The following is a 72089-nucleotide window of genomic DNA, read 5'->3' as shown; positions in this document are numbered from 1 at the left end:
CCAACTTTCCAGCTAACCCCCACGGTGACTTTTTGCAAGTCACCAAACTGTGTGGAGCTTCCTTTTCCTCATCTGCAAGATAGAGTAAGAATACCTAGCTCACAAGGCTCCTATAAGGATCTAGTGGTATCACTCATGAAGGTTTCCAGGGAGATGCCTAGTCCAAAGAAGGGACTCAAGTCAATGTCCGCAAACCCAAGCTGGGTTTTTCCTGTGGGGTTCCTGCCTCTTAGACCAGTCCTCTGACTTTGAAAATTCTGATCCAGAATATGAGATGCTCGAAATTCTTCAGGAACACCTGTCAGCACCTGAGCCACAATGCCCTCCCTGGCTGAGGGGTCACTGAGCCAGAGCAGTGCCCCTGCGGGAGACCTTCACCTTGCAGGTGTACTACCTGCTGCTGCCTGTCCATCTACTTCGTCCTGGCTGTCTGGAACAGGACCTTCCCTTCGAGGGAAAATATTATTGTGTTTTGGGCCACCTGTTTGATCCTCCTGAGTCAATATTTGTGAAGATAAGCACAGCGTCATGTAGGCAGTGGAGCTGTTTATGACTGTGTCCCATCCCATTGGGTCCCTCGGGGCCACAATGTGAGGTACGGGGTGTATTTCAACAGTAGTCGGTCTGTTCCTAACCCAAATTGCCTCGGCAAAGATGTGGAAGGGGGGCTGGAGTCAGATCTCACGTGTCCCTAAAGGTGTGCTCAGCCCACTGGGACAGGAACACTAGACAAGAATTGAATGTGACCTTCCAGGCAGCTGTCAGCCTGGACTCCTTTGCCTCCAGGCCTTTTCTGTAACATGCATCCCAGACTGACCCTAGCCTTCTCCATTAGATGGTAAAGTTCTGGAATGGTCTTTTTTTTTTTTTTTTTCTTTTAATAAAAATAAGATTTCCTGTTTCCACTTCACATAAAAATGCCTGGAGAAATTTTCCACCTGGTCTGGAGGGCTTATTTCAAAAGATTTGACTTAAAATATAGGTTTTGAAGGGGATGCAAAATTTCCTTTGAAGTGGCCTGGAGAGGAAGTCACCCCCAAGCCTGGGTGGGCAGCCATCCTCCCATGTGGCTATGCGTGGATGCAGTGGGAGGCTGGAGTGACATCTGATTAGGTGGGACGTGCGGTACACAGGAAGCCATCGAGGTCAGAGAAAACAAACATGTATCAAATAAGCCCTAAACCAAAGTCATGAGGCCCTGCAATCCAAGTTGCAATTGAGCTGCTTCACAAGTGGGCAACTCTGTGTAATTATAAGGGAGTAGAAGCAGGGAGTGATTTATTTAACCATGGTTAATGGTTTTCTGGAGAGACACCAGGCAGGCTGGCCAGCCAATAATAATAACAACAAGATAGGAGGAAGAAAAGAAAGGAAAAGGAGGGAGGAGCAGAAAAAGAGTGGCATAGCTGAGCAGTCTGCTATGCGCCAGTCTCTTAGCAAAGTCACTTACAAAAATAATCTCATTTAATTATCTTAGTTTATTCTCACAGCAACCCTACAAAGGAAAGTAAGGCTCTGGGAGGGTAGTTATTTGTCCAAGGTCATACAACTTGCAGAAAGCAGGTACCAAATGAGATTGTGCTGATCTTGATCAAAGGACTTCCAACAGATTTTATTTATTTTATTTGTAGAGAGAAGGAATGAAGGGAGAGAGAGAGGGAGAGAAATATCCATGTGAGAGAGAAATATCCTTCAGTTGCCTCTCATACACTCCCAGACCGGAGACCAAACCCTCAACCCAGGCATGTGCCCGGCATGTGCATGGAATTGAACCAGCAACATTTTGCTTTGTGGTGCAACACCCAACCAACTGAGCCACACCGGTCAGGGCCCAATGGGTTCACTTGTGAGAAACTTATAATTCTGTGCCATAGTGAGCCCAGCCCTTATTATTCCACCTTATCCATTTTCTTGATGCTTGGTCTTTGCTCCCTTTGAGTCAATGGGATCCTTTGTGTCCCTGGCATGAGCACATGCTAGGCCCCGGGACAAGCTGGTCAAATGAGTACAGATGAATGATATCTTTTTTAGCCAAGAAAGGATCTGAGATGAACATCAACCTGCCAAGAAGCACTTGGGGATTTTGGAGGCACTTGTTATACGCCAGGCACTGTTAAGGATAGATCAGTAAACAAAACAGACAACTCTCCCTGCCCCGGTGGAGTTTACAGGGGAGGGAACACAGGAAGGACTGGCAAACACCAAAAGAGGTTCCTGCTCACTACTTTCCTGTTAAGAAAGTTCCACTGAGCTCCAGTCTGCAATCCACATAGATCCAGAGAGAATTTTTTCCAAATATAAATATGATCAACTCAAATTCTACTCAAAACCCTTCAGTGGCTTCCCTTTTGTTCTTCGGATAAAGACCCAAAGCTTTAGACCTGTATTCAAGGTCCTATATGGGGTCTCTGCACCTCTCCTGCCTCATTCCCTCTCTAACAAGCTCTCCAAGCTCCTCGCACAAGGACTTACTAGAGCACTCACCACTCTATGCCCAGGGCATTGGTAGTGCCCGGTCCCACACGATTTGCTGAGTGAATGACTCTATGACACCACCATTCCTGCACCCCAGATTTCTAATGGTCTCCTCATCTGATCTGTGTGAACCTCCCTTTTCTAAAAAGTGAAAGGCCAAAGATGGAGGCCTAGACAGACATGCTGTGTCTCCCTCCACAACTAAGAAGGAATACAACTACCTCAAAACTAGAGACAACCAGAACTTCCAGAAAATCGAGCTGCATGGAAATCCAACAAACAAAGATATAAAGAAGAAATACTCATCCAGACAGGTAGGAGGGGCAGAGCCAGGGCAGAGAGGATTCGGTGTTGTGGCAGCAGCAGTGATGGCAGCGGCAGGCTGCCGGAAAGCACAGTCACACATTTTAAAAAGTCAGGAGGAACACCTGGGGAGTGTTCCCAGCACCAGACCAGACCACACCACACAGCTCATGGTCCTAGCACCGGGGAAAATAAACCCTCATTGCTTCTGACTGTGAAAACCAGTGGGAGTGGGGGCAGAAGGAGGAAGAAACTGCTGGTCTCTCAGCAGAGTCTGCTTATCTAAAGGGCCCCCACGGTCCTAGAATGTTTGCAGACCCACCCACTCTGGGAACAACAGCCAAGGCAACAGCTAGAGAGGCGCCAGTCCCATACAAAGTGGGAGAAGTGCCTAGAAAAGGGGCAAGTGCTGAGCAAGTGACATTGTTCCCTCTCAGACCCCTCCCCCACAAAGAGCACCACAACGTGGTGAAACGGGTTGCCCTGTACTGACTAATACCTAAGGCTCTGCTCCTTACAAGATAACAGGTGCAACAGCTCTACATAAGACACAGAGGCAAACAAACACAGGAGCCTGTCAAGATGAGGGGACAGAGAACTATGGCCCAAACAGGGAAATGGATAAAGGTTCTAGTGGGAGAACTAAGTGATGAGGAGATACCCAACCTAACATATGAAGAGTTCAAAACACTCGTGATAAAGATGCTCACAGGCTTGACAGATATGTTTAAGTATGGCAAACACATAAGGGAAGAAGTGAAAGCTATGCTAAATGAAACAAAGAAAAATCCTCACAAAACCAATGGTAAAGGGAAGGAAACCGGGGTTCAAATCAATGATTTGGAACATAAGAAGGATAACAACAGTCAACCAGTACAGAATGAGGAAACAAGAATTGAAAAAAATGAGGAGAGGCTTAGGAACCTCTGGGACAACTTTAAACATGCCAACATCCGAACCATAAGGGTGCCAGAAGAAGAAGAGCAAGAAATTGAAAACTTATGTGAGAAAGTAGTGAAGGAAAACTCCCCATATTTGGCAAAGGAAATAGACATGCAAGTCCAGGAAGCACAGAGAGTCCCAAACAAGCTAGACCCAAAGAGGACCACACCAAGACACATCATCATTAAAATGCAAAAGGTTAAAGATAAAGAGAGAATCTTAAAAGCAGCAAGAGAAAAGCAGAAAGTTTCCTACAAAGGGATGCCTATAAGACTATCAGCTGATTTCTCAAAAGAAACTTTGCAGGCAAGAAGGGATTGGCAAGAAGTATTCAAGGTGATGAAAAGCAAGGACTTACAACCAAGATTACTCTATCCAGCAAAGCTATCATTTAGAATGGAAGGGCAATAAAGTGATTCCCAGAAAAGGTAACGCTAAAGGAGCTCATCATCACCAAGCTATTATTATATGTAATGTCAAAGGGACTTACTTAAGAAAATCAAAACTATAACATTAAAATGACAACAAACTCACAACTATCAGCAACTAAATCTAAAAAATTAGAACAAAATCCAACTAAGCAAACCAGAATAGGAACAGAATCATAGGTATGGGGATCATTCGGAGGGTTATCAGCTGGGATGGGGAAGGGGGAGAAATGGGGAAATGGAACAGGGATTAAGAAGCATAATTGGTAAATACAAAATAGACAGGGGGAAGTTAAGAATGATATAGGAAAAGGTGAAGCCAAAGAACGTATATGCACGACCCATGGACATAAACTAAGGGGGTGGGATTGCTGGAGGGAAGGGGGGTACTGGGCAGAGGGAAGCAAAGGGGGAAAAAACTGAAACTACTATAACAACATAATCAATAAAATATACTTAAAAAAAATGTGAAAGCTCAGAGGATCAAGAGCTGTGGGCAGGGTGCCATTGGCACCTAAAGCTCAAGTGGAGACCCGTGGCACATATAACAGAGACAAAGATGGAATGTTTGACCTCAGTCCAAGTCAGATGGTCACTGCACCTGTGTTGAAAATAGAAGCCACTGTGAAGTGAAATCGTGGAGAAGAAATAGGTATGGAATGTGTCACTGGTCAATCCTGTTTTTAGAAAAATGCTGAGCAGAAACCCTCCAGCCTCGCAGAGCTGGGAGTTGTGCACCTGGGAGCTTTGTTCCATATGGGCTACTCATCTTTTCACTGGAAGTGTTCAAGACTGCACTGCACAAGGTACTCTAAATTGGAGACATAGAGGCATTCCTTCACCTGTTCATTTATTCAGACATACATTGAGTAAACCCCTAGTGTGCTTTAGGGATACAAAAATGAACTACTCATGCAATTCTTGTCCTCAGAGTCCTGCCACACTAACGAAGCAGGCAGGCTGTAGAATGAGGTGTGTGGGGGCAGTGCAGGTATAGACCTCCAGGGCTGCCCTGGCTGGTGTGGCTCAGTTGGTCCGAAAGGTCACGAGTTCGATTCCCAGTCAGAGTACATGCCTGGGTTGCAGGCCACGTCTTCAGTCAGGAAGTGTGCAAGAAGCAACCGATCAATGTTTCTCCCTCACATCGATGTTTCTCTCCCTCTCTCTCCCTCCCTTCCCCTCTCTCTAGAATCAATAAAAGAAAAAACTTAAATAAAGATCTCCAGGGCAATGTTGCAGGGCACCAACCTCTGCATGAGAAGGGCTTCTTGGAGGTGGTGAGACTTAGAACTGAATTTAGAAACAGATAAGAGTTGGTTGGGCTATTGCAATAGCTCAAAGGCGTGGAGGTAGACTAGCTGGGGGTGCTGTGGGAACCATTGCTCATTAGTGTTGCTGGGAAGTCAAGTGCAAGACTGTGAATGGTGGGAATGGAGCTGGAGCAGTAGGAAGGGGCCTGGTCTTGGAGCAAATCCTACGAATGATTTTGAACCCCTTCCTATTGAAACAGTGGGGCTGCATTAAAGGTTTTAATGAGAAGAGTAACATGCACAGAACTGCATTTTAGGTAGATGCCGAGGTGGGGAAAAGGGGTTTGAAAGGGTCCAAGGAAGGGTGGAGAAGCCAGTTAGAAAGCTGTGACCATGCCCATGGAGATAAGACAAGAGCATGGTCTTGAGTTGTAGGGGAGGCAAGGGAGGGGAGGAGGGGTTCAAGAAACATTTAGGAATCAGCACCCAGAGACATAGAGTGTGATAAAAGCAGTGATGAGAGTTTCCGTTTTCTGAACTCTTTCTACATGCCAGATATAACTATAAATTTTCATACTTATTTAGGTAGATAGAGGGCCCAGGATGAGTGCAGACTTGGAGGCTGTGGGACCCTCTAAATAGGATCTAAATATTATGCAAATGCTAATTCCAACTGAGCTGAGATTAGGGGTGAGGAATGAAGTAGAGGATGGGGTATAGAGTGGAAATGACAAAAACAATGTCCAACAATTCATTAAGGGAAGATTTTGACTGGGGACTTCCTGAGAGTCCAAAGTTTGGACAAGGGTTTATACAGTCAAATGCTTAATGTGTACCAGACAGGGAACATAAGTAAGTGAAATAGGCAAAAGACCAGGGTGAGTGGGGGGGACCATGGCAAATCACATGCCACCGAAACAGGTCAATCTCTGCTCTGCTCCAAATGACTGTGGCCTTGAGGAATGGAGGCTCAAGGGAGCCAAACTGGATGGTTTTCCAAATACAACCAGTTCTCCAGACTTTTTGCATGAATTCTGCCAATTTGAAAATGTTGGTAACCAATTTGAAATTTGGAAAAGAAAAGAAAAAGATGGTGCAAAGCACACGTAACGTGCATATGAGCAAGATGGGCGCTGAGTGCTGGTGATGGGAGGGCTCTGGGAGAGACCACTTCTAGCAGTTGAGTTGTACAGAGAAAAGGGGGAACCAGGCTGGTGCATAGAAGTGCAACCGGGACAAAAGGAGTGGCCGAGGGTCCCAGAGACTTGCCAGCTTGCTGACAAAAGAAAAAGTGCCATTTGAAGGAGAGAACAGGGGTGGTAGTGTTCCCGCTCCACCAAATGACAGGGTCTGCAAGGACAGTCCTGCATGGGGTGAGTGAGAGCTATTGAGGTGTGAACACCTTTAGCATTTCAGAAGCTCAAGCTGGAAGTTCCCTCCTCAGCACTTCACGAGTAGCTCTGAGCTGGTGGAATGTCTGCTGGAATTATGCCTATGGGCTCCCACACCATCCCCTGCTTCTCTTGCAGAGTCCCCGTTTCAGTTCCTATTTTGGGACTCGGGTTCTGTGACCCTTCCCACTCCCAGCCTGAGCCTTTCCCTTCAGGCCCCAGGAGCCGCCCTTGGCTTTTCTCTTCCACTTCACCCTGACTTCCCAGGCTGGCTCTGTGGTTGACCCACCGCTTGGGTCTGACCCTGCAACCCCGAGTTTCATCATCACGTAGTTCTGTGATGTGAGATAGGGGGTGGGACTAGAAATGTTTCCACGTTTAGGGAGAGAACTTTAAGATCAGTAATTAATCAAACAGCAAAGAGTAGGAATAGGAGGTATGTCCTCAGAGATCTCCAGAGTGAGTGTCAGTGGACAGAGATCTTGATGGTTTAGTCAACTCCAAGCAATAAGCACCCAAGAATTAGACAGTTACTGTTACAGGGGAATGAGCATCAGGGGAGACGTGCCTCACCCGCTGACTCAGCAGTCCTGGGCCTGGTCCCATAATATTGGCAGGTGTTTCAATATCACAAGAAACATTATATTAGCACGGGAAGAGGAAAGTCCTTGGAATTCTATGTGTCCTTTCCACTATCTGGGAAGGAAAGCCTTTGAAACTGTGTTTACATCCCAAGGCCTGAAAGGTGGGAAAGGGCCCATAGTACCTAAAGCAGTGGTTCTCAACCTTCCTAATGCCGCGACCCTTTGTGATTAATCATATGTAATTGTATATGTGTTTTCCGATGGTCTTAGGCGATGCTGTGAAAGGGTCGTTCAACCCCCAAAGGGGTAGCGACCCACAAGTTGAGAACTGCTGGCCTAAAGGAAGAAGCCCCTTCACACCTTTAGGTGCTCACAGCCCCAGTCCCGGGAAGCTAGCACCACCTTTCCCTGCCAAACAATATGTAACTTCTTCACCTGCCCCCATTCACCTTCCCCCCAGCCCACCAACTATGTAAGTCCTCAGAACAAAGGACTCTAGTGCTGGCCACCGGGCCTCTGGCCACAGCCCAGCCTTTGGCCACCCTTGCTTTCGCTCTCCCGTTCACTAATAAACTTTGCATGCACACTAATAGACTCGCTGATCTGTAATAATATACCGCATCACAAGAAGAACCTGGGTTTCTCCGATTAACATTACTACACCTGCCCCTCACTGTGCCAGGCACTCCCCGGCCCTCCTATCTGGAACTTACAGAATTTTTCCAACTATTCCACAAGGTAGGGGCTGTTATTATCCCCATTTACAGAGCAGAAATTGAGATACACACGGAGGGGTTAAGCCATGTGCCTTAGGACACGTAACCTCTTTCCAACCCAGACTCAGCTCCAGAGTCGGTACCCTAAAAATGTGTTCTCACATTACCTTAGTGAAAGACTGGTTCACCGCCGCCCCCCACCCCCAACTCATCACAGACTGCCACTGTTGTAAAATACAATGAAATCAATTACTAGGAAAACGGTCATGTGCTTGGATGGCGCCGCGATGGAAAATTGCTCTAAAAGTTTCTGAAGCTGACTCACAGTTTCTACACCAAGTGGGTCAGGTGAGGAGCCGCAGGGGGCCACACCCGCTTTGAGCAGCGATAATCCACTTCACCGCACTCTCCCAGGCCTGAGGATGTGAAGGACTGAGTTAGGCACTGAAAAAAAAAAAAAAAAAAAAAATCACTTGTCTGCATTCCAAAGTCTGAACGGTTAACCTCCGCGGCTCACCCCAGCGTTTAGGAGGACTCGTGAGAGCCGCTCGCACCGTGTTCTTGGTTTGGGTGACTTAGGGGGAGGTCCCCTCTATTGTACAAGAGGGAAATTAATTAGCTCCAAAGGTCCCTCCAAAACCGAAACACTAGGATTCCGTGTGCTTTTGCAACACCCCAGCTCAGCAGAAATGTTTGCAGGGCCAGCTGGTTTTGTTCGTGCCCTCATTAATAAAAGCGGTGAATGCAACCAAAGCCACCCTTTTCTTTCCTTTGTCATGCCCGAAAGGGGGCAGGGAGGGAGCGGGACAGCCTGCAGACGCAGGGGACGTGCCAGACGTGCCGCAGGAAGGGCCCTGAAAGAGGGACTGTGGGGGAGGAAGGCAGGTGGCGCCCAGCGGAGGGGCGGGGGAGGGGCCGAGTGACAAAAGCCGACGCCTGGATCCAGTTACCCCAGGCGATGGGGTGGGGGTGCACCTGAGAATTAAAAAACACCTGGCAGTTTCTGGAACAGGGGAGGATTAAGGGCTGCAGAGGAAAACGAGGCTGATGACAGAGCAGGGCTGGGTGAGAGGTGAGGACCCTCTAGGAACTGCTCAGCGAACGGGGGAAGCTTGTTCTGATCCCTTGGTGATTCGGGGGTGGGGGTGGATATTTCTCATAGTATTTCATCCAGTAGGGTAGGGGGCAGGGGCGCACTCTAGGTCTTTTATTCAAAAATGAAGAAGATCGGTTACAGAGGTCATGAGAGCTCCTTTGGGTTAGAGGAAGCATAAGACGCTTAGGAGCAAGGATTCGCCGGCCAGGGTTGCTACATAGAGTAAAAGACGCTTGGTTGAATCTGAATTTTAGATAAATACATACTTTTTGGCATAAAACTGTAGTATATAATGTGCTAAATGCCACAGAATTACACTTTTTAAAATGATGAAAACGATAAATTCTATGCATTTTAGCATAATAAAAAGTGAACATAACATTTTCTTTCGTGTATTGGAAATTCATATTTACCCAGTGTCCTGTGTTTTATTTTATTAAATCTGGCCACTCTACACCCAGGAGGAGCTAGAATGGCGTCAGGGGCTGCTCAGAAGGATCTGGGGCCGTGGAGGTGGCTCCAGAGGCTGGTGGGGACACAGCAGGAAGTGGACGCAACCCCGGAGAAACGGAGAAACGTCTGTCTCCGCCCCCTCCCACCCTCCAAAGACCCGCCAGGTTCTCCCATCAGCTGGAGCTCCTAGAAACCAGAAGGCAAAGGAGGAGAAGAAATTGGTCAATGAACATTTATGAAGGGCCCGTGGAAATGGACGACGGTGGGGGGATTGACCATGGAAGGGGGTGGGGGCTAGATGGAGAGGGGCGAAGGGGGAAAAATTGGGACAATTGTAACAGCATAAACAATAAAACATTATAAAATTTTTTAAGAAAGAAATGGAGGGAAAGGATCCAAGAGCAAACATGCAGTTATTTTAAATGACACAGGATGGCCAGACTTGCCTGCCCCAATGACCCTGACTTTATTTTATCCATGGGTTGAAATAAAGTCCCAAGTCTCAATCAAGTCATCCCCTGGAAATCTTTGCTGTTGCTGGGGAGAAAGAAATTTTCCTCTACTGTTATAGGTTCTTTTGGCTTGTCTAATAATTAAATTGACATGAGACAGATAAACAAGATAATCTAATTTTATATATATATACAGGACCCCTACATGCGGGGGAGAGTCAGAGACTGCACATACATGAGAGGTTCAGAGACAGAAAGGTAAAATGAGGTATCTGGCATTCTGAGCTAAGAAGTGAGGTAAGGCACCTGTGACTTCAAAGCAGAGGAGGGTCATTTGTAGGATAAGACGTAATTAGATGTTGCCCTGCAAACATAGGTTATAAAGATGTACTTTTTTGCAATAACTCTTATTATGGGCAAAGCTCCTATGAGTCCAGAACAAGTCACCCCAAGATGTGCCTCTGTGGGATGCAGGTTGTTTTGAGCTCAAGGCAAATTTAGCCACAGGCTCAGGGGAAACTTCTGCCACCCTCGCCCCTTAACTGCCTAGAAGATTCTGAATTAGAGGCCTTGCCCGAAAGAAATGATCAGTGATAAACTTTTCACCCACCTATAAGGCAGGGCAAACTTCTGTTTACTAAAGAGCTGTTCTTCTTAAGATCCTGTAATGACCTTTAGAAGCCCCCAAGGACATTTACCTCGTCCCTAGCTCAGGATGTCTTACGCACCCATGTTCCCTTTCTATCTCTGAAGCTCTCATGTATGTGAGGTTCCTGTACATATGCCTGTATTGAACTTGGTTGTTTTCTCTTGCTAATCTGCCTCATGTCTATTTGATTTTAGACCGGCCAGAAGAACCTTGAAGGTACAGGGAAGTGTGTTCCTTACCCTAACCTCCAATTTAAATTCTTTTTCTTTAAAGATTTTATTTATTTTTTAGAGAGAGGAGAAGGGGAGAAAGAGAGGGAGAGAAACATCGATGTGTGAGAGATATATCAATTAGTTGCCTCTCACACACCCCCAACTGGGGACATGGCCCGCAACCCAGGCATGTGTCCTGACCCGGAGTCTAATCTCCAACATTTTGGTTTACAGGCCGGCACTCAATCCATTGAGCCACACCAGCCAGGGCTCCAATTTAAATTCCTGAAGGGAGAGGTAAACGTTTTTTGAACCCACAGGGTCTCAATTGCTCAAAATAATCCACATACCAAAGTGGCACATCTTGGGGAGGCCTGTTCTGAAGCCCTTGCTCTCATTCTCCTGATCCATAGGGTACGGAGTTACTGCTTGCTGCTCAGGCAGCAGATGAGAGCACTTGTGTGCACATCTTCAAGCTAGAAATCAAGAGGGAGTGATCCAGAAAGTATAAAGTATGGTTCCCATCTTGCAGCTGCCCCCCTACCCCAATCTATTCATGCCCTTATCCAACATCTACTTACAAGAAAGGCAAGTAACTGTATGGTAGTAAGTTAAACAGACACATTCCACATTCTCAAGGTGCTTATGATTCTAGTTGGTTGGAGGGATATAAAATGCAATGAAAATTAACTCTAAGACAAGATGTATCATAAATGACAGATGTGAGAAAAAAGTAACAGAAATGGCAAGGCGGCTCACGATAAATAAGAAGTGGATGGTCTAGGGGGTACCTACAGTAGGTATTTGGTGTCCCCAGCCTGGTACTAGGGGACAGCAGAATGCAATTGGACACATGCCCCCTTCTCCAAGAACTCATGAAATCGCCCACAAGAATCCCTAGAGGCAACCACAAATATTTGCTCACTTGTCTTGGCTTCTCATACCCCACAGGGAGGCCATTGGAGGAAGAGAGCAGATTTAGTTGCTCAGAGCTCTTGGTTTCCTACCAAGCTCTGCCACCAGCTCTGTGGGTCCTGGGCTTCAATGCCCCATAGTGGAGTGAGGGTCTGGCCTTAGTGGTCTCCGCCTCTGCTCTGTGATTCCTCCTCTCCTCTCACATTGGTACTTCTCTGTTTTACATCTGGTTACCTGTGGCCACCCAACGCCCCACCCCCCCAAAAAAGTGGCAGGAACTGCATCCAGTCATTTGTAACCCTGGAGCACTGAGCTCAAAGCTATGAACGAATGACTTGCACGTTTACCCCTCACCCTGTGTAGAAGTAGCAGAAAATTGGAACGTGGCTCTGGTGTCAGCCTGCCAGGGTTGAATCCTAGCTCTGCCAATAACCAGCTTAAACAAAGTTATGTAACTCTCAATGTGTCCATTTCTTTATTGGCAAAATGGAATTAGTAGTACCTTATGGATTTGTAAGGCTGAATAAGACAATGCCTATAAATATGCTTGAAACTGTGTCTATTAGCTATTATTATTCATTATCATTATTTATTAATCACCCTTCATAGATTTATTCATTTTTAAGTGTATTTTATAGATTATGCAGTTACAGTTGGCCCAATTTTTTTCCCTTTGCTCTTTTCCACTCAGTATTCCTCTTCCCTCCAACAGTCCCACCCCCCCTTAGTTCATGTCCATGGGTAGTGAATGTAAGTTCTTTGGCGCCTACCCTTTCCTGTACTATTCTCAACATCCCCCTGTCTATTCTGTACCTACCAATTATGCTTCCTAATCCCAGAACCATTTCCCCTTTCTCTCCCTTCCCTCTCCCAGCTGATAACCCTCCAAATGATCCCCATACCTATGATTCTGTTCCTATTCTGGTTGTTTGCTTAGTTTGTTTTTGTTTTTATTTTTTAGATTCTGTTGTTGATAGTTGTGAGTTTGTTGCCATTTTAATGTTCATAGTTTTTATCTTTTTCTTAGATAAGTCTCTTTAAGATTTCATGTTATAATGTCTTTGTGATGATGAATTCCTTTAGCTTTACCTTGTCTGGGAAGCGCTTTATCTGCTCTTTCATTCTAAATGATAGTTTTTCTGGATAGAGGAATCTTGGTTATAGGTCCTTGCTTTCCATCACTTGGAATACTTCTTGCCAGCCCTTTCTTGCCTGCAAAGTTTCTTTTGAGAAATCAGCTGATAGTTTTATAGGAACCCTTTAGTAGGTAACTCTCATCTTTTCTCTTACTGCTTTTAAGATCTTCTCTTTATCTGTATTTAACATTTGGCATTTTAATTATGATGTGTCTTGGTGTGGTCTTCTTTGGGTCCAACTTGTTGAACTGTTTGTGCTTCCTGGATATGTATGTATATTTCCTTCCCCAAATTTGGGAAGTTTTTCTTCATTATTTTTTTACATAAGTTTTCAACTTCTTGCTCTTCCTTTTCTCCTTCTGGCACCCCTACAAGTCAGATGTTGGTATGTTTAAGGTTGTCCCAGAGGTTCCTAAGCCTTTCCTAGTGTTTTCCCAATTTTTGTTCCCTCATTCTGTACTGGTTGACAGTTTATTTCTTCCTTATGTTCCAAATCGTTTATTTGAACCCCAGCTTCCTTTCTTCACCATTGGTTTTGTGTCAGTTTTTCTTTGTTTCACTTAGCAAAGCCTTCACTTCTTCCTTTATGCATTTGCCATACTCAATCTCATCTGTCAAGTCTGTGAACATTGTTATTACCAGTGTTTTGAACTCTGTATCTGTTAGGTTGGTTATCTCCTCATCAGTCAGTTCTCCCACTGGAGCCTTGATCTGCTCCCTCTTTTGAGTCATACTTCTCTGTCTCCCCAACTTGACAGCCTCCTGTGTTTGCCTCTGTGTCTGAGGTAGAGCTTTCGCATCTGTTACGTTGTAAGGGCCGAAGCCTTAGGTATTCGTCAGTAAGGGGCAACCTGTTGTATATGGGGGAGGAGTCTGAGGAGGAACAATTCTGCTTGCTCAGCACTCAACCCTTTTCCAGACACTTCTCCCACTTCCCGTATGGGACTGGCAACTCTCTAGCTGTTGCTCTGGTCGTGGTTCCCAGAGTGGATAAGTTTGTGGATGTTCTAGAACCGTGGGGGCCCTCTAAACAAACAGACTGCTGAGAGACCAGCAGTTTCTTCTGCTGTCTCCACCCCCACTGGTTTTCACAGTCAGAAGCAATGAGGTTTTATTTTCCCTGGTGCTAGAATGGTGAGCCACATGGTCTTGCCTGGGGCTGGAAACGCTCTCCAGGTGTCCCTCCCGACTTTCATAATGTGTGATTGCATTTTCCACTGGCCAGCCACAGCCACTGCCTTGCTGCCACCACTGCCAACACAACCACCATACCACACCCTCTCCACGCTGGCTCCACCCCTCCTACCTGTCTGGCTGACTATTGCTTCTTTATGTCTTTGTTTGTTGGACTTCTATGCAGTTTGATTTTCTGGTAGTTCTGGTTGTTTTTAGTTTTGAGCTAGTTGTATTTCTTCTTATTGTTGTGGAGAGTGGCGTGTTTAGCTACACCTCCATCTTGGCTGGAAGTCCACCCTTCAAGATTTAGAAACCAGTAATAAATTTGCTCTCAACTGTCTATTTTCAGGTCATTTTTTTTTTCAGCCTATGGGTTATAAACAACTAGTGTGTTGTGAAATCACTGTAACAGGTATAATTTTATGCATTTAGAAAGTGTTCCCTGGACCCCATTCCAACATGTGGGACCCTCTCACTAACAGACAATTCTAGGACACCAGCAAGGTACCCAAGAATTCAGTTCTGACACTATCTACCTGGAGATAGCCTCAGATGCCTCAAGTTAGGGGTTAGGTCATCCTGTCCCTTCCCACCCCTGATATACACACTTTAGGGACCAGCTGCAAGCCCAGACTCTGATCTGCATTTCTGACCAAGCAGCTAGAGTGGAGGTTGCAGTAACCACATCAAAGTCAGAATGCTAATCACAAGCTCAGGTTGTCACCTATACTTCTGACTAACTGGCTACAAATAGACATTTGTACACCTCCTCCTTGTGTTTGATTGATTTGCTACAATGGCTCACAGAATTTAGAGTAACATATCACCTACTAGATCACTAGTTTACTGTAAAAGGATATAACTCAAGGACAGCTAGATGAAAGAGATGCAGTGGGCAAGGTATGCTGAAGGGGTGTGAAGCCTCCATGCCTTCTCCAGGCACCCCATTTCCCAGTACCTTTATGTTTTCACCAACTCAGAAGCTCTAAACCCCATCTTCTTGGGTTTTTGTGAAGGCTGCCTGAGGTGGGCATGTATGTGGGTCCTTATAACGCTTTCCTCATAATCTCATGGAGGAGCCTGATCTCTGCAAACAACAACAGCACTTTATTTATTATAACTGAACAACAAAACAAGTATGTACAAAAAAAGAAGGAAAACAGAAACTATTAGTATGTCACATGTAGTAAGGGTATTATTCTGTGAAACTAGGGTTTCAGTTGTGTGTGAAGGGCTGAATGGGTATGCGTGAGTGTGGGTGCTATGTTGAGATGTAAAATGTATTCCTTACCATGGGTCATGGTCAAAAAATGTTGAAACCACTCTTTTAGGTTAAATCTCCATTCCTCACAAATTCTACCCTCATGCTTTTCGACACCCTTGCTCCTTCTGATCCCCAAACAAACACCGCTCACTCTCTTCTTCACACATACATTCACCCCTTCCTTTTCCCTCCCTTTCTCCTCGGAATCCCAGAGACCTGGCCTTTCTCACACTCCCTGATCCCTAGGTGGCCTATCCCTCCTCTCCAGGTCCTTCCACTGTAAGATACCAGAAAGCTGTTTTGGGGCCAGCCAAGTGGAAGGCAGCAGAGTAGTCTACTAATGTGGGCAGCCTCTGGGGCTGGGAGGAGAGGAGGGGCCAATAAGGAAACAGGTTTGGCTTTTTAGAATCAGAACAAGAAGAAACTGAAGGAAGCAGGCTTTGGGTTAAATGATAGACTTGTTGTTCCTCCCATTTATGCACTCATTGGTTGATTTTTCTATGTGCTCTGACCAAAGATTGGACCTACAACGTTGGTGTATCGGGATGACACTCTAACCAACTGAGCTACCTGGAAAGGGCCAGAATTGAATTTCTAACAGTCTCTTGGATGCTGCAGCAGCAGCCTTTCATGAGGCATTGTCAGTATTCTAGATGAGTAGAGTGATGATGATGATGTTAATGATAATATGATAAAGATGACGATGGTGATGAAAATAACAGCCTAACTTCTTAAAACAAGTTCTACATGTGATAAGTACTTTATATGTAGTAGGACCTTTAGTCTTCACAAAAGCCCCAGAGGTAGACATTATAAATAGGCCCTAATTAACAATGAAAATAGCTAATAGGTGATAAATTTGAAGTCAGACAGTGGGACACCAGAGACTACCTCCCTCAGCAGGACTCCCAGCCTCCTCCTCCTCCTCCTCCTCCTCCTCCTCCTCCTTCTTCTTCTTTTTCTTTTAAAGATTATATTTAGAGATAGGGTAAAGGAGGGAGAAAGAGAGAGAGAGAAACACTGATGTGTGAGAGGTACATCGATCGGCTGCCTCTTGTGCACCCTTAACTGAAGACCTTGCCTTCAACCCAGGCATGTGCCCTGATGGGGAATGGAACCAGTGACTTTTTGGTCTGTAGGCCGGCATTCATTCCACTGAGCCACACCAGCCAGTGCCCCGCCTTCTTCTTATGCACTTCATCACCTATTCAGATCCTCTAGATCATACTTTTTATGGAGATGTCTCTATAGATCCAAGTTAATTGTGTGTTAGTTAATCATTCATTTAACGACTGTTTGCACTTAAAAATATAACTGCAGGTCAAGCCAAAATGAGAAACATAGCAAACAAATGAAAGGGATAAGAAACTGATGGGGGCAGGGAAGCAGGAAATACCTCTCCAAGGAGGTGACATTTGACCAGAGACTAAATGAAACAGGGAAGTAAGGACATGAGAAAGGAGGAACAGCCAGTGCAAAGGCTCTGAGGTAGAAACAAGTGTTGCATGTTCTCGGGCCAGCAAGACCAGTGTGCTGAGAAGAATGGGGAGCCATGGAAGGGTTTTGAGCAGAAGAACGATCCGCTCTGATTAGCCACGGACCAGCATCCCTCTGGTTGCAGAGAGCAGAGAGGCCAGAGTACGAAAAATAGAGCTGGTGTCTAAGTGACAAGAGGCTCAGAGATGCCTGACAGGGGAGCTGCTCTGACCTGTCTCGGCCTCCATGGAGCGGGTATGCGTGAAGGATAAGAAAGAGGAGTGAAAAAAGAAATGAGTGCCAGACAGAAAACTTAAAATTACCTGACAAATCGGGGCATTGGAAGTTCTGTCTCCCTGATGGGGACCCAGGAAGATATAGGAAGAGAGGTGATACAGCCACTTCTAAGGACACCCAGCAACCAGGTCTCCTGACTCCCAGTCTCGGCAATGGTGCCCCACTGTGCTGGGGAAAAGAGGTGACTACCTGTGTCGGGTTTGGACCTGCAAAAAGATAGTTCCAGTCCCCAGACCTCTCTCCTGTTAAGCCTATCAATAGTGCTTAAAATTTCCCATTAGAGGGCATGGAAATATTTGAAAGCTGGATTCTGGCGATGTTGCATACTTCATAAATTTCCTAAAAGTCATCGGACTTACTGGGGGTGAACATAATGGTATGTAAACCTTATTTCAATAAAGTTGTTTTTAAAAGGAAAGAAAACATTTTCTCATAAGGGAATTATCCTTTGAACATGAAGCTTTTAAGATTTTTCCTGTCACTATGTAGCCTACAATACTTTAAAAACACATAAGGTAATATCCAATTAATGGAATAACAGCCATGGAGAGTCATGCTTTTGAAGAACACTGGAAAGAAACCATGAGATAAAAAATTTGCTGAATAAATGTGGGAGTTTTGTTTCAAAAAGCAGGATATAAAACCATGAATATAATTTCAATTTTGGTGTGTGTGTGTGTGTGTGTGTATGAGAGAGACAGAGAGAGAGAGAAGGGAGAAGGAGAGAGGACCCAGACATTAACTCTGGGTGCTGAGATTCAGTTTTATTTCTGCTTTTTTATTCCCAGCTTTTTGGCTTTCCCAAATTTCTATAATAAATAGTAATAGTGAAGATGCCCCATTAAACAAGTGGGTGCAAAGTAAAACCTATATAAAATTGAGTTAAGGGGCAAAAATGGCCAGAAGATAGGTCATTTACACTTCCCCTTGCCATGCAAACTGCCTATATGTAAGATTAGGAGCGGGTATAGACACAGCAAAAAGGAGAGTAGAAGGAACAAATTACAATCTTAATCATGGAATCATAAGCGATTTTAACATTTTTCTCTTTGTTATCTATAATTTCTCATTTTTCCACCACGAACATATATTTTTTGCCTAACGAAAAGGAGGCATAAAATCTTACAAATCATCAGCACTACGATGGTACAGATGACTTTCTGCTTCTTCATGGGCTATTTCATTCCTGTTTTTCCACTGTGACAACTTAATTTAGTTCAAAAATTCCACAACTATTTACGGAACGCTTGTCCTGCGCCAGGCACTGTCCTAGGCACGGCAGGAAGTGGAGACATTAAAGAGGTGGGGCAGGTCTCTTTTCTTTAGTAGCTCATCCCGCCAGCCAGGGAGACACATGTGGATGCAGAGAACAAAGCAACACCATGTGGGTCAAGGTCACAGAGATGGATATAGAAGGTGCAAGGGGAGGCCAGTTAATTAGTCAGCAAAAAAGGTTTGTTTGTTTTTAAAGAAATTCTACTACTATTGCAAACACTTCTGACAAAAGTAATCTCTTGTTTTGCCAGCTGGCCAAGCGTAGATCTCTGATGACCTGAGCTGTGTGAGTGAGGGGCTGGCGTAAGTGGCAGAGAGTTACTGGGCACCTGCCGTGTGGGGGCATCATCCTTTAATATTCATTTAATCCTCACCACAACCTGAGGCATATTGTGAGGGGGAGGGGAGAAGAGATGATGGAAGACTAAACTCTATAGCCAAGCTGCCCAGATTCTCATCCCAGGGCGACTCTGACATGATCGTTAGAGAACCTCCAGCAAGTTTCTTCACCACTCTGTGCCTCAGTTTCTTCCTCCATAAAATGGGCATAGTAACAGTATACACTTCATAAGGCACGTGGCAACCACTAAACACATCATCACATACATAGAACAGTACCGGACACAGAACCCACTCCAAGATTTTATTATTTTATATTTCTATCCCATCAAGTAAATATTCATCCTACTGTGCATTATCTTTTCCAAGCAATGCTTCGATTTTTTTCTTCCTAAAGAACCCATTTGTGACAATGATTCAGCCATCATTTTTGATCACCTACTGTGTACCCAATATTGTCCTCCATTTGGAAAAACACGGGACCCGACCCTGGACCTGCTCACAGGTCAGTGCAAGAGAGAAACACAAACACCAGCAACAGAACAGGGCTGGTAATTAGTAGCAGTGGTTGCCTAAATTGTTGTAAAGTCCCAGAAAACACTTTTCTCTCTCTCTCTCTCTCATAGTTAAAATGTGGTTCCCATTATCATGTTTACAGTATTTGCTTGTGAAGGAAAGAAGGAAATCCGTTCTTTGGATGTCTGGTGTGTGCCAGGCACAGGGGATTGTCTGCAACAGCAGAAGGCTCACCATGTGCCAGATGCTGTGCTGAGCGCCATACCTGCATATTTTCCTTTAATCCTATGAAGTGAATACAGTTATTATCCTCATTTTACATGTAGGAAAATCAGGGTCCTTAGCTCAGAGGTCAAGTAAGTCTCCCCACTCCCCCATCCCCCACCTCCACTCCTCATTATGCAGCCAAGAAATTATTGTTGGGATTCCAAATTAGGCCTCGGCCTTCAACACTACACTAGATCTCTTCCCAATGCCACATTCTATATGTCATCTAATTTTATTCTCATGGTAGCTCTTTGAGGGAGTTGCTATTGTGCCTATTTTTATAGACGAGGACACCGATGTTTAAAAAATTGAATGATTTGCCTACCATTAAAGAGTTAGTAAGCGACAGACTCAGATGCCTCCAAAGCTATGGTCTTTTTCTAGATAGTGTGTGGTCTCCCATTTCCTCCTGTGTAGGTTAAAGTTGAACTTTCACCCAGGCCGCTGCAAGGGAGCAGCCTGAATTGGGATGTAGGAGACATGAATTCTAATCCTGACTCTGCCATTTATCAGCACGGTGGCCTTGGGCAAATTGTTTTCTTCTTGAGGCCTTCCTGCCCTTACCTGTCTAGAGACAATACAGGGCTCACACTTCCCAGAATCCCCAGAGGAATATCATAGAAAATAGGCTGAGGCCAGAGTGCTGGAATAAACCTAGGATGGGAACTTCGGTGGTGCCCAAAGAGTGAAGAGGGAGGAGATCCCACACTGTGTGCTGGGCTTCTCTATGGTAAAGGGTCTCCAATCATCCATCTGCCAGAGAGGGAGGCACAAGATGGCAAGTGGATGGCGTCTTCAGGACTGACTCAGACATTCTGTTTCATCTGTCAACATCAGCAGATATTTGTGGAATGCCATTTGTCAGGCTCTCTGATTACACAGTCACTGCCTCATTGGAGAGATAAGGAAGAAAGAGCCAAGTAAGGAAGCACAGACTAATGCCCGTGGGACTTTAGATAAAGAAGCAGGGCTAGGAGAAAATGAAAAACCTCTATATATGAGAATGGAATGGCCCCGTCTAGGACTCAAGGAATGGTTCATATAAGAAAGGAGAGGAAATGAAGCATCTTGGACTGAGACAATTCTGGAAGGCAATAATGGATGTGAATGGACATATTTTGGATCTACTTAGTAGACCAGTGCCTATAGCAGAGGGTTTGCAAGATAAGCTGAAAAGTTAGAGGCCAGTTGTGGAGGACTTGAACTGTAAGAGTTAGGAAAAGTTTTATCTTTTTATCCTCAAAGAATTCTGTGACCACAGCAGGACTTTACAATATTACCTGGAGCCAAGTATGATAAACAGGTTAAAGTCGAGAAAAGATGAACAGTCAAGAAAACTATGACAAAGACAAGCAACGATCAATAGGTTTGGACCACAAGGCACTATCGATGACCTTACAGTGGCATCCCAGAGTGACCTAGGTGGAAACCAGGTCACAAAGCAGGGAGGAAAAGGTAGGCAGTTTTCTGTAACAATGAGACTCAGCTCAGATTCAAGGGCATAAATCTGTAAAGATCTAACCCAGCAGAAACTGGGACCTGATCCTATTCCAGAAACACTTCACCATCTGAGAGGTGAGACCAGGGAATGCAGGTGGTCAGGATCAGCTCTGGCCAGGCATGGACAGAAAAGGGCACAGCAGAAAGTCAGGGGATAAAAACATTCTGAGTGCTGAAGACTCAGCAAAGGGCTGGTTATTGCAGCATCTAGATATGATATGGAGATACAGAAGTAAACACCACTGTGGACCTCAAGAGTGGAAATGAAAGATTGTTGATTTCACTGCCCTCATTCAAGTGATAAAGGAGCTGAGAGGAAAAGTGACTTGGACCATGAGGCATGGCTAGTGAATTTCAGTCCCAGGATTGCAAACCCGCATGCACCACCATGGCCTTAGGCTGCTTTCCCTGGAGACAGATCCCAGTGATTAATTATAAAAGATGGAAACAGCAGAGGGAGGAAAGCAAGAGGATAGATGTAGTCAGAGCATGGTTGGAACTGGAGCAGCTGCCAGGTGGGTGACAGGGGAGTGGCTCCAGCACTCTCATCTGGGCGCACAGGGGCAGTGTGGTGGGAAGGGGATCTTGTCCCCGTATCTTGCAGCTGTGTTTGCAAAGAAAACAATGTTTTTTTCCTTAGGTTTGGGGGAGGTATTGATGAAGATTACAGTGAATGACCTTTTGCTTTCAACAAACCACCCCTAGGTACTGTCACAGATCAAAGCAATAGATGGTTCATCCACAGAAATGTCCCCGAGACAGGGTGCGGCAGAAATGTTTGCTACGGAATGAGGAATTCGTTTGGTTAGACACAGTAAACATGAAGACCATTCTTTTAAGAATTAGCTTAAAGCCCACGAGTCTTGAAAGCTGCCCTGCTCAGTTGTATGGGACCCCAGAAGCCCATGTGCCTTTTCTACAACTTCCTGCACTGTTAAGACATGACATGGAGAGACAAAGTCTGACTCTCTAATAGGTTTGTCCCTGGCTTGGGATTGGGGGAGTGTTTGAGCATGAGGACAGAGTGAGGAATTACCCACACAGTATCACATGACCGTCATGCTTGGAATTGCTATATTAATTCGTCCTACACTGCTATTCTCCTCCTGCCTGTGACCTCTGTGACATTTAGTGTGTGAGCAAGCCACTAACGCCATTGTAAAGGCTGTTGAAGAGCCATAAGCAGGTTGTTCTGTCTCAGGAGAGAGGGGCAGAAGAGCACCTGAGACCAGGTTGTTTGGAGTAAGCTGAAGGGTAACTAGATGGGCATGAACATACTTAGAGAGGTACCAGACACAGGAGAACTTTTGCTTAGAAATAAAGAAAAATCAAAACCTCAATGCGATGTTAATGGAGGGATTAGAGAGGGGGAAGAACCACACTACAGAGCAGTAGGGGGACTGAGTTGGATGAGATACTCACTGGGGAAGAGCTGGCCTTGGGGTGTTACCAATCAATTCTTTTTTTTTTTAAGCGAATAGTTCCCAGGCTTGGAGGGAACATCAAGACTTGGTGATTGTGTGTTGCGTCCACAGGGTGTGGTACCCATGGCTCACAGGGACAGGTGCTCTTACTCCTCACTTCTCTGTGGTACTTCTATGCCACACCCACCCTTGTAATCTTCTTCCCCAACCGGCTATGATCAACTTCCAAAAGGCAGGACTGACCGCCGGTAGTCCTATCTCAGCTTTTCATGTTCTCAGCTCCAGCTCTGGAAGCGACCTAGAGAAAGGAGCAGGATTCACGAGAAAGGTTGATGCACTGTGCTCCCCACCATGGGATGATGGAGCCCCATTGCCAGCAGTTCAATGTATTTGGAGCCTTGGGATTTAGAGTCTAAGTTAATTTTGGAGAAAGGATCTTTTGTCTTGAAGGAGTTTGCAGCTCAGGAAGGTATCATATTCTATAACTGTGAAAAATTGGGGGGAAAAAGTGGTTTTTCCAAGGATGGGGTTAATTTACACCCTAGGAAGAAAACTGAGAAAGGTCTCAGGAAAATGGAAATGAGGAAAGCCAGCAGTGGCCCAGGCAGAAGTCAAATTACTCTCTAGAACCTGCTTGTCAAAACTTAAACTTAGATGAGCTCCAATGTGAATGGAGGTGAAGGAAGGTGGGGAAAGTTTCTTCTCCTTCCACGGTTGAGCTTCCTGGAGACAGAAAATGCCATATTCAGTCCCCTGGTGACTTGTAAGATGTCTGGCCCTCAGCAGGGTCTCACCACCATGTGTAGAATGAATGCTGGACCCAATACAAGAATAAAGAACTGGAAGAATGACTGGGTGAGGCTCCGTTCCAGCCTGTGTTTTGCTGGTAACAGTAATAAAGTGAGGGACAATGTGGCCTGGATTATTATAGTATTTTGACCTTAACTTTGTGAAAACACATATTGTTTAGCTGAGATAATGGGGTAATTGGATGTGTAATAAACAAATAAATGAGGAAAGAAACAGAGCCTTCCATTGGAAGTGATTTAGTTTACAAGGCTGTTACACACACATTTTTTCCATAGAGCCAGTAAGCCACCCTGCGCACAGGCACCACAAATGTGACTTTCTTCCTTAACAAGTAATGAAACTGGAATTTTAAATAACTTAAATCACTGCAATTACAGAGCAAATAGTGGCAGAGTATAGACTGAAACCTAGGTCTGATTCTAAATGCTCTTCCAGGCCTGTGGTTCTTGCTCTCAGGGGGCCTGCCCTTTGGAAAAATAATTCCACTCTCCAGTTCAGCCTGGTCACCTCCTCGAAGAGCCTTCTTGTTTGATCCAGGTGTCCACGAATAACATTCGATCTTGTTTTGTACGGGTTGTTAATTTTTGACAAATTATGCAATTAAATTGTGAAATGGGTAACTCACCGTATTTACATCTTCCCCCACAAACGAAGCCGTTTATTTATCACATCTGCCACGAACATCAGAAATTCCCATTTTTCTCTCTGCCCTCTCCGCGGTCACCCGCTTGCCCCCTGGACGCGTCATCTCTCTGCCCATTGCCCCAAACCCTGGTGTTCCTTTCTGAATTCGACCGTATTTGCCATGCCATTGTCTGCTTCGCTCACTTTCACTGTCTCTTCTCCTCCTCCTTCTTTCCTTTTCCCCAAAGCCCTGGAGCTGCTTTCTTTGGAGACAGCGTGTACCTACGCTTTCTTTCCAGCACTTTGGCCAGCTGGCCCCAGAAATCAATCAGTGGCCCACCAGAGACCAGGCTAGCGGCTGTCACTCCCACTGTGGAATTTAGGTAAGCCCCCCAGGGGCCCATTAGTGCAAACATTTCATGAGTCAGCTCCGTTTCACAGAATTCTCCTCTTTCCTGTAGCCTCCCCGTGCCTTATCCATGTCTTTCTCTGCTAAGCCATCAATTTCTATTCAAGGAGTACGGGCTCTGTTTTCTTTGCTTTTTTCCTTTCTTTCTTTTTCATAACCCATTGCCTGGTTTCCCAGGAAGCTTTTGTAGCCTGCACACACACCACCATCTTCTTCGCTCTAGCCTTCTCACAGATCTCTTGACCATTTATAAGGTTTTTTCTCCTCAGTCTCATTTGGGGCTTGAAAACTCCAGCCAGCCTCCCATGCCCTGAGCCTTAGTAGGCGGTGGGCTCCTTCCTGCTAGTTTAGGTGCTGGAAGGAGCTTCTGAGACTCCAGTCCAGGACTTCCTCGCCTGGAGTCCTTGTGGTCTATGCATGGGGTTCTGTGCAAGCTGTGGTGTTCCGAAGTTTCATGCAAAATATTGAGACACTGGGCAATTTTCTGGGGAGAAAGTCTATAGATTCTATCCCCAGAGACCAGAACATGGCTCAGGCCCCTCCTTTGGTCCAGCCTACTCATTTCCTGAATGTAGAAACCCAGAACCATCAAGGCTTAAGGGCTATGAGCAGGGAGTCAGGGTTGGGCCTCTCATTTGTACTCTGCCATGTGCGGATTTTCCGGCTTCTTGACACTTCTCTAAATAAACACTGTTCCTCCTTCCTGGATATCCCTTTGGAGTCTTGCTTTTCCACATGGCCACACACATCAAATGCTTCCTTGTACTTATTCAGAAATCAAGGCTGGCCACATGATGTGTGGGGCCCGGCAGGGGCTGGGGAAGTCTACCTCTCCTTCCCCTGAGCCACCCGCCCCAGGGATTGCAACCTCAGGGCCAGGATACCCTGGGTCTCTAGATGGAGTGTGGGTGAGGGATCCATGCTCAGGTGTGTACAAACAAGCCCAGGAGGGCAGACACACCTCATCCTGTGTGAGACACAAGCTGTCTCCATTTGTCCCTACTTCAGCCCTCCTGGCCTGCACCCAGGCCAGGGTGGATAAACAGCAAACCATGGTCCACTGATATGCTGGGGAGAGGGCAGCAACCATTCTGGGGTGGGGTGGGGAGGGAAGGCTAGACAGGGCCCAGGAACTAGGAATCAGAGAGTGGGAGGGAGACCCCATGCAAGCAAAGGTCTGGACCTCCTGTGTATTCTCCACTGTTCCACTGGACTTCACTTACAAACACAATCATGGGCACAAATGGTAAGAATTTCAAGATGGCAACAGCAGAGCATCAAGCCAAGGGTGGGTCCTTCTACACCAGCCATAAGCCCATGAAGCATCCAGATGGCATTTCACATGTTTCAAAGCATGTTCTCATCCCTGTCTTTATTCTGACATCTAAACGTCCTTTGAATTCATCAGACTAGGTGTCTTTAAGCCCCATCTCACATGTCCAGACAAAACTCCAATGTGGTAGGCATAGCGTAAGCACGTGAGTTCTGGAGTCAGTCCAAATATGGGCTGGGCCTCAGTTTCCTAATTCGCAAAAGGCAGCTAATCATCTCTTCTTGAGAGCTGTTGTGGGATTACAACAAATAGCATGTAGAGCTCATCCCATAGTGCCAGGCACAGTCTGGGTGCTCCATAAATGGGAGCTAGAGGTGTGCTCATTGGTGTATCTGGCTTTTCCCAAAATCCTATTCATGGACACCCTTCACTTATTTTCTATATTCGCTTGCCATGTATACCACCACTATTGGCTTAATATTTTTTATTCCAAATCCATAATTTACACTTAAATTTGTTTCTTAGGATAACTTTATTCTAGTGTCATAAATGAAAGACCAATATCACTCACCTTAAGTAGAAGGTAATCATAAAAATAAATTCATGGTAAATGACAATGGTATGAAAAGCTAGCCTGATATCCTTGTTTGCTGAAAATTTAGAGCCTGTATTTTTCTCTGTGTTAAAGAGGGAAATTAGCAATTATTAAAGGTTTAGCCCTAACATGAGACTTCTCTTTGAGTTGTTCTACAGGGAATAATTTTTGTCACTATTTTATTCTATAGTATTGCGTACCCTGCTGGTCGCTGTGCCAGTATCATGAACTTCTTGTGCCTTGGTTTGCATGTTATACTCTGGAAATACTAAACATGAGGTTAGGAAATGGCAGAGCCAAGGTTCACAAGACATGTAGCATGATTGTAAAAAATTAAAAACCCATGCAAACCACTTTGAAAAGTTTGTCATGGACATGGGAATTGAAAAAATGCACACGAGTTCCTTAATAGTGATTGGCTCTAAAGAGGAGAAGAGGAAAGGCTTGTGGTAAAAGGGACTTTAATTATATTTGTCATATTTTAACTATTTTATCAAAAATACTTAAAACAAAAATATTTTTTAAAGATTTTACTTATTTACTTTTAGAGAGAAGGGAGGGAGAAAGAGAGGGAGGAAAACATCAATGTGTGAGAGATACATCCATCAGCCCCCAACTGGGAACCTGGCCTGCAACCCAGGCATGTGGCCTGACTGGGAATTGAACCAGTGACATTTTGGTTCACAGGCTGGCAGTCAATCCACTAAGCCACACCAACCAGGGCTAAAAAACATATTTTAAGCTGTTAATTCTGCATAATGAGAACCTGAATATTTAATATTCTTCAGACTTTTATGTAGTTCTTAATTTTGTTAAAATTTAAAAAAGAAAAAGAAAAAGAAAGGTTTGATCAGGTAAAATGCTCCCACATGAGGTTGTTGGGAAGGGCTGAAAATGCTTTGGTAAATAAGGAACGGTATGAGTTTGCCAGGGCGACCATAATAAGATACCACATGCTAGGTGGCTTCAACAACAGGAATTTATTTTCTCACAGTTCTGGAAGTTGGAAGTCCAAGATCAAGGTTCAGGCAGGTTCGGTTTCCTCTGAGGCCTCTCTCCTTGGCTTGTGGATGGCTGACTTCTCACTGTGTCTTAACTCGGTCTTCTCTCCTTATAATGGGAAGAAGCAGATTGGAATAGAACTGACCCTAGTGACCTCATTTTACCTTAAGTACCTCTTTAAAAGCCCTGTCTTCAAATACAGTCACATTCTGAGATGCCGGTGGTTAAGATTTCAACATATAAATCTGGGAGGCACAGTTCAGAGGATAGCAGGGACCCTAACTGATGACTCCCGCTGACCTTCCTCATCACCCAGGTGTCTGTCACTTCCCTTTATGGACTCTGCTGCTTCTCCATGCCCTTTCCAATGTCTTGGATATCCAGGCAGATTTCTTGAGTGCCCCACTGCCTGCCCCTTCTTGATCCTTCCTGGTCTCAACTCCCATGTCCTCCAGCCAGCCTACTGAGTACCCCTTTTTCCCCCTTCACCCTCCTCCTCACCCCAGCTCAGCCCTGCCCACTGTCCTTGAGTCCACTTCTAGCTGGGAGCCTCCCCTCAGAGCCCACTGGTGCAGTCTCCACAGAGGCTGAAACGCTGCAGCTTCTCCCAGCTCAAAGGATCTACTCACGAGCAACAGAGGCGAGACGTCCCCCTGTCTCAGATCTAGGCCCCGGCTGCCCAGGGCCCTCTGTTCTGTCTCCCTTCTCACAGTGCGCCTCCGTGGCTGTGTCTGTGGCGTTCCCTTTCCCATTCCTCTCTTTGTGGTTCTTACCATTCTCAGGTCTCAGACTGTGTCCGCTGGCATCCAATCAAAAGGGCAGAAGCCTCTTAACACTTAGTGAGAGGGAATTTAATGTGGGGAACTGAGAAGCCAGGCCGGACACCCTGAGGGCTGTGAACGTGACGGCTCGTAAGAACAAGGGCAACACCTGGAGAGGGTGGAGCAGTGAGAGAGAAAGAACGTGGGCCCACTGCTCCGTGGAACTGCCACACCAGCTCTGAACTAAGCGAGCCTGGGCAGTTAAGGGGAAGAGAAATAACCTTCTGTTATGTCAAAGCCACTGTCGCCTGGAATTTCTATTAAGGCAGCCAAACTCACAAGCAGCAAATGCATCTCTTCTTATATTACTTATTTGGGGACAGTTTATAAAGACAGCCCTTTCCCTTCACTGAGGAGACAGAGCTGTGGCTGTGGCCTTGTCACCTGAAATAAATTTGGGTGCTCTCATTATATTCAAATGAGCACTGGAACCAGCTGTCTCTGTTTGCCTAGAAATAAGGGGGTTCATGAAGGTGGAACTTTCAGTGCTTAAATGAGAAGAGTCCCAGGAAACTGGCGTGAGCTGGTCACCCTACCTTCTCCTTGTACCTGAAAAAAGACTTGACTTCCTTAAACAGAAAAGCACCTGCCGGAGTCCCAACCCCATTCTCTCCTCCCAGGCCCAGGTCCAAACTATAGCCCTCAGCGTCCAATCGCCTCCCGGTGTCTCTTTGAACAAGACCTGGCAAGTTCTTCCGTGTCCGCTGCTTCATTCATGAAGAGATACACTGTCTCCAGCATCAGCATGGTGAGTGGAATCACCATAGAGTGATTCCAGCAGCCCTGGACTTTGCACCTGAGACAGTTTCCAAAATAACTTTGGTCTCTGTGGATCTGAAGGTCATGTCACATTTCTAAGTATGAAGCTCTGGTGTCACCCCAAGTAGATGATAATGGGGTTCTCTCATCACAGTTCTTGCTGACCTCTGTGCTCAGTCTCTCTAAAGGGGGCCTCTCATTGAGGACGTCCTCCTCAGAAGGGTTCTTCTCTCATCCTGCTTTTGTCTTGGGGGGGAAGCTTGCTGGACTGGAAGGAGCAGTGGATTGAGTTCAGACCCTGTGTGTGGAGGCCTGTCTCAGCTTCTGCTCTCTCCCAAATGCCGGGCATGTTTTCTCACCTTGCAGAGATCCAGGTTTCCCATCTATGCAATGAGGTGGTGTAATAGGCTGGAAAAAAATGACCCCTCAAAAGTCATCTACATTGTAGTCCCTGGAACCTGTAAATGTTACTTTATTTGAAAAAAGAAAAAAAGCACTTACACAGATGTAACTGAGAATCTTTTTTTTACGGGTTTTATTTAGTTAATTGTAGAGAGAGGGCAAGAAAGGAAGAAAGAGAGGGAGAGAAACATGAATGTGTGATCAGTTGCCTCTCACACACCCTCAACCGTGGACCTGGCCTGTGACCCAGACATGTGCCCTGACTGGGAATCAAACTAGAGACCTGGGAATCAAACTGAGGATTCTGTGATATGCCACACGGAGGGGCCAAGCACAGGACCTGGTCCACATTGCAGGTGCCATGTGTGTTATTTTCCTCTTTCCTGGACATGCCCAAATGGCCCTTTGACCAGATTCCCTCTCCCAGTCTATCCTCCAAGTGATCTAATGGGCTGCGTATTTCTCCCTCCCTCCCTTGCCCCATTCAGTGCATACTTACTGAGCATCAGGTGTGATCACTATAGATACCCCAGTAGATAATACAGTTATGGTCCCTGCCCCTTCTCGATCCTTCCCCCACAGATCTGTGCCTGTTGTTCTGACTTAGATCCCTGTTTTCTCTACCCTGATTCTGATTTATTTCTTCAACATTTCCCTAACAACCACCTCTGACAGAACTGTGAGAACTGCCTTGGGAATAAAGCCCCCTTGTTTTTACCAAGGAAAGCAGCTATTTAACTTTTCCAGACACTGAGACCAATGAGCACCAGAGGATAGAAAAATAGTTGACTTTATTCTGACCCTGAGCCCATGATTGAATTAGGTCCACAGCCATGCGTGCAAGAGAGAAGGCTCACCCTGGCTAATGTGGCTCAGTTCATTGGAGCATCATCCCATAAACCAAAAGGTTTGGGGTTTAATTCCCGGTCAGGGCACATGCCTAGGTTGCTGGTTCGGTCCCCATTTGAGGTCATCAAGGTACATAGAAGAGGCAACTGATCAATCTTTCTCTCCCCCTCTCACTCCCTCCCTTCCCCTCTCTCTAAAATCAATAAGCAAGCATGTCCTCAGGTGAATGGGGAGAGAGAGAGAGAGATGGAGAGAGATGGAGAGAGATGGAGAGACAGAGAGAGACAGAGGGAGAGAAGGCTCCACCAAGAGAGACAGAGATGGAAAACCACTGAGAGCCCAGAGCCTTTCTGAACTGTCAGCAGAAGGCCACGGGTTTGGGGATGTGTGGAGTGTCTAGAGGTCCAGGTCCAGAGAATCTCTTGACTTGGTCTCATTCTCAGCCTTTCATGGTGCTGTTGATCGCCTTACAATTCTGATCATCTGTGGTTCTAGTCAAAGTTCCACCCTCTGTCTAGGACTCAGTGTTTTGATCTGTAGCATGACGAGGTTGGACTGGACGACTTCTAAGTTCCCATAAAGTAATCTAGCTCAAACACTTTGAGTCTATAGTTGTGGGGAGGCAAATGAAAACTTTAAAGATGATTTTATGGTTTGGGATATCCTGGCAGCTTCAATCATTTTTAGGACAGTTAAAGATTCTGGGGTCTGCCCTGGCTGGGTGGCTCAGTTGGTTGGAATATCATCCCATATACCAGAAGTCTGAGGGTTCGCTTCCCAGTCAGGGCACATGCCTAGGTTGCAGTTTCAATCCCTGGTCAGGGCACATACCTAGGTTGTAAGCTTGATCCCCTGTCAGGGTGCCCGCAGGAGGCAACCGATTGATGTTTCTCCCTCCCATCAACGTTTCTCTCTCTCTCTCCCTTCTTCTCTCTCTAAAATTAATAAACATATCCTCAGGTGACAATTAAAAAAAAAAAGATTCTGGGGTCTGGGTAATTTTCTTTCTTTTTAAAAAAATTTTAAAAGACTTTATTTATTCATTTTTTAGACAGAAGAAAAGGGAGCGAGAAAGACAGGGAGAGAAACATCAAACCCGGGACCAAACCCACAACCCAGGCATGCACCCTGTCCGAGAATTGAACCGGTGACCTTTTGCTTTGCAGGCTACGCCCAACCCACCGAGCCACTCCAGTCAGGGCTGGGTAATTTTCCATCTGAGCTACCACCCAACCTATCCTTAGAAAGAGCCAACACAATTATCTTTCCACTAAGGGCTTCAGGAAGGCCTCAAGATTTGCAAACTCTACAAAGCAAGTGTGAAACAGAGAGCAGCAAAGTTGTGCATTGGAACAAGGACTGGCTTGGTCCCTAAAGGGACAAGTTTAGTCACTTCAGCTATCTAAAGAATTTTATTAAATTTTATGAGAAACCGAACCTGGGGAATATTAAATATATAATCACAATAATTGCAAATATTTATTGAATGCTTACAATATGCCAGATACTGTGCTAAGTAAGCACTCAGCAAGAATCTGCTTAATTTTACAACCCTCTGAAGTAGACATTATTATTATTCCCAAGATACAGAGGGCAAACTGAAGTTTAAAGGCTTATGCAACTTGCCCTATACCCCTCAGCTATTAAGTGAAGGATATGAGTCTTGGATAGAATGCCATGTCTCTCTGACTCCAAGAGATTCCTGAGTAACCACCCGCTACAATCTCAGAGCCCCGGGGGACTCTGGAAAAGCTTGAGTTCATCATGCTTGCCTCTGAAGACTGTTCATCAGGATCACAATGTTCCCGATTTAAAGACCTTTGGGATAAACTTTGCAGTTTTATGTATTCATGACCCCAACTCTGGTTATGTAAATGTATCAGCCAGCACCCCCCTCCCCTTACTCCCAAAGGTCTCTTGGCCATGTTAATGTCTGGCTTACAAACTCGTTGGCTCCACACTCTCTAGCTGTTTCAGCTGGTGTCCTGTCTAAATTCTTTAAGAGGTTGCCCTAACGTGATAGCTCAGTTGACTTCTGTTGCCCCAATATGCTGGGGTTATGGGTTCAATCCCCAGTCAGGGGCATGTGCAGGAATCTACCAATGAATACCTAAGTAAATGGAACGACAACTCAATGTTTCTCTCTCTCTCTCTCTCTCTCTCTCTCTCTCTCTCTCTCTCTCTCTCTCTCAAATCAATAACTAAAAAAAAAAAAGAGACTTCATGACAGGTACACAGCAAGGTTGGCTGAAGGGCAAAGACCAGGCATATGTGATACACCAGCTCTTTTTCTACCCATAGGATCTTTCAAAATCCAATTATATTTCCCTTATGAACTTGAGCCTTGGAGTCAGATAGACCTGACTCCAAGTGGTAGTCCTGAAGCCTTATCTGAGTTATTTCCCCTCTTGGAGCCTCAGATCCCTCATCTGTACAATGAGACAGGAAGAAGTTCCCCCAAGGCTGTTTTCAGCACTGCTGGAGATCATGCACCTGCAGAGTTCAGCTCAGTGCCTGCCACACAGTCAAGTTCCACACAGGTAGCTGTGTTTTTGTGGTAGCTCTGGTTGGCTGCCCTCTTTGCTCCTTCTCACTTACGCCACGCCAAGTGAAGTGGAGCCATATCCTTTCTGATAGGTTCAAAAATTTGCTGCCTCGGGAACTGTCTTTTGCTGTTGCTCCTCTTTCCATTTTATGAGAAGAAAAAGGGCAAAAAGGCCCTGAGAAGAAGCATGACTGACTAAACCCTGACTGAATAAAGAACACCAAGCTAGGTATGGGGGAAATGTCTAATGGAGTGAAGCCTCTGGTTGAAAAGATAAGAGCAATACTCATGGAAGCACTAGGCCATAAGAATACAAGACTGCGTAACTCAGCCCTGTGCTGACACAGAGGACAATTGCTAGTGCTGCTTGGGACTCAGCTAATGGTTCATTCAGATCCCTGACAAATTTTCATCAGAGGCCTCAGGAATCTCAAACACAAATAACCTGAGAGAGTCAAGATCATCTCGCTGGCACTCTGTGCGGGTGCCACTGCGCGGGAGGTGGCAATGATTTGTGTGTGGGCTGCTGTTTCCATTTCCAGAGGGCAGAGCTCATGTTTGGGCTGCTAGGGTGCTTTCCACTCAATAAACAAAAAGTGGCCACAACAGGATTGGGGCAAAACAGTGAGAGGAAAGAGCATTGAACTAGAGGTCAGGGGACCTGGGCCCAAATTCCATTATGACCACTTATTCCTTGTGTGACCTTGAACAAGCCCCTTGCACTTCTATTTCTAAAATGAGAAAGACCACATAGGGATTTCTGAGGCTTCTAGACATTCTGGAGCTTCAAGCTCATCAGTGGTCAAGAGGACAGGTGAGTGGTGGTTTGGGACTCTGTTATCCCTCTCTTATCCTTTCCTGTCTTCAATCAGAGAAGCCCCACTTATTTCCTGCAAAATGACCTAAGTGGTCTCCCTCCACCATGTCCCTTTTATTTATTGGTCAACTGAGTCCCAGAGAGGTGAAGTAATTTGGTCAAGGTTATCCAATGAGTGGCAGAGATCATACTAAAGGCTCTTTTCTGATAATGCTGACAATGATTTGGCTATCCAGGGGAAAATGCCGCTCACTACCTTCTGTTGATTTAGAACACATATGGCTTCTAAATTCTGAAAAGGTGCAAGCTGAAGGCAGGGCAGAGTAGGGGCTGAGCATCCAGCAACAGCACACCTGAGTGCCAGCTCTCACCTGAAGTCCAGGCAGTGGCCCTTGGAGAAGCTGACACAGGATTGGGTCCTTGATGACTCTACTCACTGTCGACAAAGAAAGGGACCCATGCCAAAGTAAAGAGACCCAATGGTCATTCTGAGACCTTGCTAGAGTGCACACAATTTTCTCTACCTTGTAGCTTCTTAGCCCACAAGTCAGTATGGCATGGGACCAGGGTTTCTTCATCCTTCTTTAATTTTTTTAATTAACAGACTTAATTTTTTAAAGGAAAGTTGAACAGAAGTACAGAGAGCTCCCACATACCCCCTCTCTGCTCTTGCATTCATGTGGTACATTTGTTATAGTTCATGAGCCAATGTTGACACATCATTATTAACTAAAATTCAAAGTTTACATTAGAGGCCATTCTTTGTGGTGTATATTTTATGAATTTTGACAAACAAGTAATGTCATATAGTCACCATTACAGAATCATACAGAATGATTTCACTGCCCTAAATGTCCCTGTGTTCCACTTATTCATCCCTCCCCTCTCCTCCTACTCCCAAACTCCTGCCAGCCACTGATCTTTTTACTGACTCTATAGCTTTCCCTCTTCCAGAATGTCATACAGTTGGACTCATACAACATGGAGGCTTTTCAAACTGGCTTCTTTCACTTAGCAATATGCACTTAGGCTTCCTCCACATCTTTTCATGGCTTGAGAGCTCATTTCTTTTTATCACTGAATTATATTCCATTGTATGGATGTAGGATGTACCACAATTTATTTATCTATTTCCCCACTGAAGGATATCTCGGTCACTTCTAAATTTTGGCAATACGAATAAAGCTACTATAAACACTCAGGCACAGGTTTTCTTGTGGACATACGTTTTCTGCTCATTTGGGTAAATACTTAGGAGTGTGACTACTGGATCATATGCTGAGGTAATGTTTCATTTTGTAAGAACCTGCCAAGCTGTCTTCCAAAGTGGCTGTGCTGTTTCACATTTCCACTGTCACTGTATTTTTATTTGCTATTACATGTTGTTCCAAGTAAATTTTAAATGTTACATGATTAGCATGAACTTTATTGTTCGTTTTATATTGTGCAATGCCAGAATTAATTGTAACTATAAGAACACGGATTCACATGCAGAATCACCAAAACTACACAATTTGTATTCTATAGTTCATACGTGTATACATATTTCATTCTTACCAAAAGCACAGAAACACTGAACAAAACTAACTCTAGTGTATTTGTTACGTGCACATCCTACCAGTACTCTCCACCTTCAACTTAATAGGGAAGGAAAACTCAAAAGAAAGGAACTGTGCATTGCCCCGTCCCTTTGCCCCAGTTGTCATTTTCAGTGTAAATGGTTGGCTCATGTAGGGAAGAAACTTGGGTAAAAAGGGTTCCTTCGTGTTTCTTTAAGCACACCATTGCCTTCTTTCTGCATTTGAAGCACCTTGATTTGAACAGAAAGTGTGGTTTTTCAGGGCAGTCCGTGCCCCACTTACTCAGCAGTAGTCACGTTGATATGGAACAGGCACAGGGAATTCTGGGGCTCAGGGAGACTGACAGCAGCTAGCTTCCGTAACAAGCTTATAGTGCACTCATTTTGCATCTCACTGAACTGCCATACATGGTGTGTCCACCGGAATTTAGTGCTCCTGGGGCATCCCCAGTGGTTTGTGTGAAAGGGCCACAAAGCACAGAGGACCCACAGTTTGCACATAACTGCCATGCTCGTAGGCAGGCTCCATCGTTTTTGCTTACCAAACACAATTTCAAAGACAAAATCATCCTAGATTTCAAGATGGGTAGCAGAGCATCAAGCCAAGCACCAGGCCCTACAGAGTGTGGAGGCCCAGTGAGACGCACGGATTGAAGATCCATGAAGCTGGCCATGAGTTTCCTTGAGCCTTATCTCTTCTGCCCCATTCAGGTCACCGCTCTGTGTAGACTCTCCGTTGTATTGCCTCCTGCCCTCCTTTGCTTCTAGGAAATCATAGTCTCAGAGTTCTTCCTCCTATCACCTGCCTAATGTTCAAACCAGGACCCTGACCATCATTCTGTACCTCCTCTCTCCCTCTAAGTCCCCATTCCATCACCAGCCCCTATCCATCCTCCTGCCCAAGCATCTCTCTCTCTTTTTTAAATTTAATTTTATTTTCTATTACAGTTGTCCCATTTTTCCCCCATTGCTCCCCAACCCCCAGCCCATGCCTTCTCCCACAGTCATTCCCCACCCCGTTGTCCATGTCCATGGGTCATTTATACACGTTCCTTTACTAAACCCTTCCCCTACTTAACCCCCTTCTCTCTCTCTCCCCCTCCCCCTCCTGATAACTGTTATTCTGTTCCTTGTTCAATTTGTTCATTTGTTTGTGTTGTTCATTAGTCTGCTGTATCAGGTAATACCATATGGTATTTTTCTTTCATTGCCTGGCTTATGTCACTAAGCATAATTCTCTCTAGTTCCATCCATTTTGTCAAAAATGGCAGGCATTCCTTCTTTCCTTTTGCTGCATAGTATTCCATTGTGTAAATGTACCACAGCTTTTTAATCCACTCATCTACAGATGGGCACTTAGACTGTTTCTAGCACTTGGCTATTGTAAACAGCGTTGCTATGAACATAGGGGTGCATAGGTTCTTTTGAATTGAGGTTTCAGGATTCTTCAGGTATAACCCTAGCAGTGGAATTGCTCATTCAAAAGGCAGTTTCATTTTTAGTTTTTTGAGGTAACTCCATACTGTTTTCCATAGTGGCTGCACCAGTCTGCGTTCCCACCAACAGTGCACTAGGGTTCCCGTTTCTCCACATCCTCGCCAGCACTTGTTGTTTGTTGATTTGTTGATGATGGCCATTCTGACTGGTGTGAGGTGGTATCTCATTGTGATTTTTATTTGTATCTCTCTGATGGCTAGTGATGTTGAGCATTCTTTCATATGCCTATGGACCCTTTGTATATCCTCTTTGGAGAAGCGTTTGTTCAGGTCCTTTGCCCATTTTTTAATTGGGCTGTCTGTCTTCTTGGTGTTGAGACGTGTAGTTCTTTATATATTTTGGAGATCAATCCCTTGTCTAAGGTATTGTTGGCAAGTATGTTTTCCCATATGGTTGCTTCCCTTTTCATCTTGCTGATGTTTTCTTTTGCTGAGCAGGAACTCTTTAGTTTGATGTAGTCTCATTTGTTTATTCTTTCCTTTATTTCCCTTGCCTTTGGAGATGTATTGGTGAAAATATTGCTACATGGGATATCTGAAATTTTCCTGCCTATGTTTTCTTCTAGAACTTTCATGGTGTCACGTCTTACATTTAAGTCTTTGCCAAGCATCTCTTGACTCCTCCCACTTCCCATGTCTACTGCAGCCCTCTGGTTCAGCCTGCAGCACCTGCAATAGCTGCCGAATGAATTTCCCTGCACCCACTCCTCCCTGCTGATGGCCTCCACAGACAGCAGCCAGAGAAGCTTTCTAAAAATACAATCTGATCAAATTACTTTCTTGCATAAAACCCTTCAGTGGCCCCTGACTCCTCAAGATCAAGGCTTATTCTGACCATGGCTAACAGACTCCTTCTGGCTTGGCTCCTGCCCTGCCTTTCCAGCAATATTTTTCACTGTTCACCTCTCATTTCTGGTGCTCTAGGAAAGTTGAACAATGTACACTTCTTGGAATATATCTTGCTCTTTTCTTCCCTCAGCTGCTCTGACTGATTCTTTCAAGCCTCCGTTATAAGTTTCCCTACTGCCATGTTGATATCATCTTCATTAAATCACACTTTGAAAGCTACATTGTAATACCAACCAGTCTCTCTCACTGGGTTCTAAACTCTGAGAGGGCAGCGATCTCCTCTGGGTCACTCCAGTGGCCCTAGGACACTGTGCACAATGGCTGTCACATAGTTATCCCTCCATAAAGATGTGTCAAAAGCAGAAGCTTCCCCTGGGCCCACTGTACCTTCCTGTCACAGGCCAGCGAGACAAAAGCTCTCCCGAGGGTGATGAGGTGAGGTGAGTGGTACCCATCCCATCTCTTCTTGCCCCTGGGGCCAGCCTTTGCTAATTTATTCACACTCCTTGGCAGAATGTGCCTGATTCTTTATGTTCCTGATCCTTTAGCCTTCATTTCCTGAGCAAATGTTTAGCAACTTGCCATTTGTCAGCAATAACCCAGGAAGCTGGAGGTCACGGAGCATAACTAACTTGTACGTGAAATCAAGATTTTCAGGAACATCCCCTCGACCCAGAACAGACCCTAGTTGGGCCCAGAGCAGAGTCTTCCCAGGCATGGCCTACCTAATCTGAGGAAGCAAAAGGAAGGAAAAGTAAGTAGGGAAATTTTTGTTATCTCTATCAACAAAATATCAACATCGCTCACAGAATAGTTAATCCAGAATGAAAAAGCAACGATTTGCTCAAAAACGATTTAACACTTTTCTCCAAGCATTTCAGAGTGTTGCAAAACTTTTCTGTGCTATTTTAAAAGAAAAGGAAAGGAAAAGCAAACAAAACAAAACAAAAACCCCAGCAGTTTGGAGTTGGGAACACAGAGTCCCAGGAGAGTTTCATTTCTACAACACAGTCACCTCAGAACAAGCTTTCAGAAAATGCTTTTTAATTAACAGGCTTACTTAGGTGTCTCACTGGGTCCTTGCTACACCGCAGAAGTTCCTCGGAGCCTCCATACTGAGTCCAGATCCCCTGCCTGCTGTCGAACTCATCCTCGGTTTCAGCCTCCATCTCTGCCCCCATCTGCCTCACCCTCCTGGTCCCACCTTGACAGGCCCCCCTCCCAGGAGACCAGGTGGTCTTTGTGGGTTCTCCCAGGGGGTTCCCAAATGCGCTGGAGTTCAGTCTTTTCTCTCTGGTTTCTTTTGCGAGGTTTCTCTTTGTCTTGGGTATTTTACAGTGTCCCTGTGGTGTAGCTAAATGAATATTTGTTTTTTATTTCTTTACTTTGGGGTTTGTTGTGATTCCTGAACCTAAATATTCTCATCCTTCAGTAATTCTCAGGCATCGTCCCTTCAAACATCACCTCCCCCCGTTCCATTTAGTTTCTCTTCTGGAACTCCTATGACATGGATGCTTGACTTTTTTCGTTTTATCCTCCACATCTTTTAAGATCTCTTTCATAATTTCCATTGCTGGGTTCCATCTGGATAAGTTCCTAGATTTACCTCCAAGTTCAATAATTCTTTCTTCAGTTACATCTAATCTAAGTCTGTTCATGGAGTTTTATATTTTAATGAGTATATATTTTTAAATTTCTAGCTCTTTGTCTTATTTTAAAAATATGCCTCATTTTGTTTGGTTTCCAGAAATTCTATTCTCGAAGCCTTATTTTATGCTAGTAGTCATTTGAATATACCTAGTTCATGGATTCTCTGATGGACCTAAGGTTCTGGGAGGCCTAGTCCTGCTGTTTCATGGACCTGTGGACTCTTGCTTATGGTTTTCTCATGTGTGTTGTGTGATTTCAGATTGCGAGCTCATCCTCAGAAAGGCTCATCACCTGGAGAACCGAGAGTAATTAAAGTGTTTGCTTCTAACAGAGTATCACTGGCCCAAACCAAGTTGTATGTTATTTCTTAGCGTAGGGGTTTCAAGGTTGTACAGGAACTATTTATTAAAAACCCAAACCCACTAAGGACTCATGCCGGTGGTTTTGAATTCTTAAGGGAGACATTTTCCCCTTCTGACCTAGAGTTCAATTCAAGAAAAACAAGCTCTCATTACATTTTTTCTCTGCTAGAGATGGACTATTTCTGGTCTACAAGTGTTTAAAGGATGTTGTCCTTCCCTGGTCTTGGCTTGATGTGGAAGCCTCAGTGCCAATACGCCACCTCCCAGAGGCTCCAGATCTTGTTTCTGTCCCTGAACAGGATTAAAACCCAAACCCCCATGTAAATAAGACCAGCTCAGACACCAACCCCCTCCTCTGCCCTGCTGGTAACTGCAAAGGACAGCCATGCGCTTACATTTCTAGTTTTAGGTTCCCTCTTGGTTTCTAGCTCCTGGAAATTTTTGTACGTTCCGGTTTGTTCATAACAGGTAGTATTTCTTGTCTGTGCACCATGCTAAATGTTTGTACACATTAACTCATTTAACTCCTGTGATACACCTTGAGGTACTGCTATTAGGATGGGTCTTGTTTTTTTCAATCAAGAAATGGAGGCACAGAGAGGTAAAGTCACCTGCCCAAGGTCTTATGACTAGTAACTTAAAAAGCTCAGGCAGAAACATAGGCAGACTAGCTCCACAGCCTGTGCTCTTAATTAATACCCTATGCTGCTTTCTTATTTAGGGTATTTGGGTCTTTTTGCAATGGAAAACGATTTAGACTCCATATTGTAGTTTCACAGTGTTTCTCCCCAGACAACTAGGTCATAAATAACTGCGTGACCAGCTTGTGCATTCTGTCAAACGGACAGACAGCCTGGCAATTCTTACCAGCTAGTCTCATAAGGTAGGAGCTGGTATTTTGGGAGAGAAGCCCCAATCTAGGCCCTATTGGGCACTTCTGCTTGCTCAAAGTGAAGGTCTGGCACTGGGGGGAGTTTTAGTATATCAGAGTCACCAGGGACTTTAGGGACAGTCTTTTCCAAGGCATGGTCCATGCCCATCTGCATCAGGATTAACCCCAAATACTTCCTTCAAATGCAGGTTTGAGGCCCTACCGCAAACCTACTGAATCAGAATCCCCGAGGTTGGGCCCAGGAATCTGCCTTTTCAAAATAAGCTTCCCACCAGGTTCTAATTCTAATGCACGTTGGCGGCGGAGAACCCCAGCTCAGCATTGTTTTCTAGCCTAACCTGGGTCCAAGTTTCTCCTCAAGATGTGACCACGACAGGCACATCAAAGCCCCTTCCTTTCCTTTCATGATCTGGCACCACGCACTTAATGCACAGAGGAGCGAGCAAGCCCACAGAAGACAGCCCTCTGCAGGGGGTCCTGGTGCACCTGGGTCGCTCCCAGTACACCAAGCACCGCCCTGGGTATTATGAGTTGTCTTGACTGCTTGTCTATCTACCCATTTAGTCTGTGGAGATAGAAAATATTCTTTGGTGAGTTTTCTATCCCTGATGCACAGCCTGGCGCCTGACATGTGGCGATCACCCAGTGTTCGCTGAATGTGTGGATAAATTGAATTGCAGTGCACAGGAGCCGCGTGCTAATCAATGATGCTATGAGGGCTACAGCCCAGGATTTAGTTTTTCCAAGAGGCCTTCACATCTTCCAACCCTGCCGCTCCAGCAGTCATTTTCCTCCCATTCTTTTGGAGGTGGATGGAATTTCATTTTTTGCCAAAAGGAGGTCTGATGTGTGGGATGGAAATTCATTCCTTCTCACCCCAAAGAATCCCAATGTGACACACTGATTGTGAGCCAGGCCCCTAACTGGGAGGCAGTGAGGGCAGGAAGGGGGCAAACCACCTAGAAGCTGTGATGTGGGAATCACTCAGAAGCATCACAGCCGGGCGGTGATGGAAAGGGCCCAGCATCCTCCAGACAAAACCACGCGCTGGTGTCTGGAGGCAGGGAAGCTGGGCAGAGATGCCAGCGGGTTCCCACCTGTCTCCCTTCTCCAAACATGACCTTTGAACTCCCAGGCTTGTCTCCTCCCTCCGCAGTTCCGGTGAAGCCTGGCAAGGAGTCGCTGTATCAGGGCAGCTAACCCCAACTGACTGTCAACACTCTCAGCTGTCTGATGTCTCTCTAAGAGATCTCGGGCCATCCTCCTTTCCTCCCCCCAGGGTTTGCCCCAACGTCTCAGCCCCAGGCTTAGCCAGCTTGCTTAGGGTTGCTCTTCCAGGAAGAGAAGAAGCAGTCTGCTTAAGTCTTCCACGTGGCTTGGCTGTGAAGCATTTTATTCTAGCTCTTTCTATGTGCCAGGCACTGTCTGGGTTCCTCTATGAGTTACTGAGTTGAAGAGGACTTGGACCCCACCCTGACCACTGAGATGAGAAGACAGACATTCACACACACTTTCCACACCCCTTGCCAGGCCCTTGCTCAAGGGAATGTTTCAGGCCTCACCTTCTATTGCCTGAACAATTTCAACACTTTTTTAAAAGTATATTTTATTGATTATGTTGTTACAGTTGTCCCAATTTCTTTTCCCTTCATTCCCCTCTGCTCAGTACCCGCCTTCCCTCCAGCAATCCCACCCCCCTTAGTTCATGTCCATGGGTCATGTATGTAAGTTCTTTGGCTTCACCCTTTCCTATATTATTCTTAACTTCTCCATCTATTTTGTACCAACCAATTATGCTTCTTAATCCCTGCACCATTTCCCCATTTCTCCTCCTTCCCCCTCCCAGCTGATAACCCTCCAAATGGTCCCCATACCTATGATTCTATTCCTATTCCAGATGTTTGCTTAGTTTGTTTTAGTTTTTATTTTTTAGATTCTGCTGTTGATAGTTGTGAGTTTGTTGTCATTTTAACGTTCATAATTTTGATCTTTTTCTTAAGCAAGTCTCTTTGACATTTCATATAATAATGGCTTGGTGATGATGAATTCCTTTAGCTTTACCTTGTCTGGGAAGCACTTCATCTGCCTTTCATTCTAAGTGATAGCTTTGCTGGATAGAGTAATCTTGGTTGTAGGTCCTTGCTTTCCATCACTTGGAATACTTCTTGCCTGCAAAGTTTCTTTTGCAAAATCAGTTGAGAGTTTTATAGGCACCTCTTTGTAGGCAACTCTCTGCTTTTCTCTTGCTGCTTTTAAGATTCTCTCTTTATCTTTAACTTTTGGCATTTTAATGATGAGGTGTCTTGGTGTGTTCCTCTTTGGGTCCAACTTGTTTGGGGCTGTCTGTGCTTCCTGGATATGTATGTCTATTTCCTTCCCCAAATTTGGGACGTTTTCCTTCATTATTTTTTCACATAAATCTTCAATTTCTTTATCTTCTTCTTCTCCTTCTGACACCCCTATTAATTGGATGTTGGTATGTTTAAAATTGTCCCAGAAGTTCCTAAGCTTCTCCTCATTTTTTTCAATTCTTGTTTCCTCATTCCGTACTGGTTGACTGTTTTTTTTCTTCCTTATGTTCCAAATCAGTAATTTCAACCCTGGTTATCTTCCCTGCACCATTGGTTTCATTTGGATTTTCTTTTTTTTAGCTTTCCCTTCTTCCCTTATGTGTTTGCTGTACTCAAGCATATCTGTCAAGCCTGTGAGCATCTTTATCACCAGTGTTTTGAACTCTACATCTGTTAGGTTGGCTATCTCCTCATTGCTTAGTTCTCCCACTGGAACCTTGATCTGTTCCCTCTTTTGGGCCATATTTCTCTGTCTTTTCAACTTGATAGGCTCCTGTGTTTGCCCCTGTGTCTTAGGTAGAGCTGTTGCACCTGTTACGTTATAAGGGGAAGAGCCTTATGTTGTTTGGGGCAACCCATTTCACCACGTTGTGGGGCTGTATGTGGGAAGGTGTCTGAGAGGGAACAATGCCACTTGCTCAGCACTTGCCCCTTTTCCAGGCACTTTTCCCACTTCCTGTATGGGACTGGCACCCCTCTAGCTGTTACCCTGGTTGTGGTTCCCAGAGTGGGTGGGTCTGTGGACATCCTAGGACCGTGAGGGCCCTCTAAACAAATGGACTCTACTGAGAGACTGACAGTTTCTTCCATCACACTAACCCCCACTGGTTTTCACAGTCAGAAGTAATGAGGCTTTATTTCCCCCAGCACTGGAACTGTGAGCTGAGCAGTTTTATCTGGTGCTGGGAGTGTTCCCCAGGTGTCCCTCCCTACTTTTTAAAATGTGTGACTGTGCTTTCCACCACCACCACCACCTCCACACTGTATCTTCTCCACCCCAGCTCTGCCCCTCCTACCTGTCTGGATGAGTATTTCTTCTTTATATCTTTGTTTGTTGGACTTTCTTGCAGTTTGATTTTTTGGAAGTTCTGGTTGTCTCCAGTTTTTAGGTAGTTGTATTCCTTCTTAGTTGTGGAGGGATATGCAACATGTCTACTTACGCCTCCATCTTAGCCAGAAGTCCTCAACTTCAACACTTTGATGTCTCTCTGCAGAAGCCACATTGTGGGTGGTGATCTGCTTGCTTCAGTGCCATGGAACCCCAGTCTCCCCATTAAGCTTTCCTGCACAGAAATCTAGAAACAGCATCAATGTTCCCACCTAACTCTCCTGCTCTGACTCTGCAGTGTCTCCAGCTCCCTTGTCTCGCCTCTGATTCACACTTGACATTCTAAGTTCTTACTCATCTAGAAACCTCTGTGATGCTGTTACAAGGGTGTTGCCAGTAAGAACGCTGCCTCCCTCCACCCATCTTTCAAAATATCTAGGGATTGAAGGAAATAGTAAATCCCAGGGTGCTGGGACACCAAACACCAAATAGGCTGCTTAGCATCTTTCTGTCCTTGGTCCATGGATGCTAATGCTTTTTCATTTGTTTGTTTGTTCAAATGTATTTATTGAAGACCAAAGGGAACATATTGGCTCAGGTGGGCATGGAGCTGATGTGATGCAGGGACATTAATTATTTCCCCAGGCCCTGAGTTCTCTCTCTTCATCACACAGCTGTGCTAACTCTGGCTGGCTCTGTCTCAGACATGTCTCCCTTGAGCTGGCAAGATGCCCACAGCAGCCCAGACTCCCACCTCACCCTCATTCTAACTCCAGTGGAAGTGCCACGACTGGTCTCATTGGCTCAACTTGGTCTGGGTTGGGTTGTCTAAGCATCCCTGAACCTACTACTGTTGCCAGGAAGATGTGATTGACCCACTGACCTTACCTGAGCTTTCTGCTGCTCCCTCTTGGGGGTTGACACCTCCTCCAGAACCACACAGACTGGAAGGGAAATAGGAGCAGAGAGAATGATTGCCGATAACCAAAAATATAGCAAATGTCTATAAAAACTAACATTTTGCAAACTGGAAACATTTTACATGTATTATTTTATTTTGTGCCTGCCTTATGAGGTAGGTACTTCTATCTATATTTACTGATAAGAATATCCACTTTTTCCCCTAAAATGGTGAAGAGGTGAGAACCCAGGTATCCCTGATTTTAGAGCCATTCTTGTTTCATTTTGCCTATAAGTCATTCCATCCTACAAACCACTCAGTCTTAAAAATAGCCTTCTTCCACCTCTCTTTGTCCTCTAACCCCCACATCCTACTCTCACCAGATCACTTTTTTTCTACCCCCACCCTCACCCACACACAGTCTCTCTCTGTCCTTGCCCTGCCATCCTGCTGTCCCTATCCCACGTGGCCTTCATTTTTTTTCTCCCAAATACAATCAGTAGCTTCCTAAGGGATCCTGGAGTCCCTTCCACAGGATCACACACTGATGGACCAGACTGAACATAGCTCACAGATCTGCTTCATTTAGCATCCATTTTTCTTTTCTTTATTTCTTTCTTTCTTTTTTTTTTTTTTTGAGACATTTTAAAATTGGAAGATTCCTCAAACATATTATTATCTCCAGCTTCTCTTATAAAATGGGAATATCTGATAATATTGAAACTGCATCTCCCCGTGTTAATGATGGATAAAACTGTATAGATGCTGCCTGCCTTAAAAAGGGCATCATGCTTCAGAATGCCAATGCTTCCTCCTCCCCTGGTTGTCTTCTTTTTTAAAGTAAAATGTAAATATTTGAAGAAGTACTCTGTCCAAAAGTTGAAAAGTCTGAAGCTACAAAAGGGGATACAGTGAACGGTCTCCTTTCAACACTATCCCACAGCCAAATAGTTCCCCTCTCTGTTAGTCTTCCGAGATGTTTTGTAGGTTTACAACCAAAACACAAATGCACACATTCACACTTTTCTTTTCTCTCTCTCTCTTTCTCTCTCTCTCTCTCTTTATTTATTTTTTTAACAGAAGTGATAACACACTGAAATCCCTGCTAATTACCTTGCTATTTTCTCTTAACAATGTGTCTTGGACATTAGATCATGTCTGTACAAAAAGAGCTTCCTTGTTTGTTGGTTTGTTTGTTTTTTTAACAGCTGGATAGAATTCCATTATATGGCTATATACAGTGCATTTAATCAATACTCTACTGATGGACTTTTGGGATATCCAAACCCTCCCTTATCCAAGACCCCGAGTGAATGCCTGAAACTTGGAATAGTACTGAATCCTATACATACAATACTGTGGTTTCTCCTATGCATACATACCTATGAAAGTTTAATTTATAAATTAGAAATGGTAGGAGATTAACAACAATAATTAATAATAAAATAGAACAATTACAACAATATACTATAATAAATGTTATATGAATGCAACATTATTGAGTAAAATAAGGGTTACTGGAACATAAGCACTGTGATATCACAACAGTTGATCTGACAACCAAGATGGCACCCAAATGACTAACAGGCTGGGAGCGCACATGGTGTGGAGACACTGGACAGAGGGACAATTCACATACTGGCATGAGATTCTCATCACGCTATGCAGAATGGCATGCAATTTAAAACAGATGAATTGTTTATTTCTGGAAATTTTTATTTATTTATTTTTTTAGAGCACAGTTGACCGTGGGTAACTGAAACCATGGAAAGCAAAACCACAGATAAGAGGGAACTACTGGAGTGCATTTCTGATTGTTTACTATTATAAACATTATTATAACGAATGATTGTATATGGGTGCTATATCACAAATAAGAGTAAATTCTAGAAATAGAATTGCAGAGTTAAAGAGTAGACACTAAAATAAAGCTCTTAATTGCAAGGGACAAAACAGGGTATCAGGAAGATTAAAAATGGCTCTTATTAAGCTACACCGACAAACCCATATTAATGTCTTGAATCTATCCCTTTCACTAGAAAAGAAGTTCCAGCAAGGCAAGAATGTGTCTTATTCACCACTGCATCTTTGGCATCTAGCATGGTGCCTAGAACATAGTGTCAATAAAGAGTTGCTAAAGAAAGGAAGGGTTATTTTAAATAGAGGCTAGTGCTTGGGTGCCCTATAAAGTCTCCAAAGTCCACCAGAGGAGGGGAAAAAAAGAGAACTCAACACCAAGGTCAGGCCACAGAAGAGTGAGAGTGCTTCCTTCAGAGACAAGGAGCTGTATTAGCTGCTACTCTTTTAGTTGGTCTGAGTGAGGACAATATTGTGGAAGCTAGCCTCTCTCTATTCCATGAAGGAAAGGTTGAGCTGGAGATAGAAAGGTGTTCCATCAGGGGAAAAGCTAATCAACCCTCTGGCCTCACTTTAGTTTTAACTAGATCCACATTTGCTCTCCAGCTTGGCAGGATGACGTCAACAAATGCATTCCCTTTTCATCGAGATATTCCTTGATGGCTTCAGGAGTCCTTGGACAGTAATTTTTGGTGCACAGATTTACCCATCAGGTCTTCAAGAGGTCTTATCCCTAAGCAGATTCAATAAAACAAACCGAATGAGTCCTTGGCATTAGCTAGATTTCTCTCCAAATCCAATCCTGAGGCATCATGCACTTTTCAAAAGTGAAGCCACCAGTAGGCCCTCATTGAATCCATAAATACATGAAGACAGAGTATTGTAGGCGTAGGAAGATTACACCGAGGGTTTGAGAATGTCTTCCCTCCCAACTCAATAAAACCAAGTTTGGGAGGAGGAAGGAGAAGCAGAAAAACTAAGGGGGAAAAGGTAGGAGAGAGCTGCTCCTGACTGGGAAGAGGTGAATAGCCCTGACTGAGGCCGAAGGTTTCTACACTCTGGGTCAAAGAGGCAGAAAGAGGGGAGGGGAGAGGGGAGGAAGGGGGGGGAGGGGTGTTATGAATACATGAAGACCTACGAGGCTCCTAGAGCACCCCCAAACTGGGAAGGAAGTATGTGTACCCTACCCCCCAATGTTTTCATGGAAAAGGCAGGTCTTCCTAGAGGAAGATCACAAGAGTCCATGAGAGGCTGCCTCCTGGGAAGTTATGGAAACAGGGGCTGCGGGAAGGCAGACTGGAGAGGCATTTTGGCAACAGTTTGCCTTGGTATGTGAAAAATTTTTCCTCCTTAGATAGTTGGCAAACATTCTAGAGGAAAAATGGAATTTATTAACAGAAAATATTTATCAGGGACTGGTCCTCTTTCCTTGTCTTTCTTCTTTCTTCTTCTTTTTCTTCTTCTCCTCCTCCTCCTCCTTCTTCTCCTTCTTCTTCTCCCTCTTCTTTTTCTTCTTCTTCTCTTTCTTTTTCTTCTCTCTCTCTCTCTTTTGGTCTTCCTTTTCCCAAGGTGGAAGACTTCATGAACAAGCCCCTTTCATCTTCCTCTGCAGTTTGTATCTTCCAGCCTGGCTTGAAAGGAGAGGGAGATAGTTTTATGGGAAATGATCAGCCCTCTGCCCAGATAATGGCTTCCTTCCCTACATGCAGGTGTCAGCTTTTGGTCTCGGGAAAAAGCTTGAATTGATATGAAGTTATCTTTCCAGAAGAATTCCTTCTGTTCACCCTTGCATGGGCTTGGAGTCCCCATAGACCTAGGTCTGAATCTATCATTGGCTTTCATCTTTTTGAGCCTTCATTTCCTTGGGAGTAAAATAATTTTGGAATAATACCTATTTCTTGCCAATGTGGCGAGGGTGCAATAAAAAAAAAAAGTATATGTTAAGTGTCTGGTACAAAGTCTAGCCCAGAGCGAAACCTCAATGAGTGTTAGTTCTGTTTCTTCTGATACAGGATGGAGACCACGATGGAACTAAGGCTCAATATGGTGGCTTTGGGTATCAGTTAATACAGGAGAGATGAGACCCAGCCTTCTCGAAACCTACACTGAACCAGAGACAGCAAAAATAAATGTTTCTTGAGAGTTGACTAAGGACCAAGTGTCCTAAACACTTTACTGGTGTTACTCAACCCACACAACTATCCTACTATTATTCCAGGACTTAATAGTCGTAGAGTGGTTGAACTAGCATTCGAACTCAACCATCTGGTTTCCCAGCGTACTTTCTTAACCATGATAAATGTTCCATCACCTCAGCAATGAAAGGGAAACACAGAATCATATTCTAGAAATTGAATGGACTCGAGAGATCAGCTTTTCCAGACCTCAGTTTGCAAAGGAGGAAAATGAAACCCAGAGAGGGAGAATTCACCTTCAAGGCCATGTAGCTGGTGATGGTGTAACCAGGACTAAAAGCTCAGCGTCAGGAACTTTGGGTCAGTGTCCTTACACCAAAAAAGAGAGGAATGCTCAGATCCACTGGGGAAATAGCCTCCTGGTCAACCATACTGCCCCTGAGAACCACATGACTTAATTTAAATTCACAAATGGCAATTTAAACCACCCCCTAAAACTAAAATTTTATTTTAACCACCTTTGATTGGGTTTTGGCCATGAAGGAGGCAACAAAGAGGGCATATGCTCTGGGGGGTACTGAAGACAAAGGACTTGTAATTTGTGGAAGTGGGAACAGACTTTTGGCCATGTTAAGGTCATCTCTGATGAGCTGGAATGTGGTGACTGCAGAGACATGACTCCAGAAACCATTGTTAGGCCTGCATGGAGATACAAAGGAAGAGGGACTGTGGCCCTGTCTCTTGAGGAGTCAGGAGAGACTTATTTGCAAGGACCCTGTGGACCCACGGCCAGGGCTTCATTGTTTTCCCCATTTAGATGGAGCCCAGTCATACCTGTACATATGGGTACAGCCATTCCCATTCCTAAAAAACTGAAAAACATCTGCACTGCTTGGTAAATAGCCACCAGCCACCACCCACTACCCTGAGCCTGAGTCCTGCCCCTGGCCATCCTATGCTCTGTTGACCCCTTCAGACCTACCCCAGTCCAGCAACTAAAAAGTTAACACATGCCCAGCAGAGGGCCTCTGCAAGCCTGCTCTTGCCTTTGGAGTTGTTCAGGATCGGTCTAGAACTAAAGTTATTCTTACTGTTTTTAAATAGTTTGAATGTCAACCCCAGATGAAGATATCTAAATGGAATGAGGCATCTAAACAGAGCCACATGGGGTCCATCTGGGATGCGCCTCCCCATGCTGGCAAAATCTTGCAAAGGAAATCTGAAGGGGTAAGAGATGCAATTTAGTGGCCAGAAGAGTGCAAGTTTGGACCAAAGCTCTGATTAAGGGGCAATCTCCTTGCAGCATAATGGGCTTTAAACACAGGGCTCAGGCGCCTTGCACATCCTTCTGCCCTTGGCTGCCCTCTGGGCCCCTCCCCAGCCAGACTCTGAGAGCAGGCTTAGCCGCAGGTGGCCTCATTATTAATACCCCTTCATGGGCTCCACTCCCTGCAGCTTGTCTGCCAGCGGGCCCTTCCTCCCCTCATTGCACATGCTCAGGGCTTATGCTCCTAGACAACATGTGCTGGAAGAATGCAGGTCAGAACAGCCCCAGAGGGCTCCCCAGCAGCCCAGGAAATCCTCTGCCCTCCTGGGTCCTCTGAAGGTCATCAGGCAGGGTTGAGGGAAGGAGGCTTTCACCAGGATGCAGGCATTTTGCAGGGAATGAGGTTCAGTAACTTCTGGGGGATATGACAGTTGGAAAAGGGTTCCTTAGTCTTCATCTCAGTCCCTCCTATTCAGAGGGAGAAAGAGCAAACTGGGACAAGGAGGAAGTGGGGGTGGAGGCGTCTAGCCCATTCCCCTTTCCTTATATTGCTATGGAGATGCTGGGCCAGAAGGCAGCACATTTCACTGGCTCTGAAGCTGGACTATCCTGGGTACACATCCAGGCTTGCTCCTTACCGGCTGTCCCTCTCCAGACAGGTTAGCTAACCTCTCAGAGACCAGTTTCCTCATCTATAAAATAGGAATAATAACAACTCAGGATCCTCGTAAGGATTAAATGAAGTAATGGATAGAAGGTTTCTACCCATTGTTCGTTCCCTCTCTCTTTCATCCTATTAAGTTGGGCAAGAAAACAAAAACTATCTCCCTAGACATTCAAATATGCATGAGTAAGTTGCTCCATTCTTTCTGCCACAGCTTGGCCTCATCTTTTCTTCCCTTGCTTTTTCCCTCTCTGGTCCTCCCCTGAGAGGGAAAGAGTAAGCGACGCCCAGACATTCAGGAGATGCTCCTGAAGCCAAGCAGACAGTTCAGAAGGGGCGGTTTCTCCAGTTAGGAGCCTCCTGAACGTTCAGTGGTTCACCTGGCACTTCTACTTCTAGGAATCAAAGTAAAAACATTCAAAGATCTAAAGATTTATGTGCATGGATATGAGATATGTACACACACACACATGTATCTGGCACATTTATTTGACATTTAGGTTGTGATATCTGATGTGTCAAATAAATTATACAAACAACTTAACAAATTATTTATCTATTCTAGTACACTATTAATCCATTAAAAATTAGGTTTGGGGCAATATTTCTAAAAAGAGACTCTTAAAATATAAAATACAAGGAAATGTTGAGACAGAACCATGTTTATGGCATGATCTCAAATATCCGCTAGAATGTGAATCCTGGTCAGTTCTGAGTGTTGAAATTGGAAGTGAGTTTTATTTTCTTCATTACGAAAGTAATCCATGTTCACTGTAAAAAATGTGAAAAATGCAGAATGGTATAACCAGAAAAGGCTGATTTTAATTTTAAAATCTTTTAAAAGAAGAACAGTTGCTTTCCAATCAACCCACCAAAACCATCAGCAGTCAAAATCATCAGCTCTTCTACTTACTGCCTGCTGCTCACCTTCAATGTTTGCAACACCATCCTCTGCAACACCCCACACACGTGCACACACATGAACATACATGTGCACACATGTGCGCACACACCGAGATTTCTCCAAGCCATGCAGTCAAATCCCTGGGGGGAGTTGCAGGAGCCTGAGGTGAGAAGAAGGAGGGATGGAGGAAGGGGATTGTGATGGAGTGTGAAATGAGGAAGGAGGACAACTGGGCTTCTAGGAATAAAATTTCTACTAATTGTCATCTTTGATACTCAGAGTGGTGAGCTGAGAGTCTTTTCCAGAGGAAGAAATGTCTTCAGGATGGTTGGAGTAGCTGCTGTTTTCAGAAAAGGATAAGCAGGACTCGAGGGTCTTGGTCCCAACAGCGATGGGTATGCCAGTTTTCTATTGCCCAGGCATTGGCACAAAGGCCTGTCTTCTGTGTTCATTTGTTAAACAGTCACAAGGGGAGGGGAGACAGAGCCCACCTGTCAAGGGGATGAGGGCCAAAGAATCTGTGGGCCATGTTTTAAAACTGCCACAGAGGGCACAGACAAGATCATTTCTCTGGGGCTCCTCCAAGCCAAGCTGGCTACGGCACCGGTGCACTCACGCGGCTGGATGCGATGAGAGGCCTCTCGGTGAGCATCACACCCTCTCCGAGCAGAAGCAGCCGGCTCTGGCCTGGGAAGGGAAAGGCCAGTTTCTGTCTCTGGCCCACCTCCCCAGCCCCACATGCAGTGTGGGCCATCCTGTCTCTGGGCTCTCTCCCCCTCCACCCACTCTGTTCCTGAGGACTCTGGATAGCCTCTTGTCCCGGACAGTCCCCAGGGCATGTGTGAGCAAATGGAATGTGCTGTGACTCCTCAGAGCCAGCTGTGGAAACCAGAAGATTGCAGGGACTGCTTAGATGTCCCTGGCAGGAGAATCAGGCCACTTTCTCACCATGGAAATGACGAGGGGACTGAGGAATGACAATGGGGAGGAGGGAGCTAGTCGTTCAAACAGTGTGCAGCCTGTGCAACTGGTTTCATGGGACTGTGACTCCCATAAGCCTCTGAGAAGGGACACCACCTATGGAGTCAGGGTGGGGAAGAGGCTGACCTGGAAAAGCTGGGACTAGACCCCCCTACTCCTGACCCAAGCCAGTGCCTGCTCCACTAGCCCATTTAACATGAAGAGGAGCTTGTCTCTGAAGAGAAAATATTTCTAATCCAGTTGTTCCACAGAAACCCCCAACTGGGCATCTGAACCTTTCCTCTAAAGAAGCCAGCAGCTGAGGCGAGATCTGCAAAGCCAAGGTCATCTGGTCCCATTCCTGAGCTCAGCATCCCCACCCACCCCAGCCAAAAGTGAAAGATCTCCAAAGTCAGCAGTGCCATCTTGGTAAAGGTGGGAACTGTACTTTCTGTGACGTGATATAGCTGAGGCTCACATGCCACCACTGCGAGGCTTCCAGGGAATTGCCCTGAGGTGGGAAGGATGAGGCGGGAAGCTGTGATGTGTTTACAGTGGGGCCACGTGTGCCCTCTCCTCACACACACACACCACCCCATGGATACCCTGCCCAAGGTAGGAAGCACGGCTCCGGGAGAGGGAAGTGGCAAGCTTACTTAGTATCATGGGGGCCATCATGGTGGGAAGATTGGCACTTGAATCTAAATGTCTGGGCACAAGAGCCAAAAGTGTTAGAGTTCTATGACCATATGGCTCATCCCCCAGGCCACCCCACGGGGCAGTGCAAGTCGTAACCTGCCTTGGGGCACCCAGATGAAAGGGCAAGAGAAGGCTGAAATTCTGCTTGGGACTGATGGGCGCAGACATGTCCCTGCACGCAGCAGGGGCACTGTACCCCTCACCCTTCCCCAGGGGCAAACAGAACCGACTCTCCCCATATTTCTAGTTTACAGTCATTTAACAAAACGTATTTATTGACTATAGACTACAGCCAGCCTTCTGTATCTGTTGGTTCTGTATCCATGGATTCAACCAACCTCGGATTGGAAATATTCAAAAAGGCGAGGCAGGGGAGAGCAATGGGGGGAAAATGGGACAACTCTAATGGAATAACAATAAATTCCAACCCTACCCCCTCCCTTTTATTCACAATCCAGCACAAATAAATGGTTTTCGTTGGGGCTCATGAGGGAACTTCTGACTCTGGGAACCTGGCTGAGGTATGTGTATCTATCATAACTGAGTTCCTTCTCAAGACTTTGCTTATCACCCAGTTCCTTTGATTACAATCTAATCATATGCGAGGGCAGAAGCACTTCCTGCTGTGTCAGCCTCTTCCCTGGTTGTTCAGTGGTGACATCAAACATTTTTTGGCCCAAGCAAAAATTTCAGAACAACCATGCTTTCAGAAAAATAAATAGGACATTTTTAAATGGACATCAATCATAAAACTTGCTCATAGCTTCTTTGAAAAAATATGAGTATCAGAGAGATTTAAGCTTTTAGGGTGGGATTAAGAAAAACACAGAAGTCCAATGCTAGCAATGATTCAAACGCACATCAGCTTAGTGTGCCCAATTGTTTTTTCTGATTCAACGCATTTCTGAGCACCTACGCCCCACCTTAGAACAGAGACATGGAGTAGTAACAGATGCTTCGTTATCAGGCAACCCTGGCTTGGAATCCTGACTCAGTCCCTCACCAGCTATGGATGTAAAAATACTTCTCTGAGCTTCAGTTTCCTCATCTACAAAATAGAGACAAAAAAATCCAGCTCTTAGAGTTGAAAGGATTAAGATCATGACTTAAAGCCCCTGATAAATGTTAATTTTCCTATTTCCACATCGTTGCCTTGGGTGCAGTAGAGAGATGATTCAAATGGGCATTACCACACCTCTGCCATCAGGAAGATTACAACCTTGCTAAAAAGACAACACTTAGTAATATATAATAAACTGCCAAATCAGCGCGAAGTTGGAAATAACCAACACACTCATAGTAAGGATTAAAGGGGATGGCCTGGTCAGGGACAGTTCTCAGAGGAGATGGGCCTTGAAAGATTGGTAGCTTGGAGTGGAGCTGAGGCTGGTGTTGCAGGTCAAGGGTGGAGGGAGGAATTAACCTGACGTGTCTGTTTGACAGTCGGATGACAAGATGAGGCTGATGAGAGAAGAGAAGCGGTAGAAGGCAGCCCCACAGGATGATATGGTGGGGGCGGGCGGGGGGCTGCAGGGGCTTGTTGTGGAGACAATGGGAAGCCAAGGAGAAGCAGGTGGGCATGAGTTCATCAGAAATGGGGTTAATTGTAGGTTCTGATATCCTGCAATCAGAGTCTTACAGAATGAAATGCAGGAGGAGCTGATGGAGAGTCAACCAAGAAGGGAATGAGGAGGTCTACCAATGACTTGGATGTGTGGGATCAAAGAAAGGAGAAGTCAGGAATGGCTCCTGGTTTGAGTCATGGAGGCAAGGGAGGTACACTGTCAGCACTGGAGACTGAGCATTTAAAAGGGGGAGTTGCCTGAAGAAGAAGAAGGCCATCTGGTCGATTCTGCACAGGTTTATGTGAGACGGCTGAACAGGGGAGTGCACGCCTCCGGAGGGCAGGGCCTGGTTCTACTTCTATCCAGTTCTACGCCTCCTCCTGCGTCATTCCAGCATCGCGTCTCCTGAAGCCCCACTGAATCATACCCAGTCCTGCCTGGGGGCAGGATGCTGTGCAGGCTGCGTCAAGGTAGCTGGAGCCGAGCTTCACACCTGTGTTTTCTAAGTCTTAGCTGGTCCCTGAAATAGTCAGTGCGCTGTCCCCCAAATATTGTACTCAGTCTTCCTCATCTTTTAGCGGAAGATAAGTAAGAGTTTCTGGAAAGACTATGATTCCATATCAGGCAAAGTCTCATGTCTTAGGGCCAATCATTGCCATAGAGAAGATTAGAATCCTAAGGTCACTTGGGGATGCTCCTTATGTGCTCTTGAAAATATCCTGCCTTGGTTATGCATATGGCGAATGTCTCCTCCAGTTGGTAACTGGCCTTTTCTTTTTCTTTAAGGTACCCTTTGATGAATGGTCAGAGGTACTTGGGATGGGTCCTCTTGCCTACGAAGTCTGCCTCCAGGGAGCCCACTCTCCTTACCTGCTGCTGTTTGCCATGGCTTCAGCGGGCAGAGCTGTGTGGGATTCTGGGCACCAGGATAGCCAGCAGGCCTAGACGCAGCCAGCATCAGGAATCACGGAATGGAGTTCCAGATGGAAGCAGCGGAGTGTGAAGATGCCTGACTGCAGGCCAGTCCTGGGGTGGGGGGAGAGGCATGGGGGCTTGGAATGTCCTAAAAGTTTCCAGACCAGTGGAGAAAGGCTGCTAGGAAAGGCTAAGACCATCCACACGCAGATACAAAGGAACATCTGGTATTCAGCACCTGCATTAATAAGACTTGGTGAATTACAGACTCCCCAGGATTGAAATCCCTTCACCCTAAAATTCCCATGTCCACCCTTTGGCTTCCTACCAAGATGAACAAAGCAGTGTTTCTTGAACAGAGATGGGAGTCTCCCACAACCCTTACGGGTCATTCATTCAAGACCCCCTAATACCTCTATCGCCTACCATGCAATGTGGAGAAGAATAGGAAATCCAGCTTTAGGTTTTTCTACACATCTAGAAAGAAAAAGATAAACACAGAGGCAATGATTTACATCCATGAAATGGATAAAAGTTATAGAACAGAAAGAACTCTGGAATGTAAGAGGATGTGAGATACAGACTGTGCTCTCAAAAGTGAGTCTCATTGTCCTTTGGTGGAGAAGACAACCACACTGGGCCTCAGTTTCCTCATCTCTAAAATGGGGGAAACTATAAAAAAAATAAAAATAAAAATAAAATAAAATGGGGGAAACTATTCTCCGTCTTGCCTTATGGGTATCACAGAGAGTCAAGTCCATAGGAGATGCTGAAGACCTTGACATGTAAGAAGGACCTTTCACCCCTAGGTCATCTTCCAGAAATACTAGATGAGTGAATGAGCCAGAGCTGTCTGTACGGTGCGACCAGACTCCTTTATCTGCACAAGCACAATCCCCTGATTTTTCTCCTCTAAGTAAGCTGACCTCCTCCACAGGTTTTCTTTTCTTCTGGGTTACAGGGGGTGAATGCTGTACATTCTCCCTAAGGGGAAAGCTGGGTAGATGTACTTGGGAACATTTGGTAAACTAGGTTGGCATTGAAGAGGAAACAGCCAGTATATTTAGCTACCTATGGCATGCCAAGGCCTCATTGAGACAGAAATAAGAACTGTAGGAGGAATCTCAATTAAATATTTTTCTACGTAGTCAATTCTGGTATTTGCCTGAACATGGATACAGGCCGGAGTGAAGCATAGGACAGAAAACTGTAACAATTCTGTTTGCAATGTACAGCTAGTGACCCCAGGGGCAGGGGACTGGACTACCTTCCATGGTTCAAAGTGCAGGACACCCTCCTTTCCTTAGGCACTTTCCAGAACCCCCTACATTGGAGGAGCCCATCCATACCTATTCTTAAGTACCACCATGTATCTGTAATAGTCTTCCCATGAGCTTCACCCAAACATTTCCATTCATCAACACACCCTAAGAATCCTGCCTGATAGAGAAATGGTTCTTAGAATGACCTGAGGGAAAACAATGGCATTTTGGGCATGGAACTCTGCCAGTCATCCTGCTTATCTTTGTTAAAATATGCAGCACTTCAACTTGAGACATAAGGATGATCACTCTAAACTGACTGGGGTGTGAGGATGGGCTCTCATGCCAAGCGGGGTGAGGATGACAAGGGTACCTGGTGGTGGCAGAGGCAATCCAGTAGGGAAGCCAGATCTGTCTGCCAACCCACACACATGTGAGTAATAACTAAGATCTTTCTTTTTCATATTTGAGATCATATTGTTTCAGAAACAGCTTTTCTCACTTAAAAATGTATCATCAACATTTTCTCATGTCATTGAGTATTCTTCTACAATGTGATTTTAAACATCTATATAGCATGCTCTCGTTTAGAAGTCAGACTTTATTTATCCAACCTCCAGCTGTTAAGCATTTAGATTGCGTCCTGTTATTATAATGCTAAAATGAACACCTTCCGGGTGCAGCCTTGCGCTCATTTCTAATCATTTCAAGAGGCAAGGTGACCCCATGGTTAAGAACAAGGGCCTTGCAGCTGTTCTCATAAAATCTCAATCCCAATGTCATGACATTTTAGTCATTAGATCTTGCTCAAAGGATATAATCTCTTTGGGCCTCATTTTATTTATTTGTAAAATAAAAACTTACTAGTAAGAAGTATTAATAGTACTGTACTTATAGGGTTATCCTGAGGGTTAAATAAATTACTAAATGTAAAGAGCCTAAAAACAATACAATCCTTGACACTGCCCTTGGTTGAGAAAGTACTCAATCAACTGTAATTACTGTCTTTGGTGTTATTATATCCCTTGAAGAAAAATTTCTGGATTAGCAACTCTACACATTTTTAAAGCCTTTGGAACATATTGTCCAATTGACCTTCTGAAGGACTGTGCCAATTTACATTCCGACGGGCAGTTTAAGATGTTGGCTTGTCTACAGTCTCCCTGATCTCTTCTTTAAAATCCCCAAGATGTTTGCTTTCACCAACCTGCATTTCTCCGCAGTGGTGGCATTGGGCACCTTTTTCTTGACACCCTCAAAGCTCATGGGCATCTGCAAGGGGAGGAGATGCTCACGAGCTTTTCTTCGGTGGCCTCCAAGTTCCTCAGGACAAGACTTTCAGAGTCCCCTCCTGTCCTCCTGTCTACCTGATTTTCAAAACTGGCTCCTGGGACTGTCCGCGTCCGGGGCGCTCATCATTGGCACCGTTTCAGGCACAGTCCCTGCATCTCGGAATCTGGGCTGCCACCTCTTTTCACTTCCATCTGGGCTCCTCCTGGGTTTCCCGGAATGCCACCCTTCCCCTCCCCTGCCCCCAGCCCATGGTCCCCCCAGGCCTCTGTGTCCTCTTACTTTCTGTCTCCTGCCAAAATTCCTGGCTCCCCGAGCCAGGTAGAAAAGTGGTTTAGTTTGACCCAATCTGGCACTTCCTCAGAACCTCCCCTGCCTCTGGCACATTTTTAATGTTTGGGCAGGACCCAGAGAGCTGGAGAATTCCTCTCCCTCCTTAGCGTGGGTCCTCGTGTTGGCATGCCAACAGCCCCAAATATTTAAAGCAATCATGAAAACGAGCTCAGAGTCTCATGCCAGAGCCTTGAAAGGAATTAGGCTAAAAACAGGGCAAAGGAAGAGGTGAGGCCGAACGAAAAATGCAAAGAAAGGCACTGCCTGGCCCAGCGGCCTGGAACCCTCCTCAGGGCTTCATTCATTGGTGGCCACACATGGGGCTGAGCACCGGGTTGCAAAGTTAAAGGGACCATCATGTGTGCCTGCCCTTGAGCAGCTCCCAGTCTCGCTGGGAAAGCGACACAAACAGTCACAGTACACTATGGTAAGCAGGGAGAAGATGCCACCGAAGGCCCAAGGGAGCCACCAGGGAGGGGTCATCAGCTCAACCTGGGGAGGTCAGCAACGACCCTCACAGAGTCCGCGCCCAGCCCTGACTTAGGACAGGCGCTCACCAGCGTCTAAGGCAGAAGACATGCTTCCAGGCAGGGAGGAAATAGCAGATGCAAAAGTGTGGGAGCACGAGACAGGGTGGAGGAGAGGAAAGGGGTGCTCCTGCGCAACTGTTTGTAAGCTGTAGAGACCCAGCCCCTCCCCTGGGAATGTTTACGCACATGGAATGCACAGGACAGAGAATGGAATTAGATCCAGCCTTACAATTTAACATTTTTAAAAAAATTACAGTCACGGACACTTGGATGCACGCAGGCAGAAAGTCTTGAGCAGAAAGCCTTTATCAGAAGGGACTTTGAGTGTGAGCTAAGTATTGTGTGTGCCGGGGAGGGTGGTGGGGTTGTGTGTCCACACAGCAGCACCTTTTCTGTGATCAACCCAGGCAGGGGACACGGGCTTTCCCGTATCACTCGTACGGTGGGAGAGGTCAGCTTGGCGGTGTGGGAAAGCTGGCAGTTCCCTAGGCAACTGGCACAGGGCACGGGAAGGTGTCGAGGTCAAAGGCAGTTGCCAGAGTGAGCAAGCTGTAATTAAGGGGGCCCCAGGGCCTCCTGGTTACCAGGAGGAGATGGAAGAGGTGGGGCAGACTCAGCGCCACCTCCCACCAGAGCACTTGAACTTCCTCATAGCAGGGGTGAAGACGAGCTTTGACCCATATCTCGGGGTGTGGGGCAGCCACAGGGACGCCTCTTTTAGAAAGAAATGAGCAAAACGAAAGTGACATCAGCAAAATGATCATCAGGTGCTGTAGAAAAGGAAATCTGTTATGACCAAGATATCTGCTAATAACAGTGGTATCATCATCATCATCTTTATTTATTTAAATGGCTTTAACGTTTACTAAGCATCTACCATGAGCGAGGCTATGTTAAGCCTCATAAGCACTTAATCCTTACAACAACCTCAAGGGAATCGCTATCCTTCCTGATTCTACTTTCCAGAGAAGGAAATGTCTTCTAAGTGAAGGTCCAGAAGGCTCTAAACCAGGGTGGTGTATATTTTAAAAGTGGAAAGTGTTAGGAGCAGAATTGTGTCCTCACAAAATTAATATGCTGAAATCCTAACCCCTAGTACCTCATAATGTGACTATTGGAGATAGAGTCTTTAAAGAAGTAATTAAGTTAAAACAAGATCATTAGGGTCAGCCTTAATCCAATAAGACTAATGCCCTGATAAGAAGAAAATCTGGACACTGATGGGTACAGAGGGAGGACCATAGGAAGCCCAGGAGAGAAACCTCAGAAGAAACCAACCCTGTCAACACTTTGATGTTGGACGTCCAGTCTCCAGACTGTGAGATGATGAGTTCCTGTTGTTTGTGCTGCCCAGTCTATGGTCTCTGTTATGGCCACTCATGCTGACACATAGGGAGCAGGGGCCTGGTGGTGCCTTAACAAAACCAGGAGAGTCAAGTCTGCAGGGAGCTGACCACTGCGTGCCTTTGCCTTGTCCTTGGCTGCAGGGACCCTGAGGACACCTTAGCGTTCTCAGTTGAGCTCTGAGGGTGACAAGCCCCCACACATAACTTAGAGCAGTATTGCAACAGTGCAGTTGATGGTTTTGTCCTTGATGAGACCAGGGCTTGAAATTAATCAGAGGAAAAAACTTGGGTTTAAAGAGGTTACAATACAAGACCTAAACCAAAGCAAAGCCATCACACACCTTCTCCTCTACATACTTTTATACACCAGATCTCCATGAGAGGTGGGGTCGAAGGGACAGGCCAATATCTCCACCTGGCTTGAGAAGCAAAACTGGTGCCCCCGAGGAATCCACATTCACATGTGCAATGGACCAGAGACCTGAGGACGGACCTCATGAGAGACACCATTAGGATGGGTCAGTAACTAGGCCAGCAGCCACTCTGTCTGGGCTCTTGGGTTCCTGGAAGCAAGCTCATAATTAAAGACAAGAGGCAAAACAATAGTCTAAGGTTTGGTGAAACTAAAATTGGTCTAGTTGGAGTGGGGTGGGAGGGCTGTGAAGACCCAAGAAACCCTGGAATTTGCAATCAATATGGAAGTCCCCAAAAGTATGGAAGGAGTAAGAGCTTCAGGTTTCCAGGATGGTGGGGCCTGGAAATGGGGGAAGAGAGGAGGGGCATCCTGACACCTTAAGAAAGTAGGATTTCTGTTTGAGAGCAGACCTGAAAATAGGTACAGGCTACGAGGACTAAGAGAAGGCCCGCCAAAGATAGGGATCTGAAATAAGGAGGAAATTCTGGAGGAGGCGCTCTGCCAGCGGGGCTCCAAAGGAGGAAGGAGATGGAGCTCTAAAGACAGAAGAAGGTGCTTTTTTCCATGGAAAGTGTGAGGGAGAAACTCAAGAAGACTCAGTGGACATCAGGCAGGAAGTCATCAATGACAAGTTTAACGCTGGAAGGGGAGCCCTGAGCAGCACCCGAGAGGGGTGTGCCTCTGTGTGCATGAGCACGGGTTCTGGGACTTTAATGGGGACAATTATCTGGTCAGACAGCCCCCATGAGAAGTCAGGCTAACAGAGCAGAGCTAACAACAGCCAGACTTGGAGAGAGCTAGGGAATTCAGCAGGCCACTTCAGTGGTGAAGGGGGAGCGGGGATAAAGGGTCTTGAAAGAGACCTGCTGGATTTTCAATCAGACCTATAGTGTCAAGTTGCAGCTCAAGTGTTATCCACATGTCTCATATTTCTGTTTTATCATTTCCACACTTACTTCCAGTAAGCAGAGCACGCCATCTGTGCGACGTTGGGCCAAAGAAATAAAACCCGAGAGGAAATTGCACTATGGCGCAACATAATCGGTCCGCTATGCCTGGGGAATTAGCCGAGACGTGTGTGTCTTCACTTATCTAAGCAGTGATGTCCTGATTGTTCCAAGGCAGGACGTCGCCCCTCTGGTCTGGCTGAGAGGCCGCTCCACAGTGAAGCCCGGAGAGGCAGACTTCCCTTCGTACCGAGCTGCTCTCTCCGCACCTAAATCATGTCTCTCCCCAGAAATGTTTCTCACGTGCTGACAGGTTATACGGTTCACGACCAGATGCCAGCAGGAGCCCGGGTTTGAACAAGAACCAAACAGTGCAGCGGGGACGTAATGTGAGATGGATGTTAAGTGACAAGGGCAGGAGGTGACCCACCTGCTATTCCCAGCGGTCTCCCTTCTTAGGCCTGCGGACCTGTCTTCTGCTGCCTGTGGGGTCAGTGGCCCTTCTCAGGCAAGTCAGGTGAACACTTCAAACCTTAGCTTCTTCCTATGAAAAGCAGGCTGTGGGGAAGGGGAAAGTGTTATACGGGAGAAGCTCCTAACACAGCGCCTGGCACACAGCATCCCCTCAAGAAGTGCTTTAAATGATGGTACTAGTAGTCCCTCTCTATATTGCAGTTTACTTATCGCAGCCTCACTGTATCACGGGATTTTTTAAAATATTATATTTAGTTATCATGAATTTTTCGCTATATCATGGGATTTTGCAGTATTGTATACATATGTTGTTAAAGTTACGTAGGTCTAAGAGTGTAGAATAAATGTAAAGTTCCTACTTCACGGGGGAGTGGGGTCTGGAACGTAATACCCGCAATAAGTGAGGGAATACTGTATATATAGGCTAAAAAATAAAGTGACCCAATTTAACCCTTCATAGCCCTGTAAGGCAAATTCCATTATTACCTACACTTTACAGAGGGAAATGCTAAGGCACAGGGAGGTTCTGTAACTTGGCTGTGGTCCCAGAGGTGGTAGATCTGGGACTCAAACTCAGGCAGTCTGTCTCCAGAGGACAGTTGTGAATAAATAATGAGCTGATTGAAACACTGATGTATTGGTAGGTGAACAGACAAAGAACATGGACCCCATGCGTTTCAGTAAGGAGCGGGTTATCTAAGCAACATGTTGACAATTTGAAGGCTGGAAGTTCTCTGCAGTGGCCTCCCCTGCTCTGAGCTAGGGGCCAAGGCTGCCTCCTTACCAAAACAGAACAGCATACTGCCATTTGGAAGGTTAGAACTGGAAGGGAGCCAGAGATCACCTAACCCCGAATTTTATGTTTGAGGGAACTGGGTCAAGAGAGGGGAGGTGGCCAGCCCGGCGTCACACAGAGCCTGCTGAGACACTCTGCATGGGCCCAGCACTGTCTTCTGTTTACCTCATGGCTTCCTCTTCACACCAGGAAAGTCACACACAGAAGTTGGGAGAAAAATTATGGACAGACAAAAAAGCAGGTTCTAAGAACTGAATACACTGCGTGGCAGATTATTTTACAATGAGGTGTTTCCTTGTTGCAAGGAAGTTCCTATTTATTTCAGGGCAGTGAGGTAATCAGGCTTTGCCTCTCTCCCCACTTATGCCTGAAGGCACAGGGAGATCCTGGAGGGGACAGGACACTTGTACAGGACACACCCCCTTTAGGCCAAAGGTGTCACTTGCTGTTCCCCAAACACACCTAGGACATTGCACATCCTGCCCAGGGACATTTGCTCACATCTTTTCCTCTGCATGAATCCTCCCAACTTCCACCTTCCTCCCCCATCAATGGCTGGGAGAAATTCTTTCCAGCTTCAAGGGGGCAACTCAAAAGCCACCTTCTTTGTGAGGCGTCCCCAGCCATCCCAGCCGAAAGGGACTTTCTGGACTCCAAAGACTCCTCAAGCCAGCAGGTACAGTTCTAGCTCCTGCATGAGCCGGACCTGGGTGTGAATCTCCTCTCTCTGTTCACTCGGGTGTGAGCAGTCTCCCCGTCTCCATGTTCCCACGTATTAAACTGGGATAATAATGAGCCTCGCTTTGTGGGTTTATGTATATGAGATTAACATAGTAACACACAGCGCAGGGGCTGGCGCTCAATAAAGGGCAGACGTGATTGCCTCCCTAGGAGGTCTTATCCCACATGCTGTTTGATTTATGGTTGTCGGGTTTGCGTAGTCTCTCTCCTCCCAAGGAGATCCCTGCCTTTTTGTCAGGAACTAGGCCCAGTGTTTTATCTTCCCTGTACCATGGGCCCTGCACAGGGTCAGGGTTCCTCTCACGAGTGTTCAGTTGAACTGGATGCAAACGGGATGAGTTCACTGTAGCCAAGGGCAAGGGGTTATGATGTTTGTAAAAAGCCGGTGGTGACTGCCTTTTCTAAACAGGCGTCAGAGGTTCTGGGTAGAAACGGAGACTGGGTGGGGTATTACTCTCAGCTCTCATGACTGGTTTCCTTACGGATGATAAAAGCAATAATAACCTTCACCTCGTGAGGATTTCAAGTGGTCCCTGTCAGGCTCTTCACGCTCTTGACCTCATTTCGTGTTTACTAAAATCCTGCGAGGTAGACATTATCATCCGTACATGCAGGTGGGGAGATAGAGGCTCAGAGAGATTGTGTCACCTGACAAAGTTCAGGTGCCAATTGTACAGCTGAGATGGGGTTTGAACCCAAGGCTGCCTGACTCCCAAGTCCATGATCCCAAGTCAAGGTTTCTGAAAACTGCCTCCTGCCATCTGTCCTTGTCCCTGTAAGGCTATCAAGCTAAGAAGGGTTTTTACACTTTTAAGTAGTTGGGGGGAAAAATCAAAAGGAAACTAATATTTTGTGACATGCAAAAATTATATGATGGTCAGATTTCAGCATCCATAAGCAAAGTTTTATTAGAACACAGCCTCATCGGTTCATGAATGTATCGACTGTTTTTGTGCTGTAACAGAAGACTGGGAGTATTTGTGGGAGAGGCTGCATAGCCTGAAAAGCCTGAGATACTGACTATCTGGCTCGTTACAGAAAAGGCTTGCCAACCCCTGCTCAGTGCCATGCTGCCTCTTACAGATACGCTTCCCTTTCAGAAAAGTTACGCTATAAGAAGGGCACCCATCCCTGCGGCAGCTGATCTTGGCCTTGGATTCTGACTTTCCCTTTTCATGCTGAGCCGGCCCTGGGCAATCTTAGCTGTCACCAAGCTCCCAAAGAGATTTGAAAGGCAGAGCTGAGGGCAGCCTCCAGACTCTGCCAGGCAGGGACAGGCCAGAGCAAGCCTGGAAGGAGAGGGAAAGAGATTTAGACCCAAAAGTCAGCTCAACTGCTTTAACACCTTCACCCTTTGATTCATGGTTTCCTGCCACATCTTGTTCAGCGGTGAACATGCCTGGGCCCCTAGCGGGGATGGGCAGGCTGGAACTGATGAAAGCACAGGGGCCTCAAACCCACAGAGGCTTTATTTAGCCTCCACCCCAGCTGGCCTGCAGGGGCCTGGCTCAACAGAGTCCTCTCTGGGGTGGGGGTGGGGTGCCTTGGGCAATTCTCTCCCTGCCCAAGCCTCAGTCTCCTGATAGGTGGCTGTTCCAGTCCCCACCTGCCCCACACTGCCGCAGAAAGCAGGCCTTTCCCTGCAGACTGTGTACACACTCCACATTCTACAACAGCCTTTGCCTTTGCCCTGCTGAGGGGCGAGTCCCAAAGAGCAGATTTTGCTTTTTGTGGCATTCCTTCGTTCAGCAAAAATTCTGAGCACCAACTATGGGTCGAGCTCTGTAGGGATATAAAGGAAGTAAAAGTAATGGTGGAGCTTTCAGTTTGTTGCAGGATATAGGCTCTACCAGATGGAAGCTACAGAACAACCCCAGCAAATCCAGATTCCTTGGACAATGCCAAGTGTGTCTATTGGGCATGCTCCAAGTGCGTTCACATCCGTGCCTTTACCGAAGCTGCACACATGCCTGGGGCCCAGGCACCCTCAGACGCATTTACAGATACGGAAAACGAGACTCTGAGATCAAAAGGCTGTTAAGAAGTGAAGCTAGGCTTTCCCTTCAGAACTTACTGGTTCTAACATCTGTGCATCTTGAAAAAAACAACCCCCCTGTCTAATTAGAGTGCAGTTGGGTGTCTGAATGGGTCCAGGATAGGGATGTTAACACACATTTCTTAGAGAAAAGTCTTAATTAAGCCCTTGTACAGCAGCAGAAAGAGCACTGGACCAGCAATAAAAAATTCTTCCAGACCCAGCTCTGCCTTTTAACGAGCCATGGAGCCCTGGGTGAGATTTTTCCTCCCTGGGTCTCAGTTTCCCTTTCTGTAAAAGTACAGTGAAGAAGCTGGACAGAGTGACCTCAAAGCGCCGCCCCACTCACTGCTTTTCTCTCTCTTGCTTCACGGATTCTGCACTTGGGAACAGGATCATTGTTCAGCTCTGCCCTTGAATTGCAAAGCTCAGCCCTGGTGCCTGTATTAGAACCTTAGAAAAACAGAGAAGCACTAATAAAAATCAGTGTTGAGCCATGTGGGCTCAAACCACAGAAGTGTTAGAGTAGGCAGTTAGGCATGAGCCAAGTAGGAACGATAGGCGAGGTACAGAAGGTCACCGGGGCAGGAAGCCCTGGGTGCCTAGCAACAAGCAAAACCAGGAAAGCAAAGTATTGTAGGGTGGGGCCTCCCCCACCCCAGGGTGACCTTTTCTTCCCTAGCATATCTCTGGTCCTGCAGTTTAGACCCTCCCCAACCTTTCCTCCCCTGGCTTGCCACTAGTCGTGAGGTAGATCCCCCTGGAGGAGGGACAAGGGGGGCTGGAGAAAAGTCTCCCATGACTCCCATACAAGCGCTTGCACAGCCACTCCCTTAAGCATCAAGCCCTCAGGACAGTGAGTTTCTGACCTGCATCAATAATCTTAGGAACAAAGCTTCAGATCTGTTGACCACAGAGACACAGTTTTGGTCAAACTAGAGATCACATCGAAGCCTTGGTTGTATTTCAGTTCCAGGCCCAGAACAGCAGCAAAACCAGACAAAAAGATGCCATGGCTGACATCAGGACCAGCTGCAATGACTAGTGATCCCCTGCCCTGGTGCCGACCAATCAGTGGAGACCACGACCTGAGGGCACACACCTGCAAATCTGATGAATATTCTGTTGAGATCCTCCCCAGAGACCACCAGAGAAAAGCCTTTAAGCCCAAGGAAGGATGGAGAACTTTGTTCTTTCTCCTACCCTCCAAGGGCCCTTCTTTTGTCTCTGTAACTTGTCTCTTCTTCCTCTGTGACTTTCTAAATAAACGTTTCTTGTGCTTGAGTCCTTTGGCTCTGAATTCTTTTCTTAGTCGAGCTCAGAAACTGAGATCTAACATCTGGTGCCATATGCCGCTAACAAAACTTTTTAAATGGAGACTACAGCTGTTATGTAAATACTGTCTTCCCTTCCTAGTTCCATCTGCTTGGCTTTCGTGGAATTCCCTTTCCAAGAGTAACCTGAGCGGATACTGCATTTGAGTTTTCAGAGCCTCCTGCCATAGGAAACAAGAGACAGGGATGTTGAAAAGGACGCTGGGGTGGAAGGGGTGTAGCAGAAGGAGGCCTGAAGCCTGAAGGATGGGAAGGATTTAGGCACGTGTGGTCTCAAAGGTCCTGTGTAAATGGCTGGTGCAGAGAAACACTGCCTAGATTGTTCAACTGCTTCCAGGGGAGCCTCTGTCTGGCTCCTGTTCATTGATTGATTGATTATTGACCACCCTTTAAATCTTATAGGCTAAAAAATAAAGTGATAAAAAAATAACAGTAAGACAATCCACAGATTTTTAGATCTAGAAGAAACAGAGAGCTTCTAACTTGGTGCTTCCGCTGAACAGAATGTCAGGAAGGAAGGTGACTTGCTGGTGGGCCAATCAAGACATCCCTAGGATGTGGGGACTTGTTCTTTTGGAGGCTCTGCATCATATCAAGCAAGCCCCAATGCACCCACGTTGAATGAATTTTGTCTGCATAATCTCAGAAGCATATTTCTAATTTTGCTTTTGAAGTGGTTTGACTATCAGTAACTTATTAAATTTATGGTTGCTTATGATCCCCTGGGATTTTAATAACTGTGTTCCCTAGAATGACTGCAAAATACAAAAATCTCAACCAGAAGTTATTTTCATTGGAAATCTTTATATGCTAAATTTAAGTTCCTGAAGGTGACCTAAGACATTTTAATTAAACATATATTACTTTTGAGCTTGCATTTACCTTTTGGTATCTCTTTTTGGGGGGACTTATAAGTTTCCTAATACCTGCAAAGCTCAGAAGTAATAAGCACTGTGAGCTAGCAACAGCAGAGGTAGGAGCTGACTCCCACCATTTCTCAAACCGGTGCACTCTCTGGAACACCAGTCCTAAAAGGGAAGAGAGATATGTGCCCCCACCCTCATTGCACTGTCAAATGGAGCAGGTCTCCTGCTCATTCTCACCTCCACAGATGCTGCTAATTTGAGGAGTGACAGAAGCCAGGGGGTCGATCTCCCCTCCCCCAACACCATTCCTGAAATGACCTGCTGTGCAGGGGGCTGCCCCTCCCTCTTTTGGTGCCTCCCATCAAACCTTCTGACCGCTCCATACATGACCAAGGCTCTGCACAAAACCCCTTCCAAGTTTTCCCAGAGAGAATCACTATTAAGTAAAACAAATGGGGGAGGCTGACACTCCTTGATGTCTAGTTCAGGCCGAAATAGAAAGAAACTGAGAGTGTAAGCTAGAGGCTACGAGCCATACCAGCCAGGCTTCTGTTTTCCATAACAGAGCACAGCTGCTCTCCTGCTGCCTCATTTACCTTCATTTCCACTTGAGGTGGGGGTGGGGGAGGGAGAACGCTTTCAAGGCGGGTAGGGCAGGTTGGTGACGTACATATACGTACAGATGAAGGTGAGTCAAGTCTGGAAGCAGCCAGATGACCAGGATGAAAAGCTTCCCAGTCATAAGAGAGTCACAATTTCAACTTCTCTTTCCTTTTAGGGGCCCCAGGGAGGACTGCTAGGCGAGACCAATGGTCTGGCATACAAGCTGTGGAAGCAAAGGGACCTGCTGTGGAACTGCTCTTACCCCTGCACCTCAGGGAGCATGCACAGGAGACAGAGCCGCCCAGTCAGACATGTCCTTATCTGTCCTTGGCATGTACAAGTGTCAGTGCGTTATTCATTATTTCCATCCATTATCCACTTAATTAATTCCTGCATTGCTCAGTGCTTAGCCAGTGTCCCTCAGGCTTGTAGAGTACAGGTCCCATGGGCAACCAGAAAGCATTGACCTCAGCTTAGTCCTGCAGTCAACTATGATAATGATGATGATAATAATAATAATAACAGCAACGGCTAACACTCAGGCTTCTTTCTCGTGCTGGGTGTTTTGCTAAGCACTCTAATCTTGTCTTATTTAAATCTCAGAGCAATTCACTGAGATGGAAATTATTATTATCTCCATTTTATAGATGGGGAAGCAGCTTTTCGGAGAACTTAAATATCTTCCTGGAGTCAGGCAGCTAGGCAGAGCCTGTCAGAAAAACCCAGGTAGTGGGTCTCAAGATCACCCTCTGAACCAGTCCCCTCTACTGCCTTATTAAATGATTCTGGATTGCTATTACAAGTTTGCTGGTGACCTGTGTTCATACCCATCATGGGAGGAGATAAGAATTTTCTGCTGGCGGTCATCCAGGAAGCACCTGTCCTCAGGGACTCCACATCTCCGTCCTAACTCCACACCATTGCCCCATGGCACCTTCATACCATGCAACTAGCCCTAGCGTAGCTTCCTCTCCTTTGGGTGTAATAGCCACACTACGAGGTGGGCAGGGCAGGCCTTTCTACCCCCACTCAGCACACGGGGAACTGAGCATAACCACGGTGAAGGGTCTGCTCAAAGGTCTCTGCAAGCATTCAGTGGAGCTGGACTTGTAGCCCAGTTTTCTAAAGCCAAAGCCACCCCCTATTGCTGCTGTTACTTCTCAAGGGCAGGACAAGAAAGGGGAGGAGACACTCCAGGGCTCTTGGTTCTATGGCTGGTCCTCCTCTCACCAGCGGTCAGAAAATAGCTCTCTGGGATTCTCCATAGTGACCAACAATGGCGATTCCTTCCCAGCCAACACTCACCCTTAATCATCTGTTCCTTCAGATCGTGCAGTTCTCAAAACTGGCCTTATGCTCAAAGCACAGTTCTGCCCCTGGGGAGAGTAACATACCAGCTCCCTAATCCTTTCATCCTGAGAGAGCTCACAGTCCCTTTGGGACAAAAGGAGACTGCTGAGCTAAAAGTTAGGCAAGGGGACAGCGGGGAGAAAGAGGGATGAGAGGAGGGGAGGAGGACTGCAGGTCACAGACAATTTCATAGTTTTGCTAAATTTGCTCCAGCATACTACAAACAGTCTGCTGAGTCCAGGGAGCAGGAGAAGCAGGCCTCTGACTCCTGAGCTTTCCTTTGGTCTCCTCTCCTTTCTGACCCTCACACTCACCTGGAGCTTCTCATTCTTGTTGATCTAGCCGTGTTCAAGGGCACCAGGTTTCAAGAGGGGAATCGAGTGATCAGGGTGGGGTGTCATGGGATTTCCTGAAGGAGTGAGTTCTCTGTCAGGGGCAATCTGGCTGCAAAATGAGGCAAACTAACTACCCAGGATCCTTAGATGTCTGCTAATAAATGAGGAATACCAGGAAGACTGAATACTTGATTCTTAAAGGACATACATTTTGTCCTCAATATCATTTCACAACTTCAATCAATTGCAAAATTCCCCCCACTCCTTAAGAATGAAATTCCAGCAACACCAGCTTTCCCATGTGCATCTTTCGGATACTGCCACACTAGATGACATGACCCTCCATTATGGTTCCGCAGCTTCCAGACCAAACCAGTGCTTACTTTAAAGGAATAATCCCAAAGACCACATTCTCAAAGAAATCCCTAATCTTCCAGCACAGCAAGTTTACCAACTATCCAATGTGACCTTGGGCAGATTGCTTATCCTCTCTCAACTTAGTTTCCTCAACTATCAAATGAGGCTATTAAGGCACCTACCTCCACAGCATTGGCTGAAGATCACATGAGACACTCTGAATTCTTTGTAATTTCTATACCAACAGAGAAATGTCATTATTCTTCATTCACAAATCATTTTACCCTTAATTGGCTGTGGCACAAAGTGAGTACCAGATTCTATCACTGAATTGTTTTATTGAAAAAGATAAAAAGGCAACACAATTTAAAAACAAACAAACAAAAAAAAACACTTGTTAGCATAAGAGAGTAAGCATGGAGAGATGGTCCTGAACTGAAGTCAACAGCAGCCTGGACAAAGAAATGCCAAGTTCTCTAACCTTTGCCCCCACTTCAAAGGGCACTGGCCGTTCACTCACAGGCAACACAAATATTTTTTACTCTAATGTACTTCTTTGTTCAATACACTCATATCCCCTGGGTCCTTTCCACTTTTATCAATAGTACCACTGCCTTTTAAGCAACAGCCCCCTAATTTTGAGTGTATCAAAATTATGATAGGCATTTGTCTAAAATGCCCGTTTCTGGGTTCCACACCTAGAGACTCTGGGTTGGGTCCCATAAATCTGCACCTGTGGGTGACTGCAGGCCCATTCTTTCAGAACCTCTGCTTCAGGTTAGTTGAGTCCCAAAGGGCACAGATGTGTCATTTAACTGCCTGATATATAGCCAATGCTCAGTACTCAGAAAAGTTGCATGCTAATAAATAAGAAGTAATAGAAAGTCAAAACATTTCCGTCTTAAAGAACGTACATTTTGTCCTCAATTCATTTCACAACATCAACCAATTGCATAATTTCCACTCCTCCTTAAGAATGAAATTCCAGCAACATCAACTTTCCCATATGAACCTTTTGGACACTGACAGGCTAGATTACATGACCCTCCATTGTGCCTCCACAACTCCCAGACCAAACCAGTGCTTAGTTTATACTATTCTATTCGTTGACTTTACCACTAGGCTTCTCCCACTAGTAGGAAGCTTGCCACATTCCCTGAGGACAAGGGCTGTGTTCCCTTTTCTTTCCTCTATTAAGACCAGTGATCAGCTCTAAATCAGCAGCGGTTGATGGAGTGAACCACTAAGGGATGGGAAGTCCACCCTTTAGGATAAGAGAGGGCAGCGAAGCCTCTGTGATGTGCTAGTACAAGGACCCTCTCATCCTATGGTAGGCCACATGACTGTGTGCGCTTGTTTCTCAAGGAATGGGGACCTTGATCTTGTCCATGGTTTGGGGGTCTGAGAAATTATTTCAAGGAGTGCTGTGGAAGGGTCTCTGTTTTTCATACCAATTTTGACATTTTAGGGCAGGTGTTTCAATTCGCTCATGTCAGAGGATTAGTCACACTAAGATTATCTTTGTTTACATAGCAGATC

General features: G+C 45.7%; 1 long non-coding RNA gene across 2 annotated transcripts; it reads right to left on the bottom strand.

Annotated features, from left to right (window-relative positions):
* Positions 1-27208: 27208 nt before the first annotated feature.
* On the bottom strand, positions 27209-55735 carry LOC150022630 (uncharacterized). Of its 2 annotated transcripts, none has more exons than XR_016509650.1 (4): positions 55492-55735; positions 44553-44613; positions 43782-43916; positions 27209-27357 (listed from the first exon to the last, which is right to left on the bottom strand). It is a non-coding gene; the product is annotated as an uncharacterized LOC150022630 (long non-coding RNA). The 2 variants fall into 2 exon arrangements; XR_016509649.1 differs by having other exon boundaries at positions 44558-44613; positions 55492-55728.
* Between the last annotated feature and the right edge of the window lie 16354 nt (positions 55736-72089).

The sequence above is a fragment of the Furipterus horrens genome, unplaced genomic scaffold (genome assembly GCF_987537825.1).
Source record: "Furipterus horrens unplaced genomic scaffold, mFurHor1.1.pri manual_scaffold_1, whole genome shotgun sequence".
NCBI lineage: Eukaryota > Metazoa > Chordata > Mammalia > Chiroptera > Furipteridae > Furipterus > Furipterus horrens.
Note: the sequence above shows the minus strand (reverse complement) of the source record. Positions and strands in the feature narration are given on the sequence as shown.